The following is a 60,948-nucleotide window of genomic DNA, read 5'->3' on the forward strand; positions in this document are numbered from 1 at the left end:
AGCCTTTCCTTTGACATGCCGTGGTGGCTTCATTTTTGGAGTAAGATGTTTGACCATTTATCAAAAAAAAAGTAATTTTCACCAAAATTGCAGATACAAGGTCTTACGAAATCACTCCAGCGACGAATAGGGCCTACTGGCTGTCTCAAATAAGCCAGATCGTCATAAGCTCATGTGCACATTGGTACAGATGACCTTGACCTTCTTTGTAGGGCACTTCACTCCACTGGTTCAATGCCAATTACAATTTAAAGCATTTAATGTTGTGACAAAGAATGAACCTGCGAACCAGAAAGTGGGTAAAATGACTCGTAAATTTGCACTTGGGGAAACATCCATTTCACTGTTTTGTACTGAATCCATTAACAACCTTTCAATTCGCATTGCCAATTAAATACCAGGCTTTATCAAATGACACAATCGTTTGCTGTCAGGTGGACGTGCGGGTAACCACGACACTAATCATGAGGACTATAGGCCCTGATGTACGCCAAGTGTTTACCCCGATAATAATCACTCCATCACAAATGTTCTATCATATACCCAGTGCAACCATCATGTCTATAGTACATTATCACAAAATGATCCTTTCCCCCTGCGGGACGTGGAACCACGAACTGAGTTGATTTCCTGGATTTATTTCAGCTGGTCGTCTCTTGACGAATGACCTTTTCCACTTATATGCATGCAGATGTTCGACGTCAACACAGTAAGCGAATACAGTAGCATTCTCCACCTGAGTGTGTACGTACCTTCAAATATACCCTTCACCCAGTCCAAGGGCGCTTTCACGAACCATTTCACTTCGCAGCATTCGCTGTACAGCTCCCTTGCAGAATCGTCTTGATCGCAGTCTTCCCTTTGAACAACCACAATTCACATTCCCATAAAATAACGTACTTGTACCTGCATTTATTGTTGTTCTGCCATTGAGTGGATATCCTGCGTGAAACGATTCGAGTGTTCGTAGGCACGTATACATGTATTACGCAGCAAGGGTTGTTGAATGCGCTCTGCTACTGTGCACCCGAACAATGATAGTATGGCAGGCACCCTAGGACAGCTGTGTACATCGAGATCATGACGGGGAATCCCCGGCCCTCAATCATGTCCATGTCAATGTGCGTGCTACAGAGAGAGTACACGTCACAAAGCATCATGGCGATGAACTGGTTTGGCGGCAGTGGGTTTAGTGAGTCAGCAAAGCCTGGCGGTCTAGCTGGTAAGTGAACACTGAATTGATGTTCAGACGTAACCATTGTCACTGTAAATTACATTACTCCCTCCTTTGGCCTAGTCTTGGATCACTGTTCCTACTACTAAGAATTAGAAGAAAAAAAATCCCCATCAACATGTGCATGATTGTATGCTGCATTCACCATTCCTTTATGTCTACATGGTTGCATAAATAGGCGGAAAAAGAAGCGTATCCCTTGATGTACTACAAGGATCGAGCTGCATAATTTTTTCCTCTTCTTTTTTCTTTCGTTCTGTTTTCTTTTTTAGCGTGTGATGGGGGAGCTGTGCTCATGAGTCATGAGTTTTGTCAACTTTGGGTCGATGCTCCCTTATTCCCCGTCTGCGGTATAGATCTAGGGCCTACATGACTGTTTCTCTGGCTCATAGCTCATAATACTGTAAAACGAGGAATTTTCGCGTGCATTTGAATTTCGCGAATTTCGCGAGCGCCAAAATTCGCGAAATTGAAATGCACGCGAAAGTTTTTATCTACACTACATGCATTGAACGCCAGTGGCAATTCGCGAAAATTTTATGCCACGAAAAAGGCTGTCGGCTCCAATTCGCGAAAATTTCATGCCGCGAATATATCATGTTTTACAGTACATCACAGCCCCCCCCCCCCCACACACACACACATACACACATTTTTTTCAGAAGATTAAGTGACTTTTGTGGTCCTCGTAACTTTTTCTTTGCAGAAAATATAGGATCTGAATATTTGTTGTTTGTGCTGCTTCTCAGGCGATGTTGGTTTTAAAAAAAATGCCAGCAGAAAATGTTCAGACTTATTTTCTTTTTCTTTTTCTTTTGCTTGTCAGCCCATTTTGGGACGTAAATAACAGCGAAAAATTTTGAGACTGTTTCCCTCCCCCCCCCCCCCCCCCACCCGATTTTGGTATGGACAAGTGGCAGCAAATTGCCCCCCCCCCCCAATCCTGATCTCGAAAGCAATCAACGTCCATGTTCCCATAAAGTCGGCCCCTCACATTGTAAAACATAGCGCCGCTCCAGCATTACATAGAAGTGTGTCTCATCACCATTGTAATGTTATCATTATCACCTTTGAACAGAGATAGACACAACGTTTGTTTCTATCCGTGATTTGCGGTTTGATGTGAATTGTTTTTATGCATTTTTATTATTATTCACATCAGTCTAGATAGGGCCTAAGTGTGTTGTGTGAGAGTCAAGGTCCATGCCAGCGACCCGCGATGACGGTTATCCCTATTTATCTGTCATGAAAAGACCTTTGAAATGTACACTGCACTGAGTGGTTGTATCAGGGACTCTGACTGCTGCGTAGTTCAAAGGTAACCCGCATGCAGCCATATGCCTAGAGGCTCTATTTCGTGCGCTGTATATTACTCCATTGACAAATGAGTAAGTATATCAGTATTAATCAAAGCTTGTTATTTTTCAATCACAAATACAAAGGGAAGAATAAGTCTAATCGTGCCAGCAAAGAGAAACTGGCAAAGTAAACTTGTGTGGTTATTATGAAAGCTGCGTATGTTAAATGATTTTGCAATCTACAAGACAGAGAATACACTTAATGTATCTCAGTTACCAGGAGAAGGAGAATTATTACAGCACCATTGTCAGTTCATATCCTTACAATGAAATACCACTTGCTGACTTGAGAATATATAGTAATCCTATACTGCATTTAACACTCCATACGAATTGTTTGCACGCTATTTTCTTCATGCATGGGTGATTAAATGTAAGTTGTGCTGTCCTTGTTGGCTTTTTGTCGACTGTATTTTTCATCCTGAATGATCATCTGCGTAACTATTTTTGTTTCGCGTGGATCTCCCTGATTACCACATTTGATTACGACGAATACACTGAAATTCGAGCATGCAGTATATATTATAGACTTCGCTGATCATGCTTTAACACTTAAATTTTGTAGGGTCTGTATTATTTGTTACTCTGCTGCATTTGATTGTTTAATCTTCTGTGCTGTTATTTTTCTTCTATAGGTACAATGCTCTCCTGGAGAGACGTTTACCTTCGACCCTTTGAGAGAGGGTTCTTTTGCTCTGATTTAACCATTAAGTATCCTTACCATGAGACGGATACTATCCCTGTCGAAGTTTTGGTCCTCATCCTGATAATACCGAGCATTGGCGTAAGTTGTATCGCGTCGTCACGTCATCCCAGCGTAAAACGTAAAGCAAATGCTTAAATTAATGAAAGTGAAAAGTTTTCTTCTCGTAGCAACATCAAATCAGGAAGCTCGATTCTTGTTGTTGCCAAGACACTTAGCATTCCAGCAAGAGTTGTTATCATACCCCGAGAAACTTTTCTTGAAATGGAGCACAGGAACTCCAAGAAACCGCATATTTAATGACATATGTATGCATATCATTATATAATATATATATATATATATATATATATATATATACATATATATATACATATATATATATATATACATATATATATATATACATATATATATATATATATATATATATATATATCATAGTTTTACAATTATAGACACGAACAGACCTCTCTGGCGGTGAATATGATATCATGATGTACCCATCGTTTTCATACAATTTTGTATACCCACAATTACCTTTGTTCTCAACAATAATGGACCAGTATGATATTCTTCGGGCACGGTATATAGATATATATTCACATATTCCCCCCCCCCCATACTTATATACATGTTATATTGTATGCCCCTATATAATCCATTTTGTATTCATTTCATTCATTGGCACATAGAAAATAATGCAGAAATACACAAAGCAGTGACTGAACGTAGAACTTAGTATAAAGACTGGAGAACATTTTGGCAATTTTTGCAAAAATCACTTACCACAAGACATATCAACGGTAACTTTCAGTTTGTTGAGGATCTTAAAGCACTCTGTTGTTTTTTCTGATGCTGATCCCGAGATTAACAGTTCTACAATTACAATTCAACACGAAAACTAGAACAAAAATCAGAAATGTTCAAAACATCTAATTATCCTTCCGTAAAATAAAATTTTCTTATCGTTCGTATTCCAGTTCACTGTAGCTGCTGAAGTATTCTCCTGTCGCAGGCTGCGTGTCGCAAACCGGATGTACATGTACGGCGCCCTCAGTACAGTCTTCGTTGCGACCATTCTCAGGCTTGCTTTCGGTCGCTTGTCTCCAAACGCAGTGGATGCGTGCAAACTTAATGGCGCAAATGACTGGCAGGACAAGTTGAAGTGCAGCCCGCTCTCAAGAAAACTAGAAGTCTCGTAAGATTCCTAATCGTGAGATTTGAAATTGCGCTTTTGGGATGTCTTAAAAAGTAATGTTCTTCTGCTCCTCGTGTGAAGTATATGATCATTGATCGTCATGTATATATGCGGAACCACTGTACAAATTTTCTTTAAAAACGTATTCATGTCCTGCAAAGAATAGCATTTTGATTACTCAGAAAACTGGATCTCACGTATTAGAATTGAAAACAAACAACAAATCTTTAAAAGATAAGTAAACTTTGATTTGAACAATCTGAAAGTTTCAATGAATTGATATTAAAAAATAACTTAATAACTGAGCATTTGTGATATCTTTCAACGTAAAAATTCAGCATATATACCTCAGGAAACTCTGAATTGTGTGTGTAAAAGAGAGAAAAAAATGTCAATGATATTGATTCTCTTCCCGAGAGTACGAAAAATATTCTTTGCGTTTCTACATTCGACTAATATGAAACTTCTTTGTTTTAGGAGGTAGTTACAGGATGTGTTGTTTGTTTGTCGCATTATTCTTATTGTCGCGTTAGATTATACGATCGTTAAAATAATATAAACGGTATAATTACACAGATACATGTGTAGTTGATTCAGAAATGCTTAGTCTATTGAAAAGCTTACATTCTACATCAGATCAACCTCAACAAACATTGACAAGAAAACTTTTGTTCCCTTTTTTGTCCCTGTCAAGCATCCGGTTAAACCCTTAAAAGTTAACGACTATACCCCTATTCAACTTTGTAATTTTGTTAGCATTGATGCAAACCTGCAACCTTGAACTTTTCTATAATCCTCTCCATTCTCTGTCTTTTTAACCGTACACGACCCTGTACAGGCAATCGTTTCCTTGCTTATATTCAACGCTGTCTTCTTACGCGAGTACCTTCATCATGGTAGGTAATGTAATGTGTGAATTTCTTGAGCGAATTGGAGAGTTTCTTTTAAGTACAATTCGAGAGGAACATTGATTTTTGATTAATTACACCACACTTCTTTTCTCTTTAGTTAATGATTTTAGTGAAATTTTTCATACGTCTATTGTTCCTGGATATCTTTGACAAAGTAGGCCTAGCATGTGTGCTTTATTTAGGGAAGCTTTTTCAACTTTGTGTCATTTATTTATTTTTTATTTTTTTATTTTTTTTTTTGGGGTTTTTGATGAGCTATTATAGTGGTTGAACGTCCGTCCCTTTTTGCATCAGATTAAAGAACTTCTGCAACTTATTTGGAAAGTTAGGATATGAATGCGAATGATTATATGTCGTGCTTATTTGTGATTTCGCTGCAGAGTCAAATAAGCAATTTAACTTTTGTTGTGTTTCGTCTTTTTTTTTGATAAGGTATTTTGCTTATTATTTCCGTAAATAGCTTTACAGCTTTACTGGTGCGGAAAATCTTGAATTACTGCACTAACCGTGGTGTAGAAAAAAGAAACTTTGCTGTCAAACAAAGCGAACGACTGTATTTACATTAGCCAGGATAAAAATCAAAATATTTCAGTTGATTTTTTCCTTTCGATAATCAAAATCTCAGAGTTCTGTCCTAATCATCCGCAGATGTTATCTCTACAATTAATGGAGAGCTCAAAACCCTCGCCAAGTATTGTCCGGCCTCTAGTCACCACTGCTCTCACCCTCGTGCTAGTCATCATCTCCATCACTCGTTACCATGACTACAAGAGCCACTCTGAAGACATTATCGCCGGACTGCTTGTTGGGGCTGGTTCTGCATATATCTGGGTATATTGTCAATTTAGATACTAGTAGTCTAACTGTGTTCGAATATTGTATGTACATGTGATACAACGTTTTTCTGTAGTGTAATTCCGTACCTTCAACAATTAACGATATGATATTTGAAGCTGTAATACATTGATACTCTAAAAAGGTTATGAACAAGATGAGACGATGTTAACATTCACTTGCATAACACGCATACAAAGGAAAAAACACATGTTTTTAGGATTATGAATCTGCTTATATGGTAGAGGAAATTAGGATATCTGTATGTGTGTCTGTCTATCTGTGTTCATCTTACTGGAACTTTTGACATGTGTGCAATACAATTTCACACCATATTCAAATTTAGTTTTACAAAATGAGACAAACAGAATGACGAAAGTTTATCTGCATCGGACAAGCAATACGAAAATTCCGGTCTGGGTTTCTTCAATTTGCCTCCCTCTGCAAATCAAATTTGTTAAGATCGCAACTGCTGATCTGTAAATTCACAAATATTTTAGAAAAAGAGGTACCAGTGGGACTCGAACCTATTATCTATTGCTTTCCGGGCAGCGAAGCTATCACCTGGCTGTCCCTGGTTGCCGGCAGTGACACGATGAACATGGAACAAATACCCACGTTCAGAAATTCCGACATTTTATTAGGTAAAGTAGACCAAGGCGGACAAGGCATATTGAATGGAAGAAAGATATTTTTAGGAGGGGTGAAGGTTGAAACCGATTTGTGAGGTTGGAACGCATTTGTGAAGACATGAGAAATTTTAAATTCCATGATTTATTAGATCCAATTTCGATCATTATACATCTGTCAATCTTTACATTTGAGTTTACTTTAATCATATGGAATTACATGCACCTTTAACGGGTTGTTGTTGTTGTTTTTTTCCTGCATTTCATGCAGGCGCATGAACTTTTTACATCAAGCAAACGGGGCAGCAGTAGCACTCAGCCTCAAGGCACCGCCCGAGGCAACGACAGTCAGGAACTGCAACACCTGTCTGCGGATGATCTGAAAGTGGATATTTTGCTTCTACTCGCCACTAACTTTGCGTGCTGGTTGTCATACAACACTCGTGATGTGCACCCGATCATCTTCTACGCATCTGTATCCGTTGAAGTGGGCATATTGATGTTAAACGTAAGCTACAAAAATACTGACCGGTGCTGTTTCATTTAAGTCTTTTATTCTCCTCAGAGTGTGTTGTTTGAAAATACTAATTCTACCTAGCTCTCTGAACTTGCAATGTACCTTGAAGATGTTGGTTACAATTATTATGATACGAAAAATGTTACTAAATGGTAATGAAAATGTGTGTTTAATGCACGTCTTGGCTATCACTGCGCTCTCTTTGGCTTTCTGACGTATTAGGAGTCCCCAACTACCATCTGTAATTCCTGTAAATGAGTTCTGTGGCCCTACTGCTTACAGTTGACGTCTTTACAGCCACAAGTTACACTTTACATCTACACAAGGACATTATCCTTATTTGTTTTATTTTCTTCTATAAGGGAAGGGCTCACGTCCACTAACATCCGTGAACTAACCCTGCTGGAAAGATCACTATAAGCCCCGTCTTAACAGACGTTCTTCCCGGGTGCGCCCGGGCGCGCCCGGGCGCACCCGGCGAAGATATAGGCCTACATTCCACAGATTCCATGAAACACAGAGAGCAACCCGTTTTAACAGGCATTGCTCGAAAACCTTCCCCGGGGAATACACGTTCTCAATAGCCCCGTCTTAACAGACCTTCTCCGGGCGCGCCCGAGTGTTCGCCGGCGAAGATTGCATTCCACAAATTCCGTAAACACAGGTTAACCACCAAAATGTCCCGTTTTAACAGGCATTGCTTGAAAACCTTCTCCGGGGATGATACGCTCTCCTCGACCAATCACATACGCTGAAAATGAAGCATGTGGTTGAGTACTAATGTACAAGTGTGTACTGCTGACAGAGGCATGTTGGAACTAGTATCTACCGAGGCGTTTCAATATATATTAGACAAACTGTGTTTGTTTACTGTGAAAGCGTTTTTCTTTTGTCTTTTCATAATGATCTTTCAAAAAGAAGTAAAGAAAGAAGAAGTCATGAAATCAACACAGGATGTTATCAGAGCACGTCTAGTACTATATTGTGCAACCCACAGAACTCGAGTTGTGTTACAACTGTTTACATAATACATAAGACGTGTTATAAAAAGCATTTCACCCTCTACAAAATGAATCTTTGAATGTTTTCATTTTCGAACTACCTCCAACAAAATTGTACTCTCTCCAGCTATTGCTCATATCAATGCCAGTGTTACATGTTCGTGATATATAGTTTTTTTAAACTATATATTAAACATCAATAGCGGGATTTTTTTTGGAACACCTATAATTACTAGTCCGTGAGTACACATAAGCCCAATACGTCTGATCGTGCTACAAGTAATCTATAGGGAGAGTTTTTTTGATTTGCACTGGTCACGTGACGCCTCGGGGGAAGATTCACCCCGCGAGCGTCTTAACAGACACCATCGCGGGGTAGCCCCCGGTGGTTCGCCCGCGGCTACCCAGCGTCTACCTTGGTCGATCGAAGGATGAGGTTTCGCCCGAGGCTACCCCGAGGCTACCCCGCGGCTACCCCGAGGCTATCCACTGTGTTGCGTCTTAACAGACACAGGGGAAGATTCGTCACCCGAGGCTACCGCGAGGCTACCCTGCGTTTTTAAAGACTTCGCCCGAGGTTACCCCGCGGCTACCCCGAACCTGTCCACTGTGTTGCGTCTTAACAGGCACAATCGTCTCAGGGGAAGATTCTTCACCCAAGGCTACCCCGAGGCTACCCTGCGTTTTGTGGCCTGTTAAGACGGGGTATATGTCTCACAGTGTGTTCACAATGTGTTCACATACAGCGTAATGTGTAGTCGACTATATGAAAATTGTGTGTTCACAATCTTGAAACGCTCGAATATAACAGTGTGAAGAGAATTCACACTGTGTTCACACTATGTTCACACTGTGTTTCACATTGTGTTCTATATTGGTGTCGAACACTGTGTTCTTTCCAGCATGGTTGTTCGTTATGACGTTATCATCGTATCGTATAGGATGATAACGCGACCGTGCATTAATTAGTCATACAAGTATGTAAACACAATAACTTATTGATCTCGTTCTCCTATCTGCCAATTATTTTTCCAGTTCTTCGTGTCGGTCATGAGGCGGCCAAAGCGTAAGTGTTGTTTGCAATATTCTACATCTTATCAACAGTGTCTTTACCATGATGCAATTATGACGACGAGGTTATCAAGGTTTAATTGATAATGTTCATGATGAAGTTGTAATCACCTCGATCACTTCGCTAAAACCCAACTCATACATGATAGCCAGTGACCTCATCAACATCATTTTTATGCCTCCGCCACGAAGTGGTGCCGGAGGCATTATGTTTTCGGGTTGTCCGTCCGTCTGTCCGTAATCAATTTTGTGGACAGCGTAACTTAAAAACCTTTTGAGATATCCTAATGAAACTTGGCATGTAGTTGTATGAGGGGGTGAAGTTGTGCCTATCAACTTTTTGGGTGAACATGCTCAAGGTCAAAGGTCAAAAAGGTCAAGGTCAAATGCTCAAAATTTCACTACTTCCCCCATATCTATGCAATGCCTAAAGATATTTTCTTGAAACTTATTGTATACATGTACTACCCAATCAAGATTCTCTGGTGAAAGTTTTGGGTCATGGGGTCAATGGTTTAAGGTCAAAGGTCGAGTGAAAAGGTTAACATTTCACTTTTTTCTCCATATACATGTATTGGAAAAGGTTTGAGCTGTCTTCTTGGAATACAGTATATATGCATGTACTGAATGGCAGTGATTATCTAGGAAATTTTGGGGTCATGGGATCAAAGGTCAGGGGTCAAAGTTCAAGGTCAACTCTTCACAATTTTACTGTTTCCCCTCATATTTATGCAATGTCTGCACTTTTTAAACTTGTTGTATGCATGTATTAACCAATAGAGATTCTCTGGGATTTTTTTTTGCCAAAAAAGTCAAAAGGTCAAAGATCAAGTAAAAGTGCTGAACTTTACTTCTTTCTCCATATCTCGGAAGTGGCTCAAGTTTTCTTGAAACTTAGTACATATGCATAATCTGCCTGACAGTAATTCTCTTGTGAATTTTAGGGTCAAAGGTCAAGGGTTAAAGACCAGGTGAATATGGTAGCAATTTAATATTCAATACAGAAATTACACTTTTTCTCCATACCTTGAAAATTACTCAATGCATAAACTTACAAAGGTGTCAAAGTCAAGTAAAAGTCCTTAAATCCCAAAATACATGCTCTCCCATTCATCCAATTAAACATAGGCCAAGGGAGATGAACATTCAACACACTTGTGATAAACATGTCATTTTAATATTTTGCCAATTATGTGAAACTGTCATCACACTTTGTCCACATGTATTATACAAGTAGACCTATTAAGAGAATCATGCATTATGGCGGAGGCATGCCAGTCACCATAGCGACATTTCTAGTTCTATTTCATTTATCAAAGCTTTGCAAGGTACGACGGCCTGAGCGTAATTATGTCATTTTTTTGAAAAATGAAAGTATCCATATTGGTTTGAAATGATTGAAATATGAATTAGAGAAAACTCCACACTAAATTTGCCCCCTGAATTAAATAAGATGACTTTCGCCGTGTTTATACAGAAGTACTCACTTCTCTTATTGTTTGGCAAAAACAAAAAACAAAAACAAGCCCAAACCTCGATTAATTGATTGTTTCGGTGTGATGATAAGCGTAAAGATGTGTGGGGTAGAAAAGCCAACGTTCTGTGATCTAATCCATAATTTACTGTCCCAATCATCTCAGGTAAAAAACCACGTAAAAGCCTCCGCGTAGCGGTCTGCTCTTCCGCCGCGCGCAGCAACGTCGATGGTTTCGTGGCGGAACTGGGAAGTCGATTTGTGGACGTGGTAAAAAATGTCCAATTCATTCAGCTCCCGTACAGCAAGCTCGACGATTTCGACATTGAGGGCGCCATCGAGACGCAGGAGATTGATGTGCTTACCCTGTGTCACTCGATCGAGAACAGACGGCTGTCGCTCACCGATGTCACCGACGCCCTGTACGCAAATTTCATTCCTCGCGTCTCGGCCGTGCTTGGTAAGTTTCAGTTTTTCAGTTTCAGTTTGATTTTATTTGTCCACTTGTGCAAATATGCAGAATTACACCCAAATATACAACAACAATCTGACGAAATCGGGAACCTCTAATCTTACTCGTAACATAACACAGATACACAAAAGAAAGTGACATATGGTGAACAATCATAATTATACATTGTATTTTAAGGTACAAGTGGCAGGAGACGGTCATCAATACTTGTAAGAGCAATGTGCTTGACTGGCCAGGGGTGTTGGTTAACATGATACATATGGGAAATCGAAGTTCTACTTGGAGCTGAGCTGTAAAGTAATGTCAGAGGTGGCAAGATGGTGTCTCGGCTAAAACCAGTTGTCCTTATCGAATGGTAAAATCAAATGCTGATATCGCCTCAGAGAGAACACTGCAAACGGCATGGCTCAATTCAATCCCTCATGTCCAAAATACGAGACAAAAATCACCTGCTTTGAGCAATGTATATAGAAATGTCTACGCAGTACTCATTGCATCTCCAGTAGATTTGATTTAAAACTTGTTTCTATGCAGTGGACTCCCGCTATAACGAAGTCCATGGGACCGGCAGTTTTCTTTCGTTATATCGAAGAATATCAAACAACCGAACAAGTAAAATACATAGAGTGGATAATGTTGCGGCCTGAATTTTTACTTCGTTGTAACCGGAATTTCGTTATACCCGTGTTCGTTATATCGGGAATGCCTTAGGTTCAGTGTGTCGAGGAAAGATGACAAAGGATTTGATGTCGACGATGTCGACAATGAAATTGGTACCAATCGGTGCATGAATCATTAAATGATTAGTAGTTAATCCTTTTGGACCAAACACGATCTTCCTCCGTTAAGATACATAGTGCAGTTGGTGGTGCTGTTGAAAACATACGATCTTCATCTGAAGAGCACATTGTCCAGTGAGTCTTCCCTTGTGTAACTATACTTATAGTAGCTTAAATGAAGCTGAGGTGGCTTGAACACTGGTGGTGCCCAATTGGAAAACTTGAAATATATCGGCATCTTCTATGTTTAAAAAACAACAACAATAAAAAAACAAGCTCTTGGGGTTGTACTCTGTTAACTTAAAGAAGACTGTAAAGTGACTTCAAAAGATTATTCACCGTCGATGATAATCTACTCAATCGTACCATATCACCTTTCTGCCTTCCTACACATCCAGCAAGTTCCTGACCGGGGGAGGTTGTGAATCAATTTCAATTTAAGGTCAATAATATTAGCAGAAATCTTTCTCCAATTGTCACAGCAACTCTTCCTGTTGGACAAAAATGACAAGCTATATCTTCATTCACTCCGACAACTACAAACGAGATTCAGTCATTTTTGGAAGCACTGTAGCCAGTCTGCAAAATAACCAGCCTGTGCCTGACTTTTCATATTGGTCTAAAAGTCCTGAACGAGTAAATGTGCAGTTTCAGAGAATGGATGTAAGAGTTCAGGAGGATTGAACATCCCGTGACAGACACAACTTATCTGGAAATGTCTTTGACAAAACAAAATAATCAGAGATATGCTTCGAGGTAATCCTCATTTATATCAGCCCAGATTGTCGTGAAGCGATAGGAAAGGAATGTATTAGGCGTGTCAGAAATCTTCAGTTTACTCGGGCTCCCATGAATGACGATGATATTTCTTTTTGTTTTTAAGAGATATATACACACAACTCTACAGTTCTACAAAGCTTAACCAGAGAGAGAAAACACTGGAGAGGGAAGGTATATATATAATATATATATATATATATATATATATATATGTATATATATATGTATATATATATATATATATTGTGACGAACTCGCCTTCTTGTCGTGAATTAAGAGAGTGTATTTGCCTGTTTGTACAAATGTCTCCGCGAGCCGTGTCAGGATGGCCGAGTAGGCGGGGTTCGTTTTGTTGCAGTTTACAACGATCCCTTTTAAATTACTAAAACTACTAGTCTATGTCTACCATGTAACATGTTGGGTCAGAAGCAGTTCACCAACACAAGCGGCATACATACAAGTTCATCATCACTTAACGTATCTCACTCCCAAGCGTCTCTTGTTGAGGATGTTAAATTGGTACACCTATTTTTGTTACCAACATTTGCTACCAAGTTCTACTACCAAGGTTTGCTACCAAGTTCTGCTACCATGTTGTGCTACCATGTTTTGCTACCAAGTTCTGCTACCATGTTTTGCTACCAACTCGTGGAACACATTTCACAACTATGTGGTGGCACAAGGTAATGTGATGACTGGACCTTGGATTGGGCACGGGCATATGCGACAAGTCACATTACCACTATTCCCGAAATCCAATAGCGACGACTGGAACTTGGATTGGGTACGGACTATGCGACAAGTCACATTACCATTATACCCGAAATCCAACGGCGACGACTGGAACTTGGATTGGGTACGGACTATGCGACAAGTCACATTACCACTACCCGAAATCCAATGCTGCTTGCTGGTAGAACTCCACTGCTTGTGCCACCACTAAGTACTACTTGCTTTATAAGTCAAACTCAAAGAAAGAGTCTAAAGAGTCAAATGTTGAATGAATGTATAAACAGTTTACTTGGTGCTTCCAAGCAGCAATGAAACAAAAGCAAATGAACTCATGCAAACACTTACTGTACTGTTAGTGCTACGGGCTACTTGCTGGCGACGTAGTCGGACAGCGGCCAGTTTATATGCTTCCTTTCCTTAAGAAGAAGGATAGAGGATGCAATCCCGCACGGCCTTATAGTGCAGAGCGAATCCTCCGGATATCGATCAAATAACCTATTATCATGTCATGGTTAGTAAATTCGACATAATTATTGATTCTAAACATATTTGGGGTTCATCGTTCCATCTAACGGTATGTACCGACGGCTAAAACAAACATGTAAATACTACGATGGTGCCAACTCATAAATTTCCAACAGTATAACTAATTATTTAACATCAATGTTTAAATCATGATAATTAATTATCCCATAACAACGACTATTGAGAGTACCGTATACGGCACTACTGTTGAAATAAATAGGACGCCCTCTTTTACTGTTAAACGTACAATCGATTTTAACAAGTTGTAATTGGAAACAATTAATTACAATCGATTTTAACAAGTTGTAGTTGGAAGCAATTAATAACAATCGATTCAACCAAATTTTGTTACATGGCTGCCCTCCCCATGCAGGCTTCGTCCCTGGAGCCGAATTTAAGAGAAATATAGAACAGATATCAGGAACGTATAACTACGAGATCAATTGTGGGTTTGGTAACTACAAGTCTAGGTACAGTCATATGACAATGTTACAGCTACAGTTTTTCTTTGTCAAGCTGTCCAATATGACTACTTGTCCATAACGAATTCCTCTTTGATGACCTCCACAATCTCCCCATGTGGAGCGAACAGTCTCTCTGTCGTGCGGAGGAGCCGGTAGCCTGGTCGAAGGGTGAATACTTCTGCTCTCGTCTCCTGCATATCCTCCCTGCAATCTTTGCGGACTCCGTTTATGTAGTGCCGCAGCATTCCCTCCGGAGGGGTCTGTGTGGCCACGGTGCAATGCTTCTGGACAGGCGGTGGACTCTGCGGGCGACGCGGTCGGGCCGATGTGCAAAGGTCTATCACCTCCAACGCCGGTGTAATAGCGGTGGATGGTGCTTCTTCCCTGCTGCTACTCGGTCCGGGCTGCCCCTTGGATGCAGAGAAGCTGACATGGGGAAAGTCTTCCCTCTCATCCAGACACGGAGTGCCCGAATGATTCCGAGTACGCGGGGGACGATCATGCCTCGAAGGGGAGCGGCTCCGGGATCGAGGTTGGTGGTTGGATGGTCTCTCCGGAGACCGGGTACGTCGCACTGGTGAGGGGCTCTGGGTACGAGGAGATGTATATTTCGAGGAGCTGATAGGCGGTCGGGGAGAAGGACGAGAAGGACTGGCAGGTGGTCTTGGAGAAGAGCGAGGAGGACTGGCAGACCTCCTTGGGTCCCGGGAGCATCTCGGAGGGGAACGGTTGTGCGAATTATTGAAAGGACGTGGATACCGTGGGCCATTAGCGTTTCCCGAGAACACGGGTGTGTGGTTGTAGACCCGTGATGGCGCTGTGGCGTGGGTCCCGGCATGCTTCTCAAGAGTAGTCTTCCTACCCGTCGTAAAACTACACTGGTCACACCGGAACTTTTTCTCATGTGCCTCAGTCACGTGTCTTTTGAGCGAGGCTATTTTGCTGTATGCTTTGTCACACAGTCCGCACTGATATGCTTCTCTCTGAGACATCCTGAATGCCTGAAAAACATAAATATTAACAGTTCATTAGTTTCATCAGATATGTTGTATTTCAAGTTCACATGAAGGACGCATTACTATTGTTCAGTATTATCGTGTGACTCAGGATATGTCCAGGTTTCTAGCTGTTTTCCTATGTAAGGCTTAAGTCTGTCTACATGTACTACCACACACTTGGCACGGGGGGAACGTTGGACGCGGAATGTCACTGCAGAAAGTCGTGATACGACAAGGTATGGTCCTAGCCAACGGACTTGCAGCTTTGGGCATTGTCCTTTCTGACGTGTTTTCTTCCGTAACCACACAAAGGTCCCTACTTCAGGACTGGCGGGCACAGCCTTCCTGTCATAATAACGTTTCTGGTGTCGTCCCGCTGTGCTCAGCTTCAGTCTCACACGTTCATGTGTCTGATCCATGCGTCTCCGTAACGCAGAAGCATACTCTGTCTTTTCTGGAGCCACTTCTCCGGGGGAAAGCAACGCTACATCCAGCAAGGAGAGAACCTCTCGTCCCAGCATCAACATATTTGGGGTTTCGCCGGTCGATGCTTGAGGACAGCTCCTGTATGCCGCAGTTGCAAAAGGAAGGAGTTGGTCCCAGTCCCGTTCGTGGTTTTCTGCATCGAGGAGAGTTGCCAGCACGCCAAGGAGTGTACGGTTAAACCTCTCCACCAGTCCGTCTGACTTCGGGTTATATGCTGTTGTACGAGTTTTTTTTACTCCTAGCAGCCGGCAGACTTCGGTAAAGACTTCAGAAATGAAATTCCTTCCTTGGTCAGAATGAATGTGCCTTGGTACGCCATACCGACAGATGAACTCTGTCACCATGCGTTCTGCTACTGTTTCTGCCTTTTCGTCTGGGATGGCGTAGGCTTCACACCATTTGGTAAAATAATCCCCGATGACGAGGACATACTTGTTTCCATTGGTGGTGACTGGCAGTGGTCCGAGTATGTCTAATGCAATCCTCTCCATAGGTGAACCACTGATGCGTTGCTGCAATGGGGCCTTGACACTTTTTGCAGGGGACTTCCTTCTGGCACAAATATTGCACTCTCTCAGTTCTGATCTGAAGTCAGCAGCCATGCCAACCCAGTAGTATTTCTGTTTTGCTTTCCCCAGACACTTGGACAACCCAAAGTGGCCACTTGAGTGGATAGTGGACACTACCTCGGCCTTCAAGGGCTTTGGAAGGATCAATTGTTTGGTTGTTTCCTTTCCGTCCGATGATTCCCAGCGGCGATAGAGAGTATCATCATGGATCTCTAGGGCCTCCCAATGATCCAGTAGTCTTCTTGCTGGTTCCGACCATGCTGCAGCCTCCTGAGAAGTAGGAAGGAGGCCCGCCTGCTTTGCCTTGCATATTGGGGCAATGTCACAGTCCTCTTGTTGTAAGTTACCAACAGGTTTGTCCGTCGGCCTAGCAGTAAGCACCCTTACTTCAGGTTGTCCATCTGGTTCTACACGCCCACATTGCTTGCATGGGCGACGGGACAAACTGTCTGCGTTCCCATGGCTGCGGCCCTGTCGATGCTGGATGTCAATGTCATACTCTGAAATTTGTTCAAGCCAGCGAGCAAGCTGGCCCCGTGGATCCTTAAAGTGAACCAGCCATTGGAGGGAACCGTGGTCTGTCCGGATGGTTACATGTCGTCCATAGAGGTATTGCCTAAATTGTCGCAGGGAGTATACTACCGCCAGTAGTTCCTTTCTTGTTACACAGTAATTCTTTTCTTCTTTGTGTAGGCTGCGACTCGCGTAGGCAATGACCTTTTCTACGCCCCCTTGTACCTGGGAAAGTATGGCTCCGACACCGGTGTCACTTGCATCCGTGTCAAGTATGTAGGGACCATCTGGGTTAGGGTATGCCAAGACTGGTGGAGATGTCAGTCTCATCTTCAGTTCTTCGAATGCAGACTGGCATGCATCGGTCCAGTGAAACTGTCTGTTTTTCTGCATTAGCTCATGCAGAGGCTTGGCAATGGTTGCGAATCCTTGGACGAAGCGACGATAGTAAGACACCAGGCCGATGAAACTCCTCACCTCCTTTGTCGTCTTAGGGGTAGGCCACTCCTTTATGACCTTCGTCTTGTTGGAGTCGGTGCTAACTCCGTCAGCTGACACGACATGGCCGAGGTAGTTGACACTTCTCTGAAACAGATGACATTTTGATGGCTTTAACTTCAGGCCTGCCTGTCGTAGTCGTTCGAAAACAATCCTAAGCCTTGCCACCTCCTCGTCCACAGTTCTTCCATAGACGATAACGTCATCTAGGTACACGAGAAGGACCTCCCAAGTCAGCCCTGCCAGAACCCGATCCATCAGTCGCTCGAAGGTTGCCGGGGCGTTTGTAAGTCCGAAGGGCATCACTCGCCAGGCATATAACCCACCGTTGGCAATGAAGGCCGATTTCTGCTTGGCATCTTCATCTAACTGGACTTGCCAGTATCCACTAGCTAAATCCAATGTGGAAAACCATTTGGCTTCGCTCAGGGCGTCCAACGTGTCGTCGATGCGTGGCAGAGGATATACATCCTTTACGGTTACTGCATTTAACTGCCGGTAGTCCACACAGAACCGTTTACTACCATCCTTCTTCGTGACCAGAACAACATTTGATGCCCAGGGACTGGCAGTGGGTTCGATGATACCTTGTGTCAGCATGTCGTCAACCTGTCTGGCTATCTCTTCTCGTTGTCCGGGAGCATGGCGTCTTGAAGCCTGGCGGATTGGCCTAGCATCACCTGTATTGATGGTATGCTGCATGAAGGTTGTCCTTCCTAGATCTGCTGGGCCTGTAGAGAACACATCTGAGTATTCCCTCAGAAGCTCACATACCGAGTGATGTTTTTCTGGAGGTATCTCCACCAGACTGCGTTGGCACAAGTCTTCCAAATGTGTGGGAACACAACCCTGGGATATGCCTTCTTTGGAAGGATTGGCCTCCACGTCATTCGCGGCAATGCTGGTTAGGTTGGCAACCACTGTTCCTGTTGGCAACGTCAGTGCCGTCGTTGTTGGGTTGTACACCCGGACTGGTAGAATTCCCGAGTCAGTCGAGATAACTGCCCGAGCAACCAATAAGCCTTTTTGCAGTAACTCAGTTGGGTTGTCTGGTGGCTCCAATAATGCGAAGCCCTCGGGGATACTTTTGTTGTGTTTTGCTGGGAACCCTAAGAGTATTGCTTCGTGACAGGGGGGTATGGTGCTTGTCTCGCTGACAGCAATGCGACAACAGAAGCTGTGGTGCTGGCTCTCCTCGCTTACACACGGGAGGGATACCCATGGTGTGTGCAGTTGCATGGCGTGGAAGTCCAACGTGGTTCGCAGACCCATCAACAGATCTAGGCCTAGTATACCATCAGCTTTAATATCAGCCACCACCAAGTTCACATGGAAGATGTAGGAGCCCAGCTGTAATTCCATTGTTGCGTGCCCTTTTGTCTTTAGCTGAGACCCATCTGCTTGGCAGACAATGTTTGTTACTGCTTCAAGTGGCGTTCTTCGCTCCGGTCTCATCTGAAGGTACACCGCTTCTGAGATATATGACTGAGATGAGCCACTGTCTATGAGAAACATCACCTCCTTCCCATTTACTTTCGTCTCCACGAACAGGCCCTTCAGGAATGTGGATGGTACGGGCTTAGCTCTGGAGCTAAGAGGTGGTAGTTGAGATGACCCTGTTCCCTTGTTAGCATGGGTGCGTCCGGCTCTGGCAGGACTCGTATCTTCCTTGGATGTGCTCTTTCTGTCGTGAGCCAGCTTACTGTCCTCTTTCTTCTGCTTTCTTTGGGGGAGTGCATCAGGCTTCATTGTCGCCCCTTTGGTAGGCAAGGGTGTTGGCTGCTCGTTTTCTCTTCTTCTAATCAAATCGCTGACTGCATCGATCATGGGGATGGCACTGCTTGCAGTAGTTTCCATGGGCATGTCACCTGCTGCCTCGTCCTTTGTGACCGCATTGTCTTGTTTTGCATCTTGTGGTGACAACATTCGGCTATACTGTCGGCGGTCATTCTCCATTCGCAGGAATGCCTCCGTATTCAGAGCTGCTTGAATTGCTTCATCGAGCGTAGTTGGTTGGGCGCGGAAGAGGCCAGCTCTTATTTCCCGGTCAACTAAGGCATCGAGAAAGTGACCCCGAGCCAACCTGTCTTGGCCTGCTTCCCCGAACTCTGGATAAGCCATGATTGTAAGTTCGCGAATGCTTTGCCCAAGCTCTTGTAGGCTTTCTTTGGGTTTGCGTCGCCTGGTGCGCAGTTCTGCCAAGAACATTTCCGAGTGTCCAACAGGGCCAAACCGGTGCTTGAGGCGGTTAACCAATTCTTGATACGTCAAATGACGTCCCGTCTGTTGAACTAGGACTTTGACAGCAGCTCCTTTGAGGCTGGCAGCCAGGTATTGGAGAGCCTCTTCTTCTGTCCATTGATTAACACCAGCGCAGGCTTCGAAATGGCTGAGGTAATCCAGCACTGGTCCCTTGCCATCATATCGATCTGGTGTCACAGCTGGCTTGTGGGCTCTATTGCCTTGTACAACATAGTGGCGTCCCTGGTCCCACAGCTCTGGGCGTCGCCACGGAGTACTTGTCGCTCGGATTTCCAAGGGAGGTGCTGGGCCAGGTGGTTGAGTCATTGTTACTCGTGACAATCCTGGTTCAGTCAGCTGTCGTTGCCGCATTGTCGGTAGATATGATGGCCCTGCTTGGTGTGAGTTCGAAACAAACTGGTGTGGCATAACATCTGATTGTTCCCCACATCCCAGTGCTTGTTCACTTGTATGTGGTGGAGGCGACTGCTTCTGAAGTAGCTTCGATGAAGGCGGAGCCGACCACTCTACATCCACATTTGAGTCTCCAAACAACTGAGGTTGTACTACTGGCGGGCGTAACGGTGGTGACGGGTTAGGGCTCCCTCCATGAAGTGTCATCGGTGAGCAGCGTGAATTAGACATGACCGAAGTTGGTGCTACTCCAGTTTGTTTGCGTACCGACTCAGATACCTTGATGATTAAGTCGTCGATTTCACTTATTCGGCTCTCCAGCAAACGTGAAAGTTCCAATAATGATGTTCCGTGTGCCATCGTGGTAACAGATTCAATTACATTTACCTATCTTAAAATCATTAACTAGGGATCCCACTCCTGACACCATGTGTGACGAACTCGCCTTCTTGTCGTGAATTAAGAGAGTGTATTTGCCTGTTTGTACAAATGTCTCCGCGAGCCGTGTCAGGATGGCCGAGTAGGCGGGGTTCGTTTTGTTGCAGTTTACAACGATCCCTTTTAAATTACTAAAACTACTAGTCTATGTCTACCATGTAACATGTTGGGTCAGAAGCAGTTCACCAACACAAGCGGCATACATACAAGTTCATCATCACTTAACGTATCTCACTCCCAAGCGTCTCTTGTTGAGGATGTTAAATTGGTACACCTATTTTTGTTACCAACATTTGCTACCAAGTTCTACTACCAAGGTTTGCTACCAAGTTCTGCTACCATGTTGTGCTACCATGTTTTGCTACCAAGTTCTGCTACCATGTTTTGCTACCAGCTCGTGGAACACATTTCACAACTATGTGGTGGCACAAGGTAATGTGATGACTGGACCTTGGATTGGGCACGGGCATATGCGACAAGTCACATTACCACTATTCCCGAAATCCAATAGCGACGACTGGAACTTGGATTGGGTACGGACTATGCGACAAGTCACATTACCATTATACCCGAAATCCAACGGCGACGACTGGAACTTGGATTGGGTACGGACTATGCGACAAGTCACATTACCACTACCCGAAATCCAATGCTGCTTGCTGGTAGAACTCCACTGCTTGTGCCACCACTAAGTACTACTTGCTTTATAAGTCAAACTCAAAGAAAGAGTCTAAAGAGTCAAATGTTGAATGAATGTATAAACAGTTTACTTGGTGCTTCCAAGCAGCAATGAAACAAAAGCAAATGAACTCATGCAAACACTTACTGTACTGTTAGTGCTACGGGCTACTTGCTGGCGACGTAGTCGGACAGCGGCCAGTTTATATGCTTCCTTTCCTTAAGAAGAAGGATAGAGGATGCAATCCCGCACGGCCTTATAGTGCAGAGCGAATCCTCCGGATATCGATCAAATAACCTATTATCATGTCATGGTTAGTAAATTCGACATAATTATTGATTCTAAACATATTTGGGGTTCATCGTTCCATCTAACGGTATGTACCGACGGCTAAAACAAACATGTAAATACTACGATGGTGCCAACTCATAAATTTCCAACAGTATAACTAATTATTTAACATCAATGTTTAAATCATGATAATTAATTATCCCATAACAACGACTATTGAGAGTACCGTATACGGCACTACTGTTGAAATAAATAGGACGCCCTCTTTTACTGTTAAACGTACAATCGATTTTAACAAGTTGTAATTGGAAACAATTAATTACAATCGATTTTAACAAGTTGTAGTTGGAAGCAATTAATAACAATCGATTCAACCAAATTTTGTTACAATATATATATATATATATATATATATATATATAGCATCACACACACACATACACACAAAGACAGCTAGTAAGAGAAATAGACTTTTATCTGTTATTACGTTGTTGACATCAATGCATAAGATCTTCGTGTTGTGTTGTGGGGATGTTTGCCCATGGTCGAACGAAATTATATTTTTGCCTTCCCACAATTGATTCAAGTCCTACGGCCGCGTTCTCTATGTATAGCCTGATATCCTTCTACATGTTGGGGCGCTGTGGCATAGTGGATATAAGACTCCCAACTCCCGATCGGAGGACCCGAGTTCGAATCCCGCCCAGTGCTAACGCCCTTGAACAATCTGGCAACGCTAGGGTAATAATAACGGCAGGGCCCTCTGGTAGAGCAGTGGCAACACTGAAGAGGCTACCCTGGGTAAATAAGACCCTACTATGATTAGTGTTCTTCTTATTATTATTATTATTATCATTATTATTATTATTATTATTATTATTATTATTATCATCATCATCATCATCATTATCGTCGTCATCACCATTATTATCATTGCTACTATATTATGTCTTTGTTACAGGTAAGACGAAATTCCTCGTGGTTGCCCACGACTTCAAATGGGATGTACACGAAGCCACAAAGTACAGCGAGAACAAAGGAACACTCAAGATCAAACAGCCGACGGTCTTCGATCACGCCGAGATCATACTGGCGGGAAAACTGGACGGGAAGAGTTCGGTTGAGGTATCGGCGGCTTGCTGGGAAGAAGTGTCGCATTTTTTGAAGGACGCTGCACAGCAATCTTGATAGCTAACACGATGTTCTGTACCAACAGATAACTTGTCATCCTAACACTTAAATCTAACAACTTTTGGTTTTACCGTATAGATAGGACTAATTATGATAATATGGTTGGCTTTGTCAGATTGATGCCAAATCTACGTTACCGATCGGCTTATAGAGATTATTAGTCCAAAGATGTAATAACATCTAGTATCATATAACACTATCAAAAATAGGGTCATCTGCATTATGCCATTTAAAATGAGAGAAAAAAAAACAAGTTGAAAGCTTCCATGACTGTATTTTCATTGCACATTGCGGTGCAGCCAGCGGCACAACGTTAATCCATTACGTGCTAGTATTTATCCACCTATCAGATTGTAAGTTAAAACATACGTGAGAACTCACTTATAGTCACAGCTTCAGTGATAGAATCATAGCAGATGCTTTTGTATGACTTTGCTTTATTGTAATACATGTTTGTACTCAAGAAAACTCGTCAACTTACTGAACTATTATTGTTGAAATCAGTAGTGTATAGGAGATCAGGCCTTAAGAATGTTGCTAATGTATCTTTGACGAGTTCCTTCATACCTCTCTGCTTCTATACCATCTGTTATTGATAATTAGTTGATGATTATTATGCGCTGTTTAATTATTATTGTTATTATTATTATTATTACTATTATTATTATTATTATCATCATTATTTCCTCATCATCATCATTATTAGCATTATCATTGTTGTTATCACTGTCTAGTTATGATGATAAAAAATTGTGTGTTTTTTTTTTCATGCCTGTTATCGGTGAATGAGTGGCAATATTATATTATCAGTATCAAGCGTCAGCATTTGTCAGGTCTACATACCATGCCCATGCACTTGTCAAAGATTGCTAAGAACATGAATTCTCGGCTTATCGTATGGCAAACAAGCGTTAGCTAATCTGTCAGGAAAGTGCTCTGTGACGATTAAAATGAGACTTGTGCAATCCTCTTTTTTAATTGATGGTACATTTCATTGTATTACAGTCTACGATGTACATTTTGATTTTGCTGGTGCCAGTTTTGTTAGTGATTATTATGCCAACGAGATACGCTGTTAGTAGAACTAGCGCCTTAGTAATAGTCGGGTTTTTATATCCTTTTACAATTGACATTTCTATCCGGTACGACTGTTATTCAGTATTGTCATCAATAGCCCTTGGAAATTCCTGTGGTCATTGCAAATGAATATCAGTAGAAGTCGATGAGTTTGTGGTGAATAATGCATAGGGAAAGTTCTTTGTGTCGTTATTCTTTGTGTTGGTTTAGCTTTGTCTTCACACGCGCTACTCGGTTTCTAGGCTTGCATAAATCACTTTTAAGTCACATTCCTCTCGATTAGTTAGTACATATGCTAGTGTTATTCATGACTTTCATAAGGTGTTGTATAATGTTGTGTGCGCACGCGCACAATATTCTATAATCTCTTAGCAGCTGCAAGATTTCTGTGAGCTTTCGTGATAATTTCTGTTTGTTACTGGCTAAATTTGGAGAGAATAATGATTGCACGAATCGATTTGTGTGTATTACTACGATCTGATGACGAGTTCTTTTTGATATACAATACTTTTTTCCCTTTGAAATTTATTTCATTTCAATGTTTTCTCTGCACTTCTTCCTCATTTTCATCTACTGAATTTCTTCCCCTGCTCAATATGTGAAGATTTTGATGAAAAAAAAAAACGGATTAAGCGCTATTTGATTTTTTTTAAAGTCTGTCATCAAATTGAGCAAAAGTAATCCTTTCCAGTATTATATCAATATCTTATTATTTTGTTGGTTTTTCTGAGCAGCTTTAATCACATAATAGGATGTCTCAAAATGACGAGAATAGAGTGAAATCGTTTTGCGATCTAACTCTTCATATTATGTGACTCGTACTGCGTTTTATAGTTTCACTTTATTTCTTATTCTTTTGATATTTACATACATGCAAAAAGTTATGTTTGCCGTAATTCTTTTGCTCGCATAGCCTCGTCATTGTTCGAATAGTAAGTCTTTCTTTATCATGTTGTTCCGTAATTAAATAAGTTGTAATTCATCATATTGTCCTCATTTTGTTTCTTTTTAAAGAATTGTTTGTTTGCTTTGTCTTTATTGTAATTATTTGCTTGCCAGCTTTGCGACAGCTGAATAAACGAATAAGTTTTGGTCTTCGTGCTTTTATTTGACACGATTTCCAACAAACTGCACAAGTCACGCTTTGACACTGTCAGTAGTACATTGTATTGCACCGTGCAACTGTTGCATGCTATATTCTCGAGAAAAATAACTGAATCCATAAACACAGTATGTATCTAATGTATGTAATGAGAGAGAAAATCAAAGACACGTCAGACTTTGGCTTTGATTCGTACGTCAAGACACACATTCCCTACGTTGACCACACAGGAGAGATAGCTTAATACAGGACTCAAAAAGTCTGTACATGGTACATGATTATGCAATGTACACACTGCTGTGATGGAAGACGTCTAACAACCAAACTACTTATGGCCCATAGATCCTGATGAAGGCTATGATGTCAGGCCGAAAGCTTGACTAAAGGGGAAAATATATAGAGAGCAACGTCCGCCTCAAATCTGATTTCTCTTACTTTGTGTATGTATATAGTGCCTATAAAACATATGCATATTATATAGGTCTCTCTCTATATAATTATGTGTGTGTATAAATATATATATATATATATATATATATATATACATGTATATATATATATATATATATATATATATATATATACATATACACACATACACATATATAGAGACACATATATCATATGTATGTGTATATGTATATATATATATATATATATATATATATATATATACATATTCAGAGAGAGAGAGAGAGACCCGGGACTCAACAGGGCGCTGCTGGATGACGTGATCGATTTTCGCCACCATCTTCACTACGAAACTCGACGATGTAAAGATAGTCAACTATTGATCGAAGAAGATTGCGGACCTGTTTTACTTGCATTCTGCATATACATATGTACTGTGCACTCCTGTTACAACGAACACGGTTATAACGAAATTTCGTTATAACGAAGTAAAACTTCTGGTCCCAAAATTATCGCCACTAAAGTCTATGGTACAAAATTCGCTTTGATAACGAACACGGTTATAGCGAAATTTTCGTTATAACGAAGTCTTTTCCGTGCTCCACTGACAAAGAAAAACAAAGGAAATGTGCTCCGTTATAACGAAATGCGGATCGCTTCCGAAAATAGGTAGCGGAACAAGCATTAGAGCGTTGAGCTCTCCATGGCGAACGCTTCACATCATTGTGCGTTCGCTCCGTGTGTCACGCACGTCACGCACAGTTTCCGAGCGGAACTAGTTGTTATACAATAATCTGTAATCAAATAAGGTTCGTGTTATTGTTCCGAAGGTCCTTTATTACAAAACACAGAGATTCTGATACACCTAAATGTCCGTTAGTTCGGATATGAAATAGGGTTTGTTATTACGAACATTTTGGCGTTTTTCCAATGGTTCGTTATAAATAAGGTTCGTTAATCCGACAAAGAAATATGTTTCTTATTACGACGGTTCGTTAGTCCGAAATTGATTGGAATTCCAAACATTCATTAATCGGAACATTAAAAAAAACATTTCGTTAATCCAAAAGTGAAAAAGGTGAGTCCAATAATAAAACTGAGGAATTGCAAACCTTATAATAAATCTTCGAAATGATTAACTTTTCTCATTTTTTTTTCCAAACCTTCTTCGGAATAACAGACATTATTTCTTTTTCGGATTAAATTTGACCTTCGGAACAATGAACCTTCGGAATAGTGATCCTTGCTCATTTCTTGATTTACATAGCTTCGGTATGACGAACCTTATTTCATTTTCCAATCAACGAACCTTCGGAAAACGAATGATACATCTATATCTAAATTATGAACTTTCGGAATTCATAACGAATCTTCGGAAGAGTGAAGCTCCAAATGAACAAATCTTCGGAATCCCGGGAATGGCGAAACTTCGGTATAAGGAGCCTACTGAGTAACGAACATTAGTAAGAAACGAACCTTTGGAATAGCGAACTGTAACCGAATCCTAAACTGTCATTTTCTATACATGCGAGACAATACAAACAACTTTATGCTCTCTTTTAAATGTAATATTCAAACTAAGTTAAAAAGGTACCATCCCATTTCACATAATTTTCCAGTGTATGAGTATTCAACAAACAGAATATGATAAAATATATCATATTCTGTTTGTTGAATACTCATACAATGCGTGGTTTCCTTGTTTTCGTTATATATATCATATTTGTTCGGTTATAACGAAATTTCGTTATAGCGAAAGAAAACTGCCAGTCCCGAGCATTTCGTTATAACGGGAGTGCACTGTATAGGTTCAATAGTCAAGAAACGAGCTGAGATTGACTTACTTGCTACTACACGTGCTTCCGACATACCGTACAATTCGTGTTACTCCGACGTTCGAAACATGGCAGATGCGTCCATACAACAGTGCCCTCTTGAATCCATGGTCTGTGTGCTTTTAATGATCCTTAAACGGATTATAAAGTATTCGAACGGAAATACTGAAATCTAAAGCTACAACAAAAGTCAGAAAAGTTCTGAGTGAAGGAGGCAGTTATGCAAATCGAATGTCCGTCCTCAACACCTAAATTATGGATTCCTTCTTGCCCCTGAAACTTCTGTATATAGGTTCTATGACTATAAAGTCAAATGAAAAAAAAAAAAATCGAATGCACACATACAGATGAAGGAAGCATTAATCCTGCACTTTTTCCATTAAAGTACATTATCAGATATGTAATCTCTGAATTGTTATTATGATTACATTCTTCTTTGATCTACATAACTGTTATTGTAGATAATTAAGATAGGCCTGTGGTATACATGACATTTATATTTCACAACATGAGAAGCCTTAAGCCCCAGGGCTTCAAATCACGTGGTTGAGACGATTCTTTTAAGTGCCAGCTGAAATCTATGTTATATCACATTGTAGTGATAATTTCCTTGTAATTGATTTGTCAGATATTGGCGACTTTCCCGTGATCTGTTTCAGCCGGTATCACAGATTGTACGTCCAGGAATATACATGAACTTCGCCTCGGACAAAGTTCCTACAGTATATCACAAGAGCACATAAAGTGCAAACACACATACAACCGCTCTTAGCGACTTTTTGTTCTTTTATGTATGTATTTTACAACGCACACGTGATAAAGTGTGCATCTACATGTATCATGCGATAAGAATTGCGAATGACCTTGAATACACAATACTAGAATATACAGCAACTGGATTGTTATAACAACAAAGATATCAATAAAAGCCTAATAATATGTGGTTGCAATGCATGTAATCTTTCAAAAGAAAAATTACAGAGTTCACCATTTGTTGCACGATTTATAGTGTGCCTACGACGTATGAATTGAAAGCAGATTTCAGTGCACGAGTTCACGGCTTTGGTGCACGAACGCTCACTACACTCCTAAATCATGCAGTAAACCCATTTGTCACTGATCTGTCCAAATGCATATCGAGTATCTCGGATAGTAAAATGATCTTGAATACGTACAAATGTACGAGATTATGCACGACGAATGCATAATCATCCCAAGAGTAGTATGGCCTCGGTTGAATTGAATTGGACGAGAGCAAAATATGCATTTGGACTGTATGTTGGCCAGAGGTGCATTGAAGAGCATGTATCGTTTGCTATAGAAATTGAGTGTATAACATTGATTTATAACATATTATTTTGTTTAACACAGGATTTCCAAGGAACCAAATGGCGTTGTTCACGACCGTAAACTATAACGAAATCAGTGAATGTGCGTGATACCAATTCGACCAATCCCAAATCTTATTATAAATGTAATACAGCCACACGATAAGTTACTAATTATCATGTTCATGCACATAAGAATTCTACATTAATGGATAACCATTACAATATACTTATCATGTGTGCGTTATTATGTTGGTGTGCGCGTGTTTGGGTACATGACGTGGTGCCAAGTCTAACTTTTACACCAGTTTTCGTTATTTTTAGAGAGCATGAAACAAAAGCCACGGAACGTTTTTTTAGTTTAGGAGTAATAAATAACAGAGGGCTGCAGTCCCCACTGATTGTGGCTCCTCGATATCTACCCCATTCCGTGTCACCCGTGACAGTTGTTCAAGTCTCTGCAGTTGTCTGGTAGGTTACTTTAGGTGAAGCGTTTATAACTTCTTAAGAGAGAGTGACAGACAGGCAGATGCACAGACGAATAGACAGACGGAAATGAAAAGTGGAGACTGGTGCAACTTGTGGAGAAGAGGAAAGGTCACTTTTGTTCCCGTCTGAAACCCTTCTCGGAATCTGCGTCCGTCTATACCAATTTTGTCTTCAAAGGCATGTCGTGGGACCTTAGTGGGACTTGTTTACCGTGCATAAATCATACATTTGAGAGTTGCTTTAACTTTACTGCTGGGCAATGAATCCATGCGAGATATCATTGGTTGAATTTTTCCCAAGTATTTTTTTTCATTTATTTTATGGAGGGCTTCCCATACATGGTTTGTCGGTAGGGCTATATGAGAGGGTGAGTCCATATTTTAACCCGTGTTTGTACAAACGTAATCATGGATTTATTCGGTAGTTCATAAAATCAGTTAGCGCTAGGATAAGTTGAAGTACTGACCTGTTGTTTGGTTGTTAAATCTTTATATGCGGAAGATGGGCATACTTTTCTTCATTCTCTGTGAATTGTTTGATCTGTGAAGAGATCAACGCGAGAAAGAGCTGACAGCGGCAAGGGAGAAGGCACTAGTATACCTCGTTGATACTGTGAATGTACTGCAACGTATACTGTCAATTTAGTTTTGTTCCAGGTCTGATTATCACTGCCTGCTGGAACTGCATCAGTCTGCTACTCTGATTTATCTATTGGACATCGATCAGTTCGTCAGTTCGTGGAGTAAAGAAACAGTAAGTTCGAGAGAGATTGAGCAAGCATTGAGCCTCCATTTTTATGATTAAATTTGAAAGAAATGTCTAGATTTATCCGGTACATGCTCGCCGTTATTAGTGACATTTTTTTGACGAGCTATAACAATTCGCGATGATTTGACATATAGATTGAGAATTTGCGTGCCAAAAAAAAAATATATCAGTATTTTCGCAAGTCATAATCTGTTTTTTTTTTAATCTTTTCACAATGACTTACGATAAAGTAATCCAAACTTGAATGATTAAGTTCAAACGTTTGTGAGAGCAGCAGTGTCGTCAGATGATCGTTGCGATCTTTTACAGATGGTTTGTAGAAATTTATCACCAAGCTTCACGTATTCAAATCCAGAGTAACCAATAAATATCAGTAGTAGTGTTATTGTCTGATAATCCTTATTGTGATCATGGCTTGAAAACGTCATTGCCATATATACGCATATTACCTGATATCAACAATAGTGATGTCATATCTCAATTTCTTTACCAATCGATATTTAAGCTTTAATACCATTCCTTTTGATTTTTGAACTTTTAATTCAACTTGGCTATTTGCGCGGTGTGTTCATTCAGGTTACACACTTTATTTATGGACCCTGCAGATCGTTCAATTACAAATTCTTTCTTGACAAAATTTCGTAGTTGCTATGACAAAAAAAAAAAATCTTTCTGGACTCGAGAAAGAAAGTAGCTAGTGACATTTTCACTCACATGTAGCTCAAGATTCAAAATTACAGTAAATGAAAGAGGCATTAGAATATGGTGCGTCATGTTAAATAGATAAAACAGAGTAAATAAACGATTAAAAAACTAGAATATATGAGGAGAGACAATATTTTAAAAGCATTTGTCCATTACAACATATATTTGGCAGGTCCAAACTAAACTGAAATACACACACCCACCTTAATTGGGTTGTACACTGCAGGTCTTCGAAAGGAGAGAAAAGTCGAAACAGTTCCTTTAATCATGGCAGTATACACATACAAACGCGCCCCCACAGACTCACATAATTGCATCAAATTATTTATTTATACATATTCATTTTATGATGAATATACTAAATTGTATTTATTAATGCATCTGCTTTGTTAATAGCTATAAACTGTTTGACAAATACATCACCTCAATAAAAGTTAGGCATGCAGCGTAGCGTAACACAATCGGAAAGTTTGATGGTTGGAATAACGTTTATGATTTCTTTTTCTTCAAAATTTGGTTGCATGTACACTGTATGCCAATAAATCATTGAACATCTGAAAACTGTTGAATTCATATATGACTCATTTTCGCAGACATACAGGTATGTCAATTAATCATGTCGTATATAAGGAGCTACACACACACATGTCCAACAAATTCACTCTTCATTCAAAGCCACTAGAAATTGCTAGACGAAAGGTTGAACTACGTGTAAACTGTACTAGTCTTGTCTTGAAAATACACAATTTTATTGTATTATTGTTCAATTCGTTTTTCATTACATTGTTGTATCATTTGTATATGGGTAATCAAAAGCTGTAATTCTATATGTGTTGGAAATGAAATGAAACAAAACTACTAATGTTAGAACCTATTAGGACACAGTACGTCATGAAGTAAATTTGAGAGTTGTATAGATACATGAATACCGGGTAAGTGAAAGATCATTACAGAAAATGAATTGATAAATGCATACCGAGCAAACAAGTAGACCTTAGACAAAAAAAAAAAAAAAAAATATATATATATATATATATATACATGTAAAGAATAGATAAACGAATAAATAAAGGGATAAACTAGGACTGAATGAATTAATGAATGAAGAAGCAAATAAAACTCGTAATGAAATTCGACGAATTTGATATCCCCGACTTTGGTGAGAACGTTTTTAAGTAGATGATTTTGAAAAGATGTTAGAGCGGAGAGAAATACCAGCTCTAACAGGGGCCACACCTGTTCTCTATCCCCAACCCCCCCCCCCAACATACACAAAAAAGATTGTCCCATGCCGCCTGTCTCACACTTCATGACACAGCGAAGCAATCGAAAACATGATGGACGACATCGAGAAAAAGTCATTCGGCGCTGCTGACTACGTGGTCGTCGCCAGCATGCTGGCCCTGTCGCTGGCCATCGGTTTCTATCAGGCGTGCAGCGGCGGACGGCAACGAACAACCGAAGAATTCCTCATGGCCGACCGCAACATGAACCCGGTGCCCGTGGCAATGTCTCTGGTGGCCACGTTCGTCTCGGCTATCACCTCGCTGGGCACCCCAGCGGAGACGTACGTCAACGGGTTCATCTTCGTCTGGTACTCGCTCTCGACTGGCATCGCCGCTTTCGCCGCCATGACCTTATTCCTACCCATTTTCTACAGTCTTGGGGTGACCAGCGCTAATGAGGTAACGATAGTAATAATGAGATGAATAATGTCTTATTTACCTAGGGTAGCCTCTTCAGTGTTGCCACTGCTTTCCCAGAGGGCCATGCCATTATTATCACCCTAGCGTTGCCATACACATTTACACACCTGTGTCGAGAGGAACAAAGTGGGTAAAAATATCTTGTCCAAAGAAGTATACGTATAAAGTACTGGCCGGGATTCGAATTCGGGTCCTCCGATCGGGAGTCGGGGGTCTTATCCACTTTACCACAGCGCCAACACTAGTGATAACTGAGTTTCCTTGCAAAAGTTAATCTGAGTTTCTATAGTGTAATTTTTAGCATTTTGGTTTTCTTATAGAGAAGGGTACGATGCCGTCTATGCATGAGCAAGTTAACTCTTGTAATTGGCTTTATGTTACTACCCCATGAACATCGGTAATCAGCTTCGGGATTGAAACCGTCTTTCGAAATAATATAAATATCAAAATATAATGTAGGCCCTATAAAGTTTGCATTTATTGGGATTTGCCACAATGGGCAAGGATATGACAAAGACTTCCTATTGTAGATCGATGTCATGTGAATTTATCAAATAATAATGTTGATTAATAACTACTGACATGATGTGCCAGTTTTGGGCTCTGACAAAATATTAATATTTGACAGTGCGTTACTTTTCTGATCTCGCCTGCTTGTTCAAGATAAGATTATGATAGCAATAATGATCATGATAATGATAATAATGCTGATACCACCACCATGACTGATGTCCGCAAAAAGTCATAAGTTAGCCAATATGCTAGATTGTTCCTGAAATTTCTGACGCAAGGGAGCACAAGTATAGTCAGTCGATATTATCCCTTGATACTTTATGTTTTACTTTATGTTTTCCATTTGTTTTCACGTCATTCCGAAAGTGATAGGAAACCAAAAATGCGTCAAGAACTATTCGTGTGCTTTTGGTTAGCTGTCCATGTCGGATTAGATCGGCAGAACCTCACGTGATCAGTCCACTTTAATGATATTATAATTTAGACAAACATACAATAAAATGCGACATTATATACTCACTGAATTTCGTAGTTTTTCAGCTCTATTTCGAGAACTAATATCCGTTCTTCTCTGACCATGTTTTCAGTATTTGGAAAGAAGATTCAACAAAGTGATTCGTTACCTTGGGACTGGGATATTCTGCTTCAATATGGTAAGAACTGTTCCTACTGTCCCTTATGAATGGCAACAAAATGCAGGATTAGAAACATGAAAGTCTTTTTCTTTCGCAGATTATAGTTCGAAGAATTCTATGAGACATTTGTCTATACCTTTATTGCCTAACAATGATTCCGATTGAATGTTTTGATTCAGAGATTCGATGTAAAGGCACAGAGATGAGCTTTATGGTAAAATTATGTTGTTTGATGTATCATTTTCTCCGTGCCCTTGAGGTTACAAGACAGTATGCGATTGACATTGTGTTTGAACTCGGCGCGTAAAGGCCTACAGCGTTGTACATGCACCCCATGGGGTGAAAGGTCGGAAGAAAATCTTTAAAATGTCACCCGTTTCTTGTTATGCTATGAATATGACTTAAAATGCTGTCATTGAAGATTGTTATGTCATTGCGAGATGGTAATTGTCTCCCGATTATGTGAGATTCTTCGTCTTTCGTGCTACATTGATGCGCGGCAGTCGCTATGCATGACATGAATATCAAACCATTTCTTCTTTTTTTTTCTAAATGTTTCTACGTTCACTTCATTTGCTTTGTTGTATTTCCAGATGTCTGCATAATATGTTCACCTAATTTTATAGCGATCTATTACGTTATTAATTGAAGAATATGTCTCTCTTTCAAATTGTCAGGATTATTTTTAGCGATTTATTTTTAATTCATGTTTGATAGATTTTAACATATTACACTGAGGAATTACCCTGAAGAATTGCCCTGAGGAATACCGGCAGTTAGTTTAGGTTTCAATTTGCATGATTGTATCATTTTATTTGATTTATTTGATTTAATTTAATCTAATTTTGTTTAATTTAATTTTATTTTATTTTATTTTGAATGTTTGATGTTCGTCTAACTTTTGTTATTTTGACTGTTTATTATGTTTATCTATCTTACGCTGTGAATAAGCAAAAATAATACATCGACATAAAAAATACATATTACTAGTATGTATGCTGATCAAGCCACTCTCAATAGAGATTCCATATAAATAAATAGATAAATAAATGAATAAATGAATAAATAAGATTTAGCCCCTAACAATCGTAAAGGCGGTAACTCTCTGCTCCATTTATGAAGTTGTAACTTCTTCATCATTCCCTACATCTAGATGGTGTGAAAAGCCTTTAAAGGGAATTTCCAAACCCAAAATATAAATGCAAATATATAAGTTTACAACACATCAGTGAAAGTTTGATGAAAATCGAACAATCGAATAAAAAGATATGAAATATAAGTTTCGGTCCCGTCATTGCAGGTAGTATTGCAGTTCATGACGTCACTTTAGAAAAAGTGAACATACATACATTTATACATTATAAAAAGTACACATTCCATCAGCAATGACGTCATCGAAAGTGAAAAGATTCATAGTTTTTGAATCAATTGTCCGAATTTCTTCAAACCTTCATTGATGTGTTCTGAGTGCTGCCTTCAGTCATTCCATATTGTATATGTGGGATTTGGTTAACTTCCCTTCAAACCAGTCTCAGTGGGTGATAATAATAATAATAATATAATACATGGATGTTTCTAAGCGCATAAGCAGTTTACCGGAAAATTAATAGTTAGTCCAAAGTAATACAAAAATACAAAAATAAATAATTAGATACAGTGTATAAATGCGACAAATAAGTACTGAGAATGACAATGATAGTGATAATGAAATTCTTCATCTGGTTGCAAATGTACACGTTTGTATACCATTATGCGATTGACTGTCATGATTTTCTTAAGCTGGATGATATTATGCACGTTCAAACACACCACAAATCAATTGATCCCTGTTTAACCTCGCTCTTTTTCCTAAATAGGTTATACCACATCCTCCGCCCGGTTAAAATCAACAAACACACAAGTCAGCATATTCTATTCTAAATGACAAGCAGCACACTTTTTTCCCCCAGATTTGTTGGGGTGCTATTTCAAATCATGCACACCTCTTTAATCTTTCGAGTGGGGAGGTTGTTGGGGGTGCTATTTCAAAACATGCACACCTCCTGTGTAAAGGACAAGTTCACCTTCATATACATGTGGAATGAGTGAATACAGCAATATTATTAGAACACATCAGTTAAAGTTGGGGGAAAGTCAGAAAATCCGTTCACAAGTTATGAATTTTTAAAATGTCTGCGCAGTCACTGCTGGATGAGAAGACTACTACAGTGTATGATGTCACATGCGTACAACGACATAAGGAAAATATAAAGAGAATTTCACATATTTTTATTTTTCGAAAAAAAGGTGCACATTTCCTCGACCTGTCGTTGACGTATGTTAAGGGTAATATTATTCCCTCTTCCTTCTGAAAGAGGCAAGTCAAGCGTTCTTTTATTATGCGAGAAAAATGAAAATATGTTGAATTTTCTTTATGTTTTCTGTATGTCGTTGTACACATGTGACATCACAAGCAGTGACTGAGCAGAAACTTCAAAAATTCATAACTTTTGAACGGGTTGTCCAATTTTCCTCAAACCCTCACTGATGTGTTCTATTGCTGCATTCACTCAATTTACATGTCCATAAAGGTGGACTTGTCCTTTAATCTTTCGAGTGGGGAGGAGTGCCACGTTTATCATTTCACATCTAACATGAGCTCGAAAGAATAAGTCAGATAAACATTCCCCACTCCACGAACTCCTCAAAAAGAAAGTGAAATTTTACTCGATATTGAGACTTTGGTTGTGCCTGACAATTTCGTCATGTGTAATGACTTGTAGGCCCTATATATATACTGTAATGTAATGTAATGTAATGTAATGTAATGTAATGTAATGTAATGTAATGTAATATTATATAATGTAATGTGTAAGCCTACTACATAGAGTGATATTCCCTTAATTGATATTATGCGAAACTGACAGTTCAACCTTCGCCTTGGAAGCGCTATGCAATTAAGCCTTTTATTTTGTAATAATATTTCTTTTAAATGATTCCGATGGCCCTGGTTGATATCCTTTGGGTGCCCTCTTCTATCCGTTTCCATATAGCTCTCGACTCGAGTGACTGACTGGTTAAGTCATTAGATTGTTCTGATTAACGTTTTTTATCCCCTTTTCAGATGATTTATCTGGGAATTGTTTTATACGCACCGTCTCTGGCACTTAGCGCAGGTAAGGATGTAACGGGTTATATGTCTTTTCCTTTCTAGGTGCCTTCAAAGTATTAAAAGAGACCCAAATTTCACTTTCATAATGAGGTATTTTGTACGATTCCAAGTAAATAGCTGCCTGTTTAATTCACAATGATTAGCAATCAACACTGATGTTCCGTGTAAAAATGGTCAGTCTGGCTCCCTACCTCTCTGTCTATACTGAGTACTTTATAGTGAATATCAAAGATTATAGAAGCGCAGAGTTGAGTTTGTTAAATATAATGACTTATCTTTGTTATCTTCAGTGACTTTTTTTTTTCATTTTCGGATTGAGGAACCTTCGGAATGACGAACCTTAGGAATCATGCCACAAAATGATGTTTTGATTAAAAAATCATATTTCATTCTCGGATAAACGATCATCAAGGGAGACGGAGTTAGTGTGTGTTTGTGTTCGGATGAAGACACTTTCGGAATAATGAACACCCCCCCCCCCAACACACACACACACACACACACACACACACACACACACACACACACAAATACAAATTATGGTAAAATTGGTGAGACATTAGACTAGGATACAACCCATTGAGGGTAAAATCTCGTCAGATGAGGCAAGAGAAAAAAACAAGAAACACACACACACATCTAATGAAAGAAAGCAAACTATTAAAACCAAGACAAGGAAAATTACACGTTGGGTTCTGCAAGGGTTGTTGTGTTGATGCTGTATTTCGCCCTACCAAAGTCAAGCTGACAACAAACACTGCAACATCTGTTCTGACGAATGAAAAACAATGAGACATATTAGCTTTGAAAGCTCAACTGACAGTTTGTTCCCTTTTCCACCCCCAGGGGTAATCGGGAATGTTACCACCTCAATCAATAACAAACACGGGTTCACAACTTCAATTCCAAATTGTAAGTGTCTTTGTGTATATCCACGTCCTTTTGACAAAGAACAACCTACTTTAGTGGTTAGGTTCACCGCCGAAACAGGACGGTTTACCTAGATAGAGGGCTAACCTCTGCTAACAGTCCTACATAAAAAAAAAAACAATTAATGATTCTAACACAAATGATAGTTCAATGAACTCGTGTTAAATATGATCGAACCTTCCATCATGTAGCTCAGAGGTTGTCAAAAACGTTAAAAAATACAGAAAAAACATGAAAGTCAATATTGCAGGTTTGATGCCAATGTGAAATCATGATGGAAACACACAGCATGAAGGCAACGGCTTCTTAAAGGAGAACCGTCAGTCCAAATATAAGTTAGTCTGATAAGAAAGAAAGATAAGAAACTGTGAAAAATAAGGAAGTTATGACATTTTGAAGTTTCACTAATTTTTCAGGATACAGTTCTTGAACGGTCAATATGAATGTGCAAATGTGCAAGTGAGCATGTCATACCCTCACAACTTGCCATATAGTTTATACATAAAATTTTGGAATTTCCAGTTTTTCATTCAAACGCAATTATGCCCAAGGCTCAAATCCTGATATATCTAACTGATCACTATTCTGAAGTTATTAAGCCAGGAATAACATCATGTTTTAGGTTAGTGACAGGAACATTGAATTTTCGTCATTTTGTGTACACGATCAATGGAAAAATGTAAGGGTATGACATGGTCATCTCACTCATTTGCATATTCATATCCACTATACAAGAACTGTTTGGCAGAAATAAGCAAAACTTCAAAATTTCATAACTTCCTTATTTTTCATCCGATTTCAGTCAAATTTTTACTGTTGAATTCGTAAGAGTTTACTCTTTTTTATCAGACTAATTTATTTTTGGACTGTATTTCCCCTTTAAAGTTCAATCTTCTCTGGAGTTATTCCTCTTCCTGAATTACCAATAACACGTAAATTCCAGTTTTCCCGAAGACATTACCGATATGATTTCATAGCAACACCATCTTTTTACCGAGATCATGCATCACAGCACAAAACAATTCAAACAATATAAGGACTTCTTATGGATTGGTGAATTTGTCCTAGCAAGTCGAATATTGATAACGTCGACAATGGTTTAAAAAGAATGCAAGCTTGTGGTAGGCCCTATAGATGTTAAGTTCAACAACAGCAGTATCCTAGAAAGGCCACCTAATTGACCACTCGAATGTTTGGAAATTGGATGAGACGTGCATAAGATGACGTACCATAGAAACAAATGTAAGAGGTCACTAATACGCTGAAAAATAATTAACCAAAAAATAAAATCACATACACTATGAGTGTTCCGATTTGCAATTGTTTAGGGAATTAGTAGTGTGTATTCGGAATAACGAACGTTTGGAATAACGAACCTCATTTCATTTTCCAATAAATGAACTTCCGGAATAACGACACATCACCCAAATGGGTTGTACATGTGAATTATGCGTGGTGTGGTTTCTTTCCTTATGCATATGAGACACGATGCCTATAAGGCCAAGTAAAATATAATTCACCGCACTATTAGGCCCAACCTATTCTATTACAATCTATCTTATTGGGCAAGGTAAGTGTAGCTTGAAATTCAAAATGAAGCACGATTCTTTCCACATTTTGTCATAATAATCTTTTCGCGATGATTTACATATTTTATTGCCATCATGAATTTCGTGCATAATGGGTTGTAAACTTGTGTCTAATTCTTTGATGCTTTGGTACAATAAACCCACTTTTCTAGTCTCGTACAAACAACCGCAAGCGGACAGTTTATTGTAGCCGTTCACAGAAAATAAAAATTCTCCCTTGCGTTCATGCATATTTTTATGCGCACTTCATTTTACACACCCACTGATGCAGGCGTATAATGTACAGGCCTATGTACATAGCACCAGAAACCACGTGTTTAAATTCTTTGACCGGTGACACACATCCTGCTCTGATTTTATTGAAATCTATTGGGAAGTGTATACATGTATTAGCTTTGATAACGATCAAACAAACTCAAACAGCCAAGTACCCGCCATCCGCAAAGGTATATTGTACTTGCAGTTCACCTGATGTGCAACTGCAATAAAACATTGTACATATTCCATATAGGACCCTATTACATATCACGTATAATTGTCACTGTATATTGAGCATTTTACGAGGTCTTCCTGTATAATTGCCAATGTTGGCATAAGGAAAGGACAGTGTACATGGTGTACGTATTAAACGTTTGATAGCAAGAATATTACAAGGCCATTGTGGGACGTATTCCGTAAACACGGTCTCCTCAACCTCCCAATTCGTACAGTTCATAATTCTAGTGAACATTCGAGCCGTTCAATGGTTCTACTTGCCCCACACCTTTTCAAACTTCGGAGAATTTTCTTTTTAATTCATTATCCAAATTTTGCTAACTGACTTGAGTGAAGTGACGTGAAAACAATATGCTTAATCTCCAATTCCCTCAGCTGCTGCTGTGCTTGCTTAATCCTAAAGCTTGCTTGCCTTCAACCGTCTTTTCATTCTATGGAGATTATCATCATCTTCACAACAACTCGTATTTACTTTCTACTCACTCGTTCGTGTCATAATTCGTCGCTCTGTCCATCTACTGTCATTTCAGAGTTACATTAAGGCAACCTGCCTTTGACGCTTCCGACTGTTTTATCACAGGAAGTGTGTGGCTTTTCATACGAGTTTTCGACATTCATAGTGTAAATTATCATTATTAAATACTGTTCCCTCCACTTGATTATTGGCGCATTTTTGCTTTCATTTGCACTGAATGTCTTGATTTGTTCTCACCCAAGCGCCGCTCCTAATAAATATTTGTGTAAATTATACCGTGAGATATCACCTTTATCACTATAGACGGAGAGAAGGAAGGGATATATAAATTTGTTGCATAAACTCTCTGGATATTCTCTTCATATATAAAAAAGACATTGGTACATAAAACAATGTGAAATAAGAAAGGTTGAGAGAAATGTATGGATTAGCTTTAACAATGTCTAATGGATACGAAAATTGTACTTAGCGTGTGATTGTCAGGAGTGTGCTCTGTAGAAAGCACATGGGGTCCACAGGGCGACTTAAATATGCCTAAATTAATGTCACTGTACTGCAGCGAGTACTAATCAGGAATATTTGTCTACAAGCCTACAATAACTAGGGCAACACAACGATACAACAAGGGGCTGCAATTAAGTAAAGGGAGGGAAGAGGTGGGTTATTACATCCGTACAAATAGATATATGTATTTTATGAGTTTATGAGTTTATGAGTTTATACCCGGGCATGACCGCTCATTTATCATGATTCTATTGCCAACTTGAAGTAGCATTTAACTTGTGATGTTGATAGATCAAACCTTGAACGTGAGGTGCAAACTGCGACAAATAAGGGTCACACTTTCGAGGGTTGCAAGCCGCCACGAGATAACAGTGATGGGCTTAACATGTCTTATTATCGAGGTCGAAAGTCGTGTTGAAGACAAACACTCACAAAGTCTCTATTGAGACAGAAAAAAAAGTGCATTTTCAGCTAAATTGGTTTTTCCTATTAATAACCAGTCTCCCTCAATGGGCATGATTTCAGCCGGAAATTAAAGATTCAACTCGTCGAGGAGATTGCATCCACAGATTGGGATTGTGTTAAAAGGGGGAAGAATATAGGCGGAGCTAACAATGTGGAAAGAGCATAAGCTAGAGTAATAGACATTAAAGGGATGGTATATAGTTTCGGAGATGCAGATTCAGTTTTTTTATTTTTGAGAAATTATTACAAAGTCACTTATGACAAATATTACAGCGCATGCAGATGTAAGAGGAATTCAAAGTTTATTTGATGAAAGTCGGTTTTTTAAATGACTGATAATATCCAAAAACAAAGTAAAGCAAAGTGATGCTAATAAAAGATGGGTCCCACCTTTTATTAGGATTGCTTTGTTTTGAATATCTCAAAACCAATTTTCATCAAATAAACTTTGAATTCCTCTTACAATCGTATGATTCTTCTCATTATCTCACACACACAAAAACAAATAACTAGAAATGTCGCTATGGCGACTGATGCCTCCGCCATAATGCATGATTCGCCCAATAGGTGTATAGTGCAATGTGTTCACAATGTGTGATGACAGTTTCACATCAGTGTAACTGGTAAAGCATCGAAATGACAGGTTTGTCAGAAATATCTTGACTGTTCAATTTCCTTGAACTAGGTTTGCTATGATTGTCTAAGAGTGCAGGTACATGTATTTGGGGAATTGAGGATTTTTACTTGACTTCTGACCGACCCTTTTATAAGTTTATGCATTTAGTAATTTTCAAGGTATGAAGAAAGAGTGTAATTACAGTATAAAATGGATTCTTTTTTTTTGCATTTAAACCTGGCCTTGACCCTTAACCTTTGACCTTTGACCTTCTGGCAGGAAATTTCCAAGAGAATCTCCATTAGGTAATACATGTAAATAAAGTTTTAACAATAATAATGCAAGCATTGCATTATACTAGTAAATGAGGGAAATAGTAACATTTTGAAGAGTTAACCTTGACCTTTGACCCCTTACTATTGACCCATGACTCCTAAATTCCCTAGATAATCCCTGCCAGTCAGTACATGCGTACGCACCAAGTTCCATGAAGATACATTGAACCATTCGCGAGAAAAGTGAAATTGTAACATTTTAACCTAACCTTTGACCTTTTGACCTTTGACCTTATGACATGAAACTCTCTCTGGAGAATCTTTATGCAGTAGTGCATGTCTACACTAAGTTTCAAGAAAATACCTTCGGACATTGCATGGATATGGGGGAAATAGCAACATTTTCAGCATTGACCTTGACCTTTTGACCTTTGACCTCTTGCCAATGTCACTAAAATCTGCTCAACTAAGTGCTCCATCATACATCATCCTTGGACTAAGTTTGGTGACAGCTGCTTCATCCAGTTTTGAGTTTTGAGTTTTCGGTGACTCCAAACTAGTACTATTCACTTCGGGGCTGCGCCCCTCAGTGAATAGTACTAGTTTGGAGTCACCTCTGCCCATAGTTTTAACAAGAAACTCTCAAGGCCATGTATATTTGTATAATATATATATATATATATATATATATATATATATATATATATGATACAGCGATTAACAATCATCTTAACTACGAAACAGTAACGGAACTATAGTTTAATACGAAGCTTTAAAAAAAAACATGAGGTATGCCACAGTAGTTAATAAGTAAGCATTCTGATTTTGATCTGATACAGATCGAATATCAACAGTGGAGCAAGTAACCGAGTAATGTGCACTTTGTGCATTTATCTACCCATAATAATAGTCTCCTCTTCAGAAACTTCCAGGGTAAGTGTTGGCAAAAAGGGATGATGTACGTTATTTCGAAGGTTCGTCAATCCGAAAATGAAATAAAGTTCGATATTCCGAAACACAAAATTCCCTTTACCTATAGAGGTTCGTTAATCCCAGAATGAAAAAGGCCTCTAAATCCAACAATTTGTGAATTTATTCCGAAGGTTCCTTATTCCGAAGGTTCGCTAATCCGGAAAAATAAAGATTCTTAATCCAAATGTTTGTGACGTCATTTCGAAGTTTCCTTTAGTATTCTAATGGTTCGTTAATCTAAAATTAAATTTGTTAATCCGATTACGGAAAAAAAAAGTTCGTTATTCCGCAATGTGAATAATAACGGCAGAATAAATGCCAGAGGTTCGCTATTCCGAAGATTCGCTAATCCAAAAATGAAATGAGGTTCCTTGATCCGAAAAAGTAAGAATATTTGTCAATCCGAAAATGAAAAAAAAAAGGAAGTAATTTTTCACAATTCTGCAAATTGAATAAAATGTGGCGAAGCCTGGCAATTGGGGGGGGGGGGGGGTGGTCATCGTTCGTGTCGAGTAGTTGTTGTAAGGGAAGTGCCTGATCTATCATGACCGCGGGAGGTCGCAGAATCCTTTCAAAGGGCATGATCATGATGATGATCAGTATAACGCATTTGTGATATTATTTGGTGGCTTTCTTAATGAATATTTCTAAGTCATGCATGGCTCATCCTGATGATGCAGTATAGTACAGGGGTGAACGATGGCACATGGAGGAGGAGGAGGAGGAGGAGGAGGAGGAAATACTGTTTTTCCATATCATGTATACTGATTACGACTGCATTCAATTCGTTACTAAGTACTAGTATATGCACCATATGCGAATTTTTTTTAATTTGTTTATATACATGTCTGTGCCCGTGTGTGTGTGTTTTTTTCATTCAATTGTTCACTGCCTGATACATTATCCTTATTAGATACCACTCAGTATTTGTCACTATAAAAAAAAAATGAAGTTCATTTCATTTTCGGAATAACGAACTTTTGAAATAACGAACCTTCGGAATAACGAAACTTCGAAATAATATTAACCGGCAAAACGTTGTGCTGTCATACTGATGAGGAAAAAATGTGATAGTCGCGTTTTGCTCCTTTATACTCTTTCTCAGCAACAAGTGATCATCTACCTCTCTTTCCCTTTAACATGTATATCTCCCATTTTAGCTTTTTGTTGTGTTACATCCGCTCCAGGGTGAGCTGAACTTGCAAGAGAATATTTATGCATATGTGATGTACTTCTTGGTTCACAATTTGATTGACAGTGACCGGCCTTCACCTGTGGGGTTCCGTTTTTGCAATTGGTATCGTCTGTACGCTATATACAACAGTGGTAAGGTCTGTCATAATCATTTTAAAACCTCGCAATATGTTTCCTTGGTACTTGAATTCTCTCAAACAAAAGAACACACGTAATACAAAGTATACATTTTGTCAATTCATATCGTTTAACAATATCATTTATTTTTTTCCATCTCCAAGAAAACATGTAAATACTTTTTTTTTTGCAACAAATGTCAGTGGATATTATGTATGCATCAATCTATGATATGCCATAAGCAATTTGAAAGAAGTTCGCCTACACGTAAAGGATGATAATGAAATATAGTTATGTATACGGAGATTTATGCAACAAAAGAAAAAAACAAGTAATTTTTTTGTAATTGTAATAGAAATAAATATGACCATGGAAAAGCTGAAGAAAGAGTGATCTATTGAAAAGCGAACTTGAAAGATTTGGATCACTCGAAAAAAATCTTCTTGTTGTTGTTGTTGTTGTTGTTGTTGTTGTTGTTGATGATGATGTTATTGTTATACCAATAACGTATATGAAGTAATCATTACATGTCGGGTTCCGTTCACGTTCCTTGCAGGTGAATAGATAGTGGAGAAACGCCCTCCCCATCCACCACAACCCATTCATTTCCATAACAACTTCCCATGGCAAGCACAGGATTGGCTACTGAAGTGTAGATATAGCTATACCTGAGGAGTTTTGGTAGTAACATAATGAGCGTCATCTTATGTTGACATAAAGCTTAGTTCCTGTAGCTATGTATCATCCCTATTCTGCAAGAGAATGTGATATCATTCCTTAGAAAAGCAATATCATGATGACAATCATGATGACAGGTGGTGAGAATTTGTATTCGTTGTGAAAATTGGGAGACATAGGCATTTCATTACATTACATTACATTACATTTTGAAAGACGTATCACCCAAACAACATCATGTCATGGCTTATATACTCCATATAGGGCGGCATGAAGGCAGTACTATGGACCGACACCTTCCAAATATCACTTATGATGATAGGCTTCCTCGCGGCCATCATCCAGGGATCGATCAATATCGGAGGGATCGAAAAGGCGTGGCAAATTGCAAAGGAACACGAACGAATGAACGTCTGGGTGTGAGTATACTTCGGTTCACGGGTGCAGGGTTTCTATTATCCTTCCAGGCTTCAAACTTTCATCTTGAGGAACAGCTCAGTCTGTAGTTTCACGTGTAAATATCAAAGGAAACCAAAACCTAAAGATCAATATGGATTGAGTGAAAGCAGCAACATCAGTAGATCAAATCAGTAAAAGTTTGAGGAAAATCGGACATTCTATGCAAAAGTTATTCATTTTTAAAGTTTTGGTGTGGTAATCACTGGATAAGGAGACTACTAGAGTTCGTGACGTCATTTGTGGACAACAATGTAAAGAAAATATAAAGAGAATTCCACAAAAAAAAATCATTTTCACAAAATTACACAATCCATCAACTTGATAGTGATCAATGTTAAGGGTAGTAATTATTCCCCTGCTTTGTGAAAGCGGTAAGTCAAGTGCTCTTTCATTACTCTAGAAAAGTGACAGCATGCTGAATTGTCTTTATATGTTCTTTATATTGTTGTCCACACATGATGTCATAAACTCAGGTAGTCTCCTTATCCAGTGGTTCCATCATCAAAACTTCTAAAATTCATAACTTTTGCATCAATTGTCCGCTTTTCCTCAAACGTTCACTGATGAACTCTACTAATGTTACTGCTTTCACTTAATCCACATTTCTCTTGGGGTTTGGTTTCCTTTAAGTAATAAATGAACAACAACTATCAAGTTCTGGTCAAGCTCTCATGGTTTGCCGTCATTACTATTCTGTGTACTTTCACTAGTTTCTGTTCCAACAGAGAAAAGGTATTAATACAACAGCACAGAGTACAGACAAACCCCAGCAGACACTCATATCAAAGTCAAATCAAATATGTTCAAAGTTCAAATCTATTTTCATTTCCATCAAATAAACAGTAAAAATTATAAACAATGTACAAGCAGGATACATTTGTGATGTTTTCAAAAACGTGTTTTAACAAAATACATGTGATAATGAGTAACAAAATAAAGAAAATATAATTGTATTTCTCTAAAACATATACAAATGCATAGTACAAATCAAATAAGGATGGGGATGGAAATGGAGGGTCCCACTAAAAAAGCACAGCTTGTACGATGTGGGACCCTCATTTAATGTTAATCAATCAGGACTCTCTACAACCTATAGTTACAGATATATAGCAAGGTATATAAATGTGTTATGGGCCAGCAAGGAGATATTCGCCTCAAAGTTTCATAATTTAGCTTACGTGTATTTCAATCAACTTTCCCAATATCAAACACTGTAACCGCATGGTTTGAACTATTGTCAAGGTTAAAGTGAAATTAAAGTTTAGAGAAACCTAGGTAACAAAGAGCTGGATATTTCTGATTTGTGCCCCAAATACGTCTCGACCTGTGTTATATAAAGCATTCATACACATGATAGTGTATAACATCGAAATTGCAGATCTTGCCATCCAGGTCACTGTTTTGATGATAACCCTTAGATTTTGATATTATTTTTTATGGCGTATTTTTAGTGCTTGAGAAGGTGGTTTGTGACGGCAAACTCGCTGTGTTCGGCATCAAACACAAACACACATACACACACACACACAACACACACACACACACACACGAAAGAACATAAAGTTGGATTAAAGGCACATTCATTCATGTCCCTATACCAGTCACTTGTTGACCTTTTGACACAGATGGAGTACTGACGTCACACTACGTCACACCATCTGGGGGATCATAATTGGTGGGGCCACCAACTGGCTGAGCACGTTTGGTTGTAATCAGGCGCAGGTCCAGAGGTACCTGACCTGTGGCTCCCTGGCAACGGCAAAGATGTGAGTGAAACATTGGAAAATGATAAATATCTATAAAGTGTCTTATGATCGCAATACTGTGATTATGATGTTGATGACAATGACAATGAAGATGAAGATTATAACCATGATAGTAAAAAAAAAAATCATGGTTATTGTAAAATCTGTATTTACTGAGGATTTCTTTGCTATCGACCTTAGGTTCTGAAAGCATGATTTATGATGATAGAAATTTATTTGAAAGCATTGCATCGTTGATAATGGTGTATGCTAAAGATTGCTTAGGAATATCTCGTGTTCTAATCATATGCATGGAAACTGAACGTCTGTCAAAATATTTAGCCCATGTAAAATTATGTTTACTATAGGCCACAGGCACACATACACAGAGACTGGTCACCGACATCCAGCGGCCAAAAATGGTTGGCTACCACAGGCGATCAATCAGCGGTCAAAACCAAGAAATTCTCCAGAATTTTGATTACCCACTAGTTTCTGATCGGTCACATCAGTTGACAACCGTTTTCAAACTATTTGCCGACCGGTTGCCGTGAGTCCCCTACTGGAAAGAACACAGTGTCCCACAATGTGTTCACAGTGTGGTCACATAGTCGACTATGTGAACACGCTCGAATTTTACAGTGTGGAGATGATTTCACACTGTGGTTTGGTTTTCACAGATTGTTCACATGGTAATGTTCTGTGTCACACTGTGAATTGGTGATTTACAATGTGTTCACACTGTTAAAAAGCTCGAATTTCACAATGTGAAGAGATTTCACACTGTGTTCATCATTATTGTCTTCACACTGTGTTCACACTGTGTTTCTCACACTGTGGGAGATTGTGTTCTTTCCTGCAGGGTCTTGCAAACGTTTTGTGACCACTTACAGCGGCAGAAAAATAGGATAAATCGGTGACTGCTCGCAGATAGATTGGCTAACGGTCGGCTACTATTTGGCGACATTAGAAGAAGACCGTTTTTCGGTTTATGTGTAAACAATGTGAAGTCATTATGACAACAGCATAGGGCATTGAACAAAAAAGAAATGGACACAAATAATTTGTTGGAATACCATAAATGATAGAACTAATATGTTCTAAGTATATATTGCAATTTCGCTTTAATGTGAAGATAAGTGCAATTATCAAGAGGTGTATTTTGCATTCATCAGTGCTCTCGAATGTAGGCCTACTGTGTTGTCAATTTTCCCATTTTTTGTCTTCAAAGCTTGAACACGGAATTGGAATTGATATAGTGTTTACAAAAATAATGGCATTGTTTCGAGGAGGTTCGTGGAACATCATCTGTGATATGAAATGTGCACGCAATATCCCCTCAAAAAGTCAATATATGACTTCATGGATTGTTTGTTTATTTGGGGTATTTTTTCTGTTTGCTTTCCCGCACAGCGCCATATTTATTGCTATTTTCGGCATGGCTGCGGTGCAGATCTCCCCTTGCATCGTTGGAATAGTGATGTACGCCAACTACGTCGGTTGCGATCCGAAACAGATCGGCCTTATCGACAGCTATGACCAGGTGATGTTTTATTCTAGGCCTATCTATGATTTTTTTTTCAAGAAAGGTTTATGGTGAATTCAAGCTAGGTTAAACCCGCAATCATTATACTCTGCATGTGAATATATTGATTGCCCGATGATTTACGAAGAAGCAACTTTTCGATATGTCCTTATAACAGGGGCAAAACGACCAAGGCATTTGATAGTAATTATGTGTAAACGTGTCATTCACTGATCACGTGCAATAGCATATAGCGTTCCATGTGACATTGTGCTTTACGATACAATGTGAAGTAATGACAAGTAATGGCCAATGCATCCTTATCATATACATTGAATCAAGAAATGATGACGAGCAATTACTTTAAGATACCAAGCATTACAAACACAACACTTTTGTCATATTTCCTCGGATATATAGCATGCATCTATTTTCATCTTAGTGTTTTTCGTTTTCGTTGTTTTCTATTTAGGCCCCACTTCTGTACTCCGTTGATTGACCCATATCAATCTCAATATTAGAAACATGAGAGAAATATATATCCTTTATTGTATTTTCATAACAAATGCCTTTTGGAATTATTATGTCATTCTGCTTCCTTACCTTCTGTTGGTCTAGATGATGCCATATTTCATCATGGACCTGTTCGGTACAATGCCAGGTCTGCCAGGCCTCCTAACATCAGCGGTGTTTAGCGCGGCCCTCAGGTAAGATAGGTTTCTGGTTCCTTAGCAGAGTCAAAGTATTTTATACAGGATGAGGTAAACATTGAAGTGCAAATTACACAGCCTTGTGTCGAACGAATATGCAGGGGCGGTGTATGTATATCTAACTTGCAAACGTCTCTTATTCATCGTATTTCATCAGTTCATAGACCCAAAATGTCATAGGCGCCGAGGTGTAGTTCTCTTCTGTGTGTTCATATTTTCCCGTAATCTTCACTGTTCTGATTTCATTCAACATATTATATCATGACATAGATTATAAGCATCTACTTGAGTGTATTGGAAACATGATACAAAAATCATTTCTAAAAAATGTGAAGGGTGAATGTCACGAGTTTCAGCTCGACACCCATGAGTCATATACAGCCCACAAGTCACACAACCAAGTACACGAGTATACAGCCTACAAGTTGACAGTCCACAAATCATACAGCCAAAGAGTACAGCCAACGAGCTTGATACCAAATGAAGAAGGTCCATCGAGTGAAATAGGCCCACGAGCTATCACGGTCCACCAGTTCGGCACTAGGCTATATATAGGCAAATATAAAGCTAATGGGCTGTACAACTCGTGGGCTGTATGACTCACGGACCGTTTTTCCGATGTCACGCCTGTGGACTGTAGGACCTGTTTGCAATGTTGAGGTCGTGGGCTGTGTGACTTGTGGACCTGTTTGCAATGCTGAGCTCGTGGGCTGTATGACTCGTGGACCTGTTTGCAATGTTGAGCTCGTGAGCTGTATGACTTGTGGACCTGTTTGCAATGTTGAGCTCGTGGGCTGTATGACTCGTGGACCTGTTTGCAATGTTGAGCTCGTGGGCTGTATGACTTGTGGGTGTCGAGCTCGTGGGTGACGAGTTCGTGGGTGTCGAGCTCGTGGGATGACCCCAATGAAATCAGTATTCAAAACATGCTTTGGAAATCTTGTCTTAACCCTAACTAGGCCGGGCTATTTAGGTAGTTGATAGAGCCGGGGGGGGGGGGGGCCTCCCAGGCCCCCCTCCAGATCTCGGCCGTCGGCTGCGCGATCGCGACGAGAATTGGCACACACATTGCCTATGATGTAATCTAAAATACTGTAATATAACCGGATTTCTCCAGTTACTGTGGGATCTTTATTGGGAATTTTCGCGGACACCTCACTCCGACTCATAACGATCACATCATATCGCATCATCACGTAGAGAAAGCATCAATAATTCACCGAGAAGACAATCGAAGTGCGTGCGAAGAAGAACTTTATTACCGTACTCGCCAATCCGGCTACCCGTCAGGACCGGTCGCCTGACACGATGCACCACTGTATCGCCGCACGAATGGCCGATACACACAGCGTTACAAGACTTTAGTGTACAATACACTACAAAACCACGGGGGGACTCCGCGGACACGTCCGCCCCCGACGAGCGTCAGCTCACCACTCCTCGCTCCTTCTACCCGAGCGAGAGTATAACCACGTGCGACCCGTGACCCCCATCGAAACTCATACGGTCATGGGGTCACCGCACGCCCCCTACGTCCTAACCAGACGTACCAGAGACAGCAACTTCAGTGCTCTAACCTCATTTCATTACACAGCCCCTCCCTAAGACTAGTCAGTCCCTTGACTAGGGCAACTCGGGCTTTACATAAACAATGAAATGACCATAACCGGATACTACAATCCCGTATCCTACACAAACAGAAACATAAACAATAACGCGAGAACAACATTTTTACATAAACTTCACAGATTAGCGTAAGCACATTTACCTATTCTTACACGCTAAAACAACCAAGTGTATGACGTACATACGCGAAACACTGTCTCGCAACTTTGCATTTACATGTATTTACATAACTTAATAAACACACACAAAAAAGATGTGAAAACCGCATCATTACTAAACAAGCGAGGTATTTATCACTAGGCCTATGCATCATGGTCTCCCGCCTAGCTTAAACAACGAACGCAGAAGTTACCTTCCAAAAGTATAGCTTTTCCGATAGTTTACATTATATTTACACGTATTTACACACACACACACAAAAGAAATAAACAAAGCTTTCTTAATAGCAGTCCACATTTTAAAGACAAATAGAACACTGTAGCGTCATTTGGTAAGTCGTTGCGCCTTCCGCTAGGGGTTCCCGTCCTGCACTCCAACCATAGCGTCTCCGGAGAATTCCTTGCGCCGTCCCACTTCCGAACTTGGTGTACCAGATATCCTTATCGTAAGTCATCTCGCAGACCACATGACAGATATGACAATACGTCACTGCTGGTGTCAACCTGTCGAGGTAGCACATGGCGTTGCAGGTATGGTGCACCTATTGCAGGGATCCCGCAGTTTCCTACATTATATACATTAAGTTGCGGCTGTACACGAGTCACTACAATCACCTGGCGCTCTACCCAGCATCCCTGATACGAGTCATCGCATCGCTGAGGAGAGTTTCGCTTCCTTGGTTGATTGCGCCGGAGATCAGTATGGAAAACGTCGGAGAAATGGATTCATCTTTGCCGGTGTGCAAATCGATAGGGTCAGACTCTGGTCGAACGTCTGCAGCTTCGTTGAGGAACTTCCGAGGTGAATGGTGCCACGAGGACATGACGATCCGGCTCCTGTAAAGGAGCATCAATACCTCCACCAACCTCGATCAAAGACTGCAACAACGGCTCACCAAAGCACTGTTTCATTCGAGCCACGTGCATAAACCTTTTCTTTCCGATGTTTTCTCTTGTGTTTGGCAGGTCACGTCCGACAACCTTCCTACAACCAGGAACGGACCTTGTCATTTCCGTTGTCAGGATGTGTAGCAACGCAGAATTGCATTAAAATGCACCAGGAACAGAGTTTCGGTCTGATCGTGAAAACATGCATGTGCGCGCATAGCAGGCATTCGATTTGAAGGCACTACTAACAACACTGCAGGCATAGCAGGCATTCAATGTGATGGCACTACTGGCACTGCAGGCGCTCTTTCTTCTCCACAAGTGGGGTCCTATTGTTTTTTTCTTCCGGCGCAGACTTCTGCCTCTCAAACAACAACTTCGACATCGTGACGTCGGAATTGACAGATGAACGTGCAGGCATAGCGGGCATTCAACCATAAGGCACCGCTGGCACTGCATGCGCTATAGGGTCCTCTTGACAGGCGCTATTCTCTCTTTATCTTCTCCAGGCTGCGTAAAGTCTAAAACAATACAGGCGCCTTCGCCGGCAAGCGCCTTTCCCCTGCAGGCGCCTTCGCTCGCAGGCGTCTTTCCCCTGCAGGCGCCTCCGCCTGCAGGCGTCCTTCACTGCAGGCGCCTTCCCCTGCAGGCGCCTTTCACCTGCAGGAGCCTTTCAACTTCAACTGCAGGCGCCTTTCACCTGCAAGCGTCTTTCACCTGCAGGACGAAATATACGCAAGATGAATTTACTGATCCAGACTCACCCTGCAGGTAACGAAAAATGTAGTAGGCATTCGTAACGAGGGCACTACTATAGCACTGCAGGATTAATCATCTCTCCTCTAATGCAAAATATGTCACAATAACATGAAAATGATCGTTATAGCAGTCTCCTGGTCCACGCAACCCATCCCACCGCTGCCACCAATGTAATATAACCGGATTTCTCCAGTTACTGTGGGATCTTTATTGGGAATTTTCGCGGACACCTCACTCCGACTCATAACGATCACATCATATCGCATCATCACGTAGAGAAAGCATCAATAATTCACCGAGAAGACAATCGAAGTGCGTGCGAAGAAGAACTTTATTACCGTACTCGCCAATCCGGCTACCCGTCAGGACCGGTCGCCTGACACGATGCACCACTGTATCGCCGCACGAATGGCCGATACACACAGCGTTACAAGACTTTAGTGTACAATACACTACAAAACCACGGGGGGACTCCGCGGACACGTCCGCCCCCGACGAGCGTCAGCTCACCACTCCTCGCTCCTTCTACCCGAGCGAGAGTATAACCACGTGCGACCCGTGACCCCCATCGAAACTCATACGGTCATGGGGTCACCGCACGCCCCCTACGTCCTAACCAGACGTACCAGAGACAGCAACTTCAGTGCTCTAACCTCATTTCATTACAATACCATGAAGTTACTTTTTCAAAATAAAATCATCATTTATGCTAAATTATGCTAATTTATGCATGATGATGCATGAAATCAGACTATTTGGTATAAATCACACAATAAAGCTCAAAACAGGCACATTTTTTGTGTAAATATTCTTTTTAGTGTCCTTAGCAAATGTAATTAAAAAAAATTGTGATATCAGAAAAAATTTTAACGTATTTTATTGTTTTTTTAATTTCTTATGTATTTCTTTGTTTTTTTGACTTTATGTTTTTCATTGTTTTTTCGATGAAATTTGTCCGCGACATCGCTCCGAACAAGAAAATATGTTATTCATTGATTTTAATCAATAAAACACCAAAATAATCATGCTTTTATGAAATTTGCCTGTAAGCACAGTTTGCATTAAAATTGTACACGAATTAACGTTTTTGAGCAATTTTTGGTCTGACATGCATGTACGTATTTATGCGTAACTTCGGAACCGCGCGCCCGGGCGTCGCAAATTTGGTGTCAAAAGATGCGGGAGACTCGAAAGAAAAAAGTCATGAAACGTCGCGGCGATAGCTTTTTGCGATTGCGATACATCGCGCGGAACGTCGAGGGGGGGGGGCCTCGGAGGCCCCCCCCCCCCCCGGCCTAGTTAGGGTTAACACACACACACACACGCATACACACACATACACACACACACACACACACATATCCCACCACACACATCCCACACACATCCCATCAGGAAGCAAAACACAACCTTTGCTGTGTCATTGGTGCAAAGTTTGACAATGTGCTGTACCCAATCTTAAATTGTTGTTCGATGATCAAACGTTGCACTGTTTTCTACGATCCCCAGCACGATATCATCCGGGCTAAACGCCCTGGCTGCCGTAGCGGGAGAGGATATCGTCAAGAAGATCTGGCCGAACATGTCTGAAGGTCGCTACACAAGGGTAACCAAGGGACTCGGTAAATAGAAACAAACAAAAAACGCTTTAATATCACATCTCTATTGGGAATTGATTGGCTATTGTAGACAACGATTTTTGTATTTTCTTTGAGTATTCCATGATCCCTTAGATTAACTCGTTTTTTCACCATGAATTACAGGTTAGTGGCCAATCTACTAGTATTATGTAGACGGTATAAGTATCAACAGTTTATGTTTGAGACTAATATCTATAATGATGAATGTACAATTATAATACTCTTCTTTACATTAATTGTATGTGTTCAAACACATAACAGCCGGCTGATGCGCTCGGGTGGGGAGGCCTCATGCTCCCAGACACTAAGTTGATTTTTCGCAGCCGTGGCAGACAAGACTATGAGACTTTGCCATAGAATTAATGATGATAATGATTTTCTCGACTGTTTTTTTTTTCCACACACAGCTCTTTTCTTTGGGCTTCTGACACTAGCATCGGCTATAGTTGCTTCAAAACTGGGAAGCATTCTACAGGTAATGGGTCTTAGGCGTGAATTTAAAATGATTGCATGATATACATGTAGTGACAATGTCTTTTTGTTTCGTCATGCTCTAACGATACTTTTACGATTAATGACTACTGATAATGTTGCCATCTCAAATTTGTTAGCATCACCTCTGATTTCCTTGACTATAATTATCACGACTGAATGATTTTTTACAATTTCATTATGACTATACCTTCATTATCGCAGCTATTTGTGATTATTATTTTTGAAAATATTGGAAATCATCAGCAGCAACTGATGTCGTCGAATCAAGTAAACTAAATCTTTCGTTTCCCCAAATGTACTCCTTGCATATCACCATGGTTTTAATGTTACCACTAAAATTGTCCAAATATAATACGATATGTGTTGTACAGTAATCTTTATTGATTATACAATCAATGTTAACTCAATTAAGTAGAATCTTTTGTCCCAGTCTACGTTACCCACAGTGTTTGAAATGTCTTTTTGTGTCCATCAGATTCCAGCTTCACATTTTTCAGTTGACCATTTCAGTTCTAACCAATCGAATGAAATATGAAAAAAAAGAAATATGTTAATCAAGCTGGTATATCGTGGATGTGTGTTCGATTCAACAGACTGCAATGAATATTTTCGGCATGTTCGGAGGTCCTATTCTGGGTATGTTTAGCTCCGGCATCTTCTTTCCCTGGGTCAACTCTAAGGTAAATTTGATTTTGTTCCGTGACTACATGCAGTTGTCATATCCTGATTTTGATTTACGTACTGAAAATCATTGTGAAATGAACAACATTCTATTCAGTTTCTTGACGTGTAGACATCGCTTAAGAAATAAGTTGATAAGTGTTTTTATCATAATCATCTATGGCTGAAATCTTTTTAAAAAAAATGAAACTCGACGAATTTCTTTAAAGCGTCTTCATCTATCGCATAAGATTTCATTCATAATGTCTCATTCGACTTTTGAAATAAATGGGGGTTGAAATCGGTCTGCTAAATTTCATATTGATGAAGCGCTCTTTTCCATTCGAGTTAAAATCTATATGATATGATAGCAGTGAAATGAAGAATCATACGTTTACGGCAGAGTACAATGCCACTGGAATTCTATGTCGGTTCCACTTTTGCGTGTCTCCAGTGAAAAAATAATAAATGAGCGAATTAAAAACTGCATAACCTAAAAAAGAAATAGTCATATCTGATTTTGTTGAAACATCTAGCAGTTCATTCGTCTGATTTCACTGGAAACTTTTTCCTTTCAGACCTGATTCTGCCTTTTACTTTAATAAAGTTACTTTTTTTTCCAAATAGGGTGCTCTGACCGGTACGTTGCTTGGCCTGGTTTACTCGTTCTGGTTGGGTCTCGGGGCTCAATTCCATCCGAATCCACCGTACAGGCCCCCGCTCACCATCCTCAACTGTACCGTAGAAAATGCTACGTTTTACAGCATCACAGATGACGTCACAGTTACGCCAGCTCTCATCACGGAAGAGTTATCAACTGCTGATGATGACGTGTAAGAATGCACTTCTAAAGCCCGTCGCACACTATGCGACTCACGACCTTACGACTGACATACTTTGGATCCGACATAAATCACAGTATCCTCAGAATAAACACCACTTGTTTATTTCAGATATAAAGTCTGTCAGTCGTAAGGTCGTAAGTCGTATAGTGTGCGGCGGACTTAACACGTCTAACAAAACAATTACGTGGAACAATGGGTTTATATATTGTCATTGTCACACGCGAAGATTCGTTCCGTGTTTAACTTGTTTAACCTGTTGGTGTCATTCCGTACGTGCTGGGAAGGATGCATTCTTATCAAATCAATAATCCTTTTAATAGTCTGTCAACACGACTCAAGAACACTTTAATGGTGCAGGTCAAAATTCGAGAAAGCATGATTGTCTTTTATCGAGCACTACTATAAAGCACATAGATACACGTGGCATATTTTATCTTTATTTCCTATTTTTCAATTTTCCGCCTAAATGACGCCAGTCTTGCGTTGATTGATATTGCTGAGTCAAGTGCTTTCTTCAGCATTGCGCATCTACTACTGTAACCTGAAAGAAAGTATGCACGACTACAAAATTCCTAACAGGCTTCCACGAGGGACAAGTATAACCCGTCAGCACGGAATACGGCCATAGAAACCGAAGTTTGCGTGAGGAAGAGCATATGAGTAGGGAGATAGTATCACTATAACGTCTGTTTCAAGAAGTAGGCCTATATGTTTTCATTGTTACTTTATTATACAATTTTCCTTCATGAATATCTATTATGATGTGTTTGTTTCTGTGTGTCTCACCTTCTCTCCTAATTTTTTTTCTCTCTCTCTCTTCTTTCTTTCTTTCTTTCTTCTCCTAACCTTGATGCGCTATAAAAGTATACACTATTATTATTATTATTATTATTATTATTATTATCATTATTATTATTATTATTAATTATCCTTATGTCTTCCCTTCCAACTCACTGTCATTTTCTGTCTTTCTCCTCTTATTCAAATTTTCATCCAGACCGTTGGTGGAATATTTTTATAGGCTTTCGTATACCTGGTGGGGTGTGACGTCATGTCTAGTGACGTTGGTGGTCTCTAATGTAGTTAGTCTGCTCACAGGTAAGCCAAGTGACTCGGAAGCACATGGTTATTCGTTATTAAGTAATATTGCCATCGACTGCAAGGGCGGTGGTACAATCTAAAATCACATGGATTACCGAGGCGATGTTAGACTGTAACCACGGGACTCGAATCCGTCATCTACTATGTACAGTAGATGACAGGTTCGAGTTCCGTGGTTCCTTTTTTTCCCGACATGTTTGTTAAATTCAAAAATGCCTTGTCCACCTTGGACTACTTAACGTAACAATGTCGGAATTTGGAGCTTGCGCATTTGTTCCCACGTTCATCATGTCACTGCCGGCAACCAGGGATAGCCTTGTGGTAGTGTCGCTGTCCTGTTTAATAGCTGTAGATGACAGGTTCAAGTCCCGTACGTGGTTCCTTTTTCCGACATGCATGTTTGTTAAATTACAGATCAGCAGTTGCGATCTTACAAATTTCAGTTGTAGAGGGAGACAAATTGAAGATATAATTCTTCATTTCGGAAGTATGATACGTATGAAATCATAAAACCAGGATATTATGGTGCTGTTAGTTCATGTTTGTCATTCATGGTACTTATAATAAAAAAGAGAAATTGACATATTGTCTTTGAAATAAGACTTTGTGATGTACAACAGCCAATACAAGTACAAGTTTATTGATTATGTCATTGACAGAGCAGTTAAAAAAAAACACCATATATTATAAATGAAAATCATCAGTGAATATATTAGTATTTCAGGGGTTGTCTTCTCATAAATTTGTTTAGCTTAATTTGATCAAATCGTCGGCCTTTTTAATTAGGTTTGAGTTTGGCAGACTTGAGAAAGCACAAGTGATTTAAAAAAAATGCGACTTTAAGTGCATTCCTTCGTGCATGTACTGTGAAGCTATTACAAAAATGATATTTTGCCTGTCCTATAATAGGTCGCCAAGATCCGAAAAAGCTTGACCCTCGTCTGATTTGTCCCATTGTCGACAAGATGTACTGCTGTCTACCTGAGAAACTAAAGAAAATACTGCGATGTCGTGTTGGAGAGGAATATTTAGGAGAACAGGTGAGGCACTGTTCCATGACTCAGTGTAGTATAACAAAAACGTTATGTACGTACAGAAAAATGATCTTTATTCAAACTAATGACTTGACTAATACAATTATGTTTTCGTCATTTTGTCATTCCTTTTCACATGTATTTTGTGGATTGATGTTTTAGCAGTTACTACAATCTGTTCTGCTTATGCATTGTATATAATGTCTCTGTTTACTGGATAGTAATGGGAAAATTGAACTTTGGACTGTTGCGTTTTTTCTTATTTATCTTTTATCTATTCCAACTGACTGATAATTGAATTATTATTATTATTATTATTATTATTATTATTATTATTATTATTATTATTATTATTTATTCGGCTTTCATTCACAAATATAATAGTACATATTTAGAAATCAGAACATACACTGGAGTGGTAAGGGTGCACCAGGTTGGGCAGCCCGGGTCTGGAATGAGCCAACTGAATGACTTGGGCCCTCAGGCCATCCTCCCCAACCCACCTGGTGCACCCAAAACAGTCAGTTTACAATATAAAAAATACAAGTTTCATTAACAGGCATACATTTAAACAAAAACAAAGACAAAACAACTGTTTCTTTGTAAGTGTCAATTTAAGATATGTGTAACTACCAATCTTCCTTATTCCATTCAAATATCAGAGGCCATTTTCTACATAACAATTATCAATCAGTTGCAATAACATAATGATTATATAGTCAAATTTTCAAAAATGATTAAAATGTGTTGTCAATGCTGCTATTGCAAGAGATGAGTGTTTCTGCAACATTTTTTATCGATATTGTTACTGTGGTTGCAGAAGGACCCGGACTATGAGTTGATGAAGCCCGAGAAGATGCAGGTGAAGAAGGAATGTTTGGAGGAAGAAGAAGAGAACACGCATCTAAACAAGGAGGAGGGGCAGGAATCTCAAAGGAATTTGCTTGTAACAAACAGCACTGACGAGAATGGAACTTTGGTGTGATGTAAAAACACTGACCAAAACCTTCCGAACTTCCTAAGCATTACCGTTGGCAAATGTGTCCTTTTCAAAGTTAAAGTGGGTTTCGTCGTTGCCAGATTGTTCAACGCATAATTCCATATATAGCCTTTGTCAAGCATGCTTAGTCAGTGTCTGACTATTGTTAATTATACTTGTTTCCTATTTTATAGGTATTCGCATTGTTGTTATTGTGTGCCAATATCGATTTTAATAAACATTTTCATTTTCATTTCACTAAAGAATTAATTCATCAATTACTATATATGTGACTACAATTTAGGACTGCCAGATTGTCACTTACAATGCAACCAAGTACATTATTTCTTAATTTTTGATCTATATGCGTGTGTGTACAATAAAATACAATAGTTAACAGGACAGAGTGGATCGCTGAGATATTGGATGCGCGAGTATAACTTTGGAACTGTTTACACAGTATAGCCAGTGGGTTTTAGACTGTTTCCAAAGTGTAACGAAAGCATCCAGTTCTCACCCACATCCACAAAATAGGCCTGTGCATCATTCGTTTTATAAAATGGCCGGTAAATTCATGAATATCAACCTTTTTCCCCGTCATGCGTCCGGTACACCTAAACCTCTGTACCAGGCTTGAGCCATGCGTTCGGATTTGGCCAGACGCATAGTATTATGGCTCACTATGGATCAGTAAAAGTCAATGCATGATGATTGACCAATCAGCTTGCAGGGGTTCTAAAGCCCATTATTTTTATTATACGTGTGTATACATGGATGTTTATGTGGTACAGGTATGTGAGTGACTGTGAATGTTTTAGGTGTTTTATGAATTTGATTGCTCTGTGTGTATATTTGTGTGTTGTACATCATTACACCGCATGTGTGTGTGTGTATGTGTGTGTGTGTGTGTGTGTGTGTGTGTATGTGTTCTTTAATTTCCGCTTCTTCTGTATCGAGAAAAAAGATAGCCCAAAGGAAGGAAATATTTTTGCTGTGTCCAAACTATTTTGTCACTTTATGATACAGTAATATCAGTTTAGATTAATGTATTTGAATTATTTGAATGGAAATTAATAAATACAATTTGTAAATAAAGAATGGTGGGGTGCACGAGATCTCTGAATTTCAAGTCTGAAAGAAAATATGCCTGATGTGGGAAGGGGCTGTTCCCCCGCCCAACACTCTCCCCGTGCACATTTCCCTGAACATGAATGTTTCTTACTTCCTCTCTTTTTATTAGAATAGAATCAAAGTAAATATAAAATAATAATAAATATAAAATCGAAAATAT

General features: G+C 39.7%; 2 protein-coding genes across 3 annotated transcripts; both read left to right on the plus strand.

Moving 5' to 3' along the window:
* Nucleotides 1-1,156: 1,156 nt before the first annotated feature.
* Nucleotides 1,157-23,611, plus strand: LOC139712053 (uncharacterized). 2 transcript variants are annotated; one of them, XM_071623893.1, is made up of 9 exons: nucleotides 1,157-1,222; nucleotides 3,228-3,376; nucleotides 4,279-4,496; nucleotides 5,335-5,392; nucleotides 6,056-6,238; nucleotides 7,142-7,378; nucleotides 9,424-9,454; nucleotides 11,100-11,393; nucleotides 22,774-23,611. In XM_071623893.1, exons 1-9 carry the CDS (start codon nucleotides 1,159-1,161, stop codon nucleotides 22,998-23,000), a joined length of 1,461 nt encoding a protein of 486 aa, XP_071479994.1. In that variant the 5' UTR covers nucleotides 1,157-1,158; the 3' UTR covers nucleotides 23,001-23,611. The 2 variants fall into 2 exon arrangements, with proteins under 2 accessions (XP_071479994.1, XP_071480000.1); XM_071623899.1 differs by lacking the exon at nucleotides 1,157-1,222 and adding an exon at nucleotides 2,583-2,622.
* An 8,444-nt stretch (nucleotides 23,612-32,055) lies between these two features.
* LOC139711462 (sodium-coupled monocarboxylate transporter 2-like) lies at nucleotides 32,056-59,663 on the plus strand. Its single transcript, XM_071623343.1, has 15 exons — nucleotides 32,056-32,403; nucleotides 33,525-33,590; nucleotides 36,676-36,727; nucleotides 44,303-44,370; nucleotides 45,298-45,452; nucleotides 47,118-47,258; nucleotides 48,651-48,780; nucleotides 49,381-49,469; nucleotides 54,413-54,525; nucleotides 54,951-55,018; nucleotides 55,632-55,718; nucleotides 56,326-56,531; nucleotides 57,541-57,641; nucleotides 58,554-58,684; nucleotides 59,499-59,663. Exons 1-15 carry the CDS (start codon nucleotides 32,056-32,058, stop codon nucleotides 59,661-59,663), a joined length of 1,920 nt encoding a protein of 639 aa, XP_071479444.1.
* Nucleotides 59,664-60,948: the final 1,285 nt, after the last annotated feature.

Source organism: Diadema antillarum, unplaced genomic scaffold, assembly GCF_040938485.1.
Source record: "Diadema antillarum isolate AM-2024a unplaced genomic scaffold, OU_Dant_1.0 scf00000040, whole genome shotgun sequence".
NCBI classification, from domain to species: Eukaryota; Metazoa; Echinodermata; class Echinoidea; order Diadematoida; family Diadematidae; genus Diadema; species Diadema antillarum.

Bases quoted from the DNA above. Each gene is read 5' to 3' on its own strand.
- LOC139712053 (XM_071623893.1), top strand. From the start codon at position 1,159: ATGGCGATGAACTGGTTTGGCGGCAGTGGGTTTAGTGAGTCAGCAAAG. The intron at 4,497-5,334 runs GTAAGATTCCTA...GACCCTGTACAG, and splicing joins TCAAGAAAACTAGAAGTCTC to GCAATCGTTTCCTTGCTTAT. The intron at 11,394-22,773 runs GTAAGTTTCAGT...TCTTTGTTACAG, and splicing joins TCGCGTCTCGGCCGTGCTTG to GTAAGACGAAATTCCTCGTG.
- LOC139711462 (XM_071623343.1), top strand. From the start codon at position 32,056: ATGGACGACATCGAGAAAAAGTCATTCGGCGCTGCTGACTACGTGGTC. The intron at 36,728-44,302 runs GTAAGGATGTAA...TTTGATTGACAG, and splicing joins GTCTCTGGCACTTAGCGCAG to TGACCGGCCTTCACCTGTGG. The intron at 57,642-58,553 runs GTAAGCCAAGTG...GTCCTATAATAG, and splicing joins TGTAGTTAGTCTGCTCACAG to GTCGCCAAGATCCGAAAAAG.